Raw genomic sequence first — 72,089 nt, 5'->3', positions numbered from 1 at the left:
CCTTTTTTTTTTTTAAATTAATTAATTAATTTATTTTTGGCTGCGTTGGGTCTTCGTTGCTGTGTGCGGGCTTTCTCTAGTTGTGGTGAGCAGGGGCTACTCTTCATTGCAGTATGTGGGCTTCTCATTGCGGTGGCTTCTCTTGTTGTGGAGCACGGGCTCTAGGTGTGCAGGCTTCAGTAGTTGTGGCATGTGGGCTCAGTAGTTGTGGCTCGCAGGCTTCGTTGCTCCGTGGCATGTGGGATCTTCCTGGACTGGGGATCGAACCCATGTCCCCTGCATTGGCAGGCGGATTCTTGACCACTGCGCCACCAGGGAAGTCCCCCATATGGTTAGTCTATGTTTGACTTTTTGAGAAATCATAAAATGATTTTCCTCAGTGGTTGAACCATTTTGCATTCCCATCAGCAATATATGAGGATTCCAATAGGATTTTTTAATTAAAAAAAAAAAAGGAAAGGCACTAGAGAGACCATAAATTCTTAGAGTTCATTAAGAGCAGTGTTCACAGGGAACACAGGCATATCTGTGGGATGAAAATTACCTTGGGCCTTGGGCCAGTTCCTTACTTTCATGGAGCCTTAGTTTCCTCATTAGGAATAACTGATTATATGAAAAAGCTCGAGAAAGCTTACTTGCTGGCCCGGTATAGACAATCAACAGTTATTAGTTGAATCTCAATACTCTTTACTAATGAGCGTTCACCGTAGTTGAAAAGACAGTGGAAACCATGATAGATGTATCAATGATGAAACTCTGAGAGTTTCATCATGAAACTCTCAGAAACTGGAGAGTTTTGGAAACTCTCTCAAAAGGGAGAGTTTCCAAAACAAGGAAAAAGTATCTCTAAGAAGTGTAATTTCAACGAGATTGGGGCACCCATGTTAGGGGCAATATGTCACATGGTGGTAAAAAGCACAGCCTTTGAAAACAGATAGTCCTAGGTCCACAAAGTAGCTTGCCCCCAAAGTAGTCAGAATTTCTTCCATTTCAAGTGACAAGAACCCAACCCAAACAGCCTATGGAAAAAAGGGGGATTTACTGGCTAGGGCAGAGCTTCTCAAGCAGTGTACTGTGCATGTGTTACAGGCATGCTGGGATATTCCTCCCCTCAGCCCTGCGGAGGAGCAGTGCGGACAGCCAGGGCTAGCACCTGGATGGAAGGACAGGCAAGGCCGATCACTGCTTTCCTTGGCAAGCTGATGTCCTTCTTTTCCATTGCACACCTGCTGTCTCACGTGGCCACTGACCCCTCCTGGGCTCCTACCTTCACAGCCCATGGTTAGAGAAGGGGGCTCACTGCCCCAGGCCACAAAAAGAAAAACCTCAAGGGGATTCTGACTGACCTGGTTTATGCCATATTCATGCTTCCCACCAATTCCCATGACCAGGAGTATTTCAACTGGTCCAGCTTAGGGGGCCATAGAGGTGGGATCATTTAAGAAAACAGCAGCTCCCATATCTAGAGGGAGGAAGACTGGTTCCTCAAAGGAGATGGGCACACAGATTTTGACGAGATGCAATTTATTACATTTTTCACCTACGGTTTGTGCTTTGGGTATCTTGTGTAAGAACTCTGCCTAGCGCTAGGTCCTAAAGACTTTTTCCTACGTTTTCTTCTAAAAGTGTGAGTTTTACATTTAAATTCATGATCCATTTTTGACTTAGTTTTTGTATCCAGCATGAAGTTTCGGTCAAACTTCATTTTTTGCCTATGGATATCCAATTTTCCAGCATCATTTGTTGAAAATTATCCTTTCTCCATTAAATTGACTTGTACCTTTCCCCCAAATTAATTGGACATAGTGCATTGATCTATTTCTGGGTTCCCTTTTCTGCACCATTGATCTATGTGTCTACTCCTCTTCCAGGACCACGCTGTGTTGGCTACTATAGTTCTATAGTATGTCTTAACATCAGGTAGATTATTTCCTCCCACTTAATTCTTCTTTTTAAAAATTGTTTTAGCCACTCTAGTTCCTTTGCCATTCCATATAAATTTTAGAATCAGATTGTCTACAGCTACAAAAAAATTTTTTTGGCTGAGATTTTGATATGAACTGTGTTGAATCTATAGATCAATTTGGGGGAAAATGGACATCTTTATGGTATTGAGTCTTCCAATCCAAGAGTACAATGTATCTCTCCATTTATCCAGATCTTCTTTGATTTATTTACTCAACATGTGATTTTCAGCATACAGACCCTGTCCGGTTTTGTGCTACGAAAGACCCTGAAAAGATAAGCTACCAACTGGGAAAAAATATTAGCAAATCACATATCTGACAAAGACATTATATCTGTAATGTACAATGAATTCTCAGATCGTGACAGAAAAAAACAAAACAAAACCCAGACTAGCAATCTAATTGTGAAATGGGCAAAAGATATGAATAGATATTTTACCAAACAGGAATCATGGATGGTAACTAAGCCCATGAAAAGATGTTCACCATCATTAACCACATCATATTTTAATGCACACAAGCTTTGATTATATACAAAAATTAATACATCGAACGTTCGTATTGCCTGCTTAGTGTGGGAGAACTAAATGTATTCGTATTGACCACTAATGACAAAAGACATAATTTATCAAATTCAGTACTGTCAAAATTATGTGTTTAAAAAAAAAAATTATGTGTTTTTATCATATACAAAGGCTACTGTTTTCTCCATAGGCATATGCCAAATTTATAACAATGTAAAAAAGTATTCACCATATCGTATACATATTCTTTTTCAGAAATGTGTTAAGTACACAGAGCTAGCTTAACCTGTATTTTAGGGAAACATGTTATTTTTCATATTTTCTAACATTTATCCTCAATGAATCGCTTAATTCTACTGTGTTATTCATTTGACTAGAAAACGCTCATGGTTTCTCCAAATTCTTCTAGCTCACTTGCTTAACCATATTGTACCAGGCTGTAATTCTGAAGGGAATGCATAGAACCTGGGTTCTAAATACTGCTGTAAAAAAATAATGCTAGGTATCAAACAGCAATTAATTCTCCATCATATATTTATTGAAGATCAAATAATTGGTTGGCATTTATCAGGCACTGAATGTATAGAAAGTTTTTTTGTTTTTTGTTTTTTTTTGAAGTCCTCCACTGTGGAAAATTTTCAACATAATAGCTCAGGACTTAAGCCTTACCAAGTGTGTATTATTAATTAGATTATTTGTCCCAGTAATGGAGGAGGATCAGAAAAGATAATAGAAACTCACTAATAATTAGTCCAGGAGAGAATCATTCCACTTGAGAATCATTTGCTGTCTTTTCTGCCCCAAGGGCTCTAATTCACAATAACCTGCATTTCTTGCCTATTTATGCTGTGAAAGTTGACCACGCAAGGATGAAAGTGTAATCCTGACCAGTGAAGGAAATGGCAGTCATACTATCCACCTGACTGAAGAGAAGGCCTCAGTGTTGGAGTGTTTCTAATGTAATTGCTATATTCTTTAGAATCAGCTTCCATATACATTAGTATTTTTTCTCCAAAATGATGAAACTCAAAAAGTCATTGTTCTCTAAACTCTTTAAAGCAATGACGCTCCTCTGCTGCCCCCTCAAGGTTCTCACATTTTTTCTCCAGGGAGACAAAATTTTAAATAACCCCAAATGCCACCCAAAATAGAATATAAAAACCATACACAGGGCTTCCCTGGTGGCGCAGTGGTTGAGAATCTGCCTGCTAATGCAGGGGACACGGGTTCAAGCCCTGGTCTGGGAAGATCCCACATGCCGCGGAGCAACTGGGCCCGTGAGCCACAACTACTGAGCCTGCGCGTCTGGAGCTTGTGCTCCGCAACAAGAGAGGCTGCGACAATGAGAGGCCCGCGCACCGCGATGAAGAGTGGCCCCCGCTTGCCCCAACTAGAGAAAGCTCTCGCACAGAAACGAAGACCCAACACAGCCAAAATTAAATAGATAAATAAACTAAAAAAAAAAAACCATACACAGGCTGCTCACAGGGCAAACTATTGATAGTATCAATTATTAAAAAACAGTAATCTTATCTTCCACACACTTATTTCATGGGGTGACCGTTTACTTCCCATTTAGCAAAATTCAGGGATGATGTATCTTTAAAATGTTAAAAAATATATTTTGTGCACATTTTATGGTAAAAGGGCAAAACCTTTTTTTGTTTTTGGCCGCGCTGCATGGCTTGCGGGATCATAGCTCCCCGACCAGGGACTGAACCCACACCTTTGGCAGTGAAAGCGCACAGTCCTAACCACTGGACCGCCACGGAATTCCCAGCAAAACCGTTTCTTTTCAGGTGTTTTTAGGTTTTAAGATACCTACAGTATAAATCTGTCACAATAAATTCCATTTTGATTATTATTTTACTGTGTCCACCATCAGCCTACCGACTCAATTTCTGTTCTGAGATACAAGAATTTACCAGACATTGTAAAAGGTCAACTTTCAGGTATTGTTATTTGTAAACAGTACTGTGAACAGGCCCCCCTCTGGTTCCGTAGGCATAACATGTCTGTGGGAGGGATGGGGAGAGAGCTGACCTGGCACCCATCCTTCGCCAGAACTTCTGCATGCCTGACCTCACTGAATTCTCACAGAGATCCAGCAGAGCAGGTATTTCCCCATCTCCCAGTGAGCAAACTGAGGTAGAGAGGTTATGAGGCCAAGTACATTTTCCAAATCCACACAACTAATAAAGAGGATACATGCAATTCAAATCCAGGCTGATCTGACTGCAAAGTCCATGCGTTTTCCTCATCAAAAAGTCGACAAATAACAAAAGTTGGTGCGGATGTGGAGAAAAGGGAACCCTCGTACACTGTTGGTGGGGATGTAAATCAGTGCAGCCGCTGTGGAAAGCAGTATAGAGGGTCCTCGAAATACTAAAAAGAGAACTACCATATAGCAATCCCATTCCTGGATTTACATCCAAAGAAAATGAAAACACTAATTTGAAAAGATAAGTATATCCAATGTTCATAGTAGCATTATTTACAATAGCCAAGATACAGAAGCAACCCATGTATTTATCAACAGACGAATGGATAAAGAAGATACAGTACACATATATATAAATTGGAATATTACACAGCCATAAAAAAGAATGAAATTCTGCCATTTACAACAATGTGGATGGACCTAGAGAGTATTATGCTTGGTGAAATAAGTCAGAGAATGACAAAAACTGTATGTGGCTGTTCACAGGGTGGCTAGACAGACTTAGCAGGATTCTTGCTAAAACCGGACAATGTAGAGACAAACATGGCAGTCCGAAAAGTCGAGGCCCAGGTGAAGGAAGAGAGCTCAGAGAGTCTTTGTCACTCGCAAGGGATTCAGAGAGAAAATGTCACAATATTTTAAAATATAGACAAAAGATACACGCGAGTTTTTCTTTTTTTTTACACTTTCCTATAAATTGGAAATTATTTTAAAATAAAAAGTAACCCCCGCCCCCCCCAGCCCCAAACCTGTCCAGTTCTGTTATCTTTGTCTGGTTCATGCCTCCAAATGTCTCAGCGGCTGAGCCATATTTTTCTTGCTGAGTTTTGTTCATCTGACCTGACAGGATAATTACTGCATTGTATTTCTCCTAACCAAGTAGAACAAAACTTCTTGAACCTATGTGACTGCGTTACAAACCTCAGCAGCCAAGGAAAAGTGTTTCCTGAACTTCACTCATGAGTACCATCTGCATACGTGCCACAAAGCAACTGTGCCTCTGTTTACATTATAATTTAAAGTCAACTCTGACTTTTTTATAGAAAAATAGCAGGCAACCACAAAAATACATACATTAAAAAAAAAGTTATTAAATTAAAAAAAATAAAATGTAATGACAGGATAATTAATTTATAAAAATGCATACTTGAAAATATGTTCCCTAAAGAGAGTGGAACTTTTTGTGCTGATTTAATAATAAAAGGATATTTAGCCTGATGTCACTTGGTTTAAGATGAAATGGGGTTCTAAATCAATATAATGATCTAGTTTTAACATTTTGATGGTACCAAGAACTGTGCATGTCAATTTATATATCCTCATTTATTGGAAAGGGCAAGAGATATTTAACCTCCATCTTTAATAGAGTTGGATATGGAGAATTAATTCCTAGCCAAAATGATGTTACTTTTATTCCAAACAGGCATTTGAATATTTATAACCCTGGAAGCATACATAAAAACATAATTTTCCCTTTTGAGAATATTTAAAAAAATCATTTTCAGATAATGTAGTTATGTTGGAATTTTATTATAAACTGCAAGGGCACAGACCTCGAGCTGGCCAATTTCAAGGATTTCTTTCACAGCAGAGGTATTTAGAGGCAAAATAAATAAATAAATAAATAAATAAAAATTAGGTTAATCACAATTGACTTATTGGGGAAAAAAGAGATAATCCAAATGTCCCGTTAAAGAATTCAGGTTGGGCTACCTAGGAGGGTGGGTAGTTTCTCAGAGCAGTTTTTTAAAAAAAATTTTTTATAAATTTATTTATTTTTGGCTGTGTTGGATCTTCATTGTTGGCCCTGGGCTTTCTCTAATTGCGGCGAGCGGGGGCTACTCTTTGTTGCAGTGCGAAGGCTTCTTATTGCGGTGGCTTCTCTTGTTGGGGAGCACGGGCTCTAGGCGCACGGACTTCAGTAGTTGTGGCACGTGGGCTCAGTAGTTGTGGCTCGCGGGCTCTAGAACGCAGGCTCAGTAGTTGTGGCACACGGGCTTAGTTGCTCCACGGCATGTGGGATCTTCCCGGACCAGGGCTCGAACCCATGTCCCCTGCATTGGCAGGCGGATTCTTAACAACTGTGCCACCAGGGAAGCCCTCAGAGTAGTTCTTAACCTGACTCATATCCATAGGAAGATACACCTGCATTTCGTCAGGAATGCCAATTTCCTTCCAGAAGGTTATGAATTGCATTAAGCAAAAATGTTCTGGTGGGACCAACTCTGCAAAGTTCTCCTTGTGAGGCGAGCTGGGCAGAGGTGGCTGAGGAGCAAATGTGGGAAGAGACTTTTCACTGAATAATGTTTTATAAACCTTGAATTCTGAACTAGGTACAGGTGGCCCTTTGTGTAAAGTAATTAAAAAAAAAAATTGAAGACTCTCCAGAATTTGGGCCTCTCCTCAAAATACCCACAAATTTTGTCACGTGTGATAAGTAAAGGGAGAGAGCATCCCTTACTTACCCACTTGCTCCTAACACCTCATCTGAGAAAATATGTCAAGGTTTTTTTTTCATAAATAATTACAGTATTTCCAGCAGAGTTCAGAAGCAGGAAGCTCAGATTAGTAGGTTCTCCATTTTGGTTGGTTTCTGGACTGTCTGCATGCTTGGGGGCTGGTCCCCAGGGCCTGGGTGTAGCTGTCACGGTAACAGCCACACCTCAGTCCCCTGAGCACGCTGCACTCTGGTTACATCATTCCATCCAATGCTCACCCCCGCCCTCCACCACACACAAATCAGAGGAAGCCTTTGGAGCGTCCAAAAGAAACTATTTGGAAATAACGTAATCTATTCCAGATAGCTCAAAGGCCAAGATGGGACGTTTGCAATGAAACAGGTCCAGGTAAGAAGCGAATGCTCTCCTTCTACTGTATAATAAAGCAGAAGCGGGCATAAAGGGGAACAGGCCTTACCTGCAGGTGGAGGCTGCAGTTTTCAGGCAGGAAGCCTGTGGGTCCAGGGCTCCCTTATCAGGTGGGAAGGAAGTTGGGGCTGAAGGGAACGGTGGCCAGAGTCAGATGCTTGGGTAGAATCAGGCCTGTCTGGCCGTCCCCCCAGCTTTGCAGGCCTTCGGGAATGACTTCTTGGAGGCGGCCGCTGCACTGGAGTTGGGCAGGCTGTGTGGGCAGAGCAAGTCGCTGCAGGGTGAGTGGCATCTCTGAAGGCCAGGGAGGGGCCCCTCACTCACTGCCTCTGCTGACAGAGACCCTGAAGTTTCTACTTAGGAGGGGAGCAAGGAGCAATCCCTTTTGTGACACAAAAAAAGTGAGTATCTTCAAATGCAACCTTCGTTCTGCCTTATGATCCTTCGCTACTGCTCTTTTAAGAAACGATTAGTTATTTCAATCACTATAATGTCTCCAAATTCGTGTTGCTATTTTACTTTCTTCTTGAAACAGCAGTTTCAAGAAGAGCTTCCGTCTTATGGCTTATTGATCATTTATAGTGGTGGTAACCTTTCCCCATGAGACCCAATTCACAAACACTAAAACATTGACGGGCTATATTTTTCCTAAAAGAGAACCATCTTTTCTGGCCCTTTAATAGTAAACTTCCAGTGCATGTTTTTTAATAACAAAATGCAATAGGGTCATAACCCTATAAACCCTTTCACTATTTCCTGGTCATACGGGGGCTCTACTTCATTTCAATGGCGGTTTAAAACTACATAGTCTTCCTCCAAGGGGAGAGGCTTAGAAAAAATCCAGGAGAGTGTGAAATTGAGTGGAAAGCAGCAGCCACTAGTTGCCCTACGAGGAGGTAAAAAAAAGTGGGTAACTGCAGTCAGGGACTGGGGCCAAGTTAATGTAAATGGGCTACAATTTAGCACATTCTCTCTTCACTGTCAACCCAGTAACGACTTGGCAGCAATACCCTCCCTGGCAGGAACCAGAGGTGGGCGTGGGGGGAGGGCTTGGAGCTCAGCCTTCCTGACTTTCTGCTCCGCTGGCTCCTTCACCCTCCAAGGCAGCACATGCTACACGCTGGTCCCAAATGCTCGCCTGTGAGCCATCTCTGTGACACAGCCCCAGGACAGTCCCAGTCGCGGTGGCAAGTCTGGAGAGACGACCTCCACTCAGGGTGGGCTTTTCAATGACCAGGAGAGGCCAGACTTTGAGTGTCTGGTGCAGTTTGCTAGAATGACTAGATTGCGGCCACTGGATACACATCCTATTTGCACTGATGAATGCTGTTTCCCTGATTTCTTCTATTACACACTCCACACCCTCTACTTTCATTGCTCTGAAATTCTGATGTGTCCCTACGTGAAGGCAGACCGCCCGTGCGTTTTGCTCAGCCTTTGCCCTCAAGCCATCAGTTTTTGTTACATAGCTTCATTCAATAAAATTCTTGACCGGAGTATCTGTCTTGCTGGGTATAAGTACTGCACCCATTGTCCATGGAGTATTTTATGACGTTGTTAATCAGTTGTAAACCAAACTTAATTCCGTCTCTTCAAACGCGTGTACTCACAAAAGCAAACTGACACTGCCAGGCACTGATCTAGGGGCTTCATGGATATCATCACCTCAAACCTCACAGCTGCCCTGTGCGGGAGGTACTGCTGATGGACTGCTTTACAAGTGAGGACGGAGGCACAGAGAGGCTGAGGGGCTTGCAAAGGGTCCAGACTCCCCAGTGCTCCTCCTCCCCCTGGATGGCCGCCACAGGGACCTCCTCCTGCCAGTCACCGTGAGGACGCGTCCCTGGTGACCCTGAGTCTGGTGGACAGAGCCACCCAGCGCTCACAGTGAGTCCAACGGGAACTTCTTCCCCGGTCAGGGACAAACTGCTTCTTTTTTAGGTCGTGGTGCAGATGAGGTAATGGGTGCATTTAGGGGCCAGGCCACGTGCAGATGAGGATCTTCCGACACCAGTCCCTTGGTGCTGAGCAAGTAAAACTGCGTTTCCATCGGCCACTTACACTCGTGGTACAACTCCGCAGCCTCGGCAAAGCTGCTGATAGTTTTCACAACTTCCTAGGCTTCCTCTCAACACCGAGGCTCTTCAGAGAATTTGCAAAAAAAAAAAAAATACTTGATTTTGAAAAATTAAGAGAACTTAAGTGATGACAGCTAACACCATGCCTGACTTCTAAATTCATTTAAATCCTCTATAATGTGGGTACTATTATTATTCCCATTTTTAAAGAGAAGGCAACTGAGGTACAGAGGTTAACCTGTCCAAAGTGTCAGAATGTGTACAGTGAGGTTTTGGAACCCGAGCAAAGGTTTTAATCAGGTGCCAGCCTGTCTCTGTAGTCTCCTGGGACACAGCCACACCCGTTTGTTGAGTATTGTCTAAAAAAGCAGCTAAGTGGTTGTGATGAAGATCCTAGGGGCTGCAAAGCCTAAAATACTTAACATCCAGTCCTTTACAGAAGAAGTTTGCTGACCCCTGCTCTTAACCATTCAACAGCACCATCTTTCACCATGTACCTTAAGACCGCAGGAATGCTGTCAGGTTGTAATTCAAAACTTACACTTTGTACCTATTTGTTACAAAACCTCTAAGAGAAGCAGGGGAACTAATTTTTAATCTATAGCAAATGGACTTGTCCACAAGTCCACTGGACTTGATTTCCATTACAATCTGAATGCTAGTTAAGAGGACAGACATGTGTAAGATCAAGAACCATACAAGGAATCACTGACACACATTTCAGAATTATATTCTGCTACTCTAACTGGAATTTTAAAAAAAAACATTACTTTGTGGAGTTTTACATAAGAACTTAATTTTTAAGTTCTTTTAAGTGATAAGAACTTATCACACTGCTTTGGGGTTCATTTCTTAGAAATGAATAACTGAGCTATAATTTATCTTCAAAGTGTTTGCGTTCATCCACTCAAATATACAACATACATAGAAAATATAATATGCCCAAATATTGTCTAGCAAATGACTGTCAGGATTACAGATTGTGTGAGAAAAAAAAAAAAGTGGGGGGAGAGAGTCAGTCCAGGATGGTTTTAGAGTTAACCGCCCACCTCCCCGTCACCTGGTCAGAAGTTCAAGTGTTGGAAGTAATAATCCAAGCCCACTCCTTGCAGGTAATTCACTTTCTTCTAAACCTTCATACTTCTGGGACTAAGAAAATGAAAGATGGCAGATTTTGGCTATGACTCCTTTGAGGCAGAGGGATAAGAGGAACAAAGTGATTTCCATGGAACAAGCTCAGAGCCAGACTGTTTGATGCAATACTCGTAGGCAGAATGAAGCAGTACTAATTACTAAGTAAATCATTTAGCTAGCTCTTTAGCTAGCTGTTATGAGACCAGGTACATGGAGAATGTTTATTTGCTTATGCATTTACTGATGGTTTTGTTAGTCAAACTACAGCTACAGAATTACGATAAAGTTGCCTCTCATTACAGAAATGTCAAACTAGCTTTAAGACAATTTTGCTTTTCTTTAGATTTAGCGTTAAAAAAATATTCCAAATGAGTTATGCTAAAAACTTCTGACACTTGTGCACATAACTTAACCCTCTATGTTACAAAATATCCAGAAAATGTAAGGGCCACACACGATTTTTTCCTCCAGAAATAGCTCGGACTCATAAATATATAATTACTGGCTGACATGCAAGGCCACTAGGCCACTAAATTTGGTACAAAAGGAAAAAAACATGAATTTTCATCTTGTATAGACCAAATGAGGTATTAAAAATGTCGCCCCAGATAATTCCAAAGAATTGTTAGTTTGTGTTACAATCAGTTATGAGTTTCAGGATCATGTCACATCAAGTCTTTAAAACTGACCTTCCTGATTAACTTGATTCAAGTCCAATTACTTGTTTTCCTACTTCTATCCAGAAAAGATGTAGTCAGTCTGCAATTGATTCTTTCAGGGACCTTAGACCCCTCTGATGGGTACATCTTCCTACTTTCCCCACTGATGTTTAAACTTGAAGCTACGAGGTTCTCTACCACATGCCATAAGTGCTTAGGACAGTGCTCTGCAAACACTAGACTCTCCGAAAACCATGTACCCATCTTCTGACCATACTTCCATCTCAACTTAGGTGAGCACACCACATTTTTAACGTTTTAAGTAGTGTAATAAATTTAAAAAAAGCAAACCTGAATTGCTCCAGTTGTTTGGCATCAGTACACGAATGGGCTTTCCAAACAGCATTCTATCTCAGAAAGTACAGAGGGGTTGAACTACCACATTTTTACTCCGACAGGAAGACAGGATATAAAGTAGCTTCAGATTTCCCCACACACGCTGAGAGTCACACAGGTACCCACTGAAAGCAATGATCTTACTAGAGAAGTCACTCAACGTGGCGTTTGTCCTGCGAGATACCAAAGCTTCTGGGCCGGAAACAAAATGTATGTGAGGGGTATTTGCCCCCAACCAAACCACCTTAATATAATTTATTCTACTTTCCATTCCATTTCAGATTTAGTTTTAATAAAGTAATGCAAATCATTTAAAGAAAAAACCTTTAATTTTAAATTCTGATCTAGGCATAAAATTCATTTTTGTATCACGGTTAAATTCAGTACAAACTATAAAAATGTTAACACTGGAGTTTCAACAGAAATCTAATAAGACCTCTTAGAAAAATTATTTAAAGAAACAACAGCAAGTCATTTACTGCTATGAGGTTAATACATAAAGAAAAACACATTCACACATTTTACTGAATTTATCAGTAAATAATTTTAGCCATAATACTTATCATAAAATTAAAAGTTTAAAAGTTGCGTGTGGTTCCATAGCAATTACAATTTGCAATAAAAATACTAAGCCAAATCTTTTTTTCTAACAGGAACAATGCTAGCTTTAAAACGACTGAAGTTTGCACACCAAATGTGAACAGAGTAGGTGTATCATAACTTAGCTTAAATTAAAGTGGAAGATGGTAAAAACTAGATGCTTTTAACTTTGAATTGCACAAGGAAAATATCAGGGGGGAACAAAATTCAGAGCCATCCTTATTACTTTAAAAAATACTAGATTATTCTTATATTAAAAACATTAAATGAATCAAAGCCAGACAGTACTAAATTTTTACACAAACTTCTTTCGTATTTCAACGTTGTTTATTGAGGAGTGAATGAGACTACTGCCAGACATGCCAACGACACTTCACATTCAAGGGCTGGAAGCTGAAAAGCTTTCCAAACTGAGTCACTGCATAAGCCTTTCGGGGAAAAGAATCGAAAGTGACATAAAATAACATCTTCATGCTTGTTGTTTTTGTCTTCAGCTTTTTTTCAATTTTTGGATCTACTAGTTTGCTGGGTAAAAGGCTTCTTTCTACTGTACAGAAAGACTCACACTCCAATTAATAGAATTAACACTAGATGTACAGCAACTTGTTTTAACACACAGCTAACGCTGAGGAACTGATCTTAAAGCTGTTTTTGTCCTACATCTCCTTATATCTAGTGAGAAAACTTAATTTTATTTCCCTTTCACCTTCACATGGGTGGGTTATACCAATAGAAAAATACTCTTCAGTGCTACTGCAGGGCTCATGGGACTTCCTCAGTGGTGTGGAAGAAATCCACTTAAACACCATCCTGAAACCCAGGGCTTCTCTTCCTGCTGTTGTGGCTTTGCAGAAGAATGGCCTACACACAACTCTACCGTTCTCTTTTGCTCAAAAACAAAACAAAGAAACCTAAACAAAAGGGTAAACGTTTATTTGGAGTGAGTTCTCTGGTGGTGACATTAAGGCCCTTCAGGCAGAGTTCAGGAGCTCCTGTACGGCTGCCTGCTGCTCGGGACTAAGCTGCGCTACGCACTCAGTCCACAGTCCTCCAGACGTCTAGGGAAAGAACATTGTCACACATTTAGATTCGGCGAAAATGGTCACTGGGAAATATTTTAATAATCATCATTAGGTAGACTGAAATAATGCCAAAATACCTTCTTTCCAGTAGATTAGCCTCATGAACATCATTGCAAAAGCAAGAAATCTTTTCATTTCTATAAAGTTTATTTCATTTACAGTAAGTTTTCTCATTTTTGCATTGATAAAGCTACACTTTAGCTTTAGGTGACACATTCAAGTAATCTATACACATGAATTTAGGTAGGAAAAGTCATTGGTAGCTGACAGTTTTATTACTATTAAAATCTCATCTTTTTTTCTTCACAGATATGCAGAAAAACTTCTACATAATGAGTATGTGCTAGTCTCAGACTTAAGACAAAGGTTTTAGTTTTAATAAATAATGAGAATATATGGGTAGATTATAATAAGTATAATCCATTTGAGGCTTGATGACAAGAGAATATAAAAATGAAATTTCCTTAGCTAGTTGGATTTCTATTTCCTTCCTCTAAATAGAGAAGAATATGAAAAAAAAAGCCAAAACCAAGTAACGTTTTTAGTTCTTCTTCCCCAGTTTAACCAAACCAGCTTACCTGTACTTGGCGAACTACATTAGCCAGACGTTTGGCACAGGGATCTTCATGTTTAATTGCCTCATGCATTTCTCCTTCTGCAATTATACTGAATATTTTGGGCAGATTGGTATTGTTAGGGCCAAGAACGATTGGGTGATTGCTGAAAAAAGAAAGAGAAGAAAACCACTGTAAATGAAAATTATAATAGGAAATCACTCAAGCACTCATACTTTTCTACACCTTTCCCCCAACACTGAATTTTGTTATTAGGTCTTTATACAATGATTATGCACTCACTAAAATCAACTGCCTTTAAATTCAGTAGGAGGAAAACCAGCTAATTTTACTTATTAGCTTTTCAGTTTCTTCCCATGTAAATTTTATATATATACATATATATGTATATACACATATGTTAAAAAAACCCCAAGATATTACTAAGAACAGTTCCTTAACACAAATTTTATTTAGACACTGCAAAATGGTTTCTAAAATAAATCTGAAGTTCAAAAAGATAATACAGGCATTCTAAATGTAAGCCGGGAAATAAGCTCCAGTCAAGTTTGATGGAAAGAAACCTAACAGTGAATCTAATTAGAATTCCAGTCTTTTTCATTAAGAAAATTCCAGAGTAGTCATTTCCAAGGGAGAAGATTAAATAGCATGATGGAGAACTGGTCACTTCAGAGGCAGGAGCAGGTAAGGAGTCTCCAGGATGGCTGTTACGTTCCTTAATGGTGATGTCCTCCCTGTGAAGACTCCCAGTATTTGTGTGAACAAGAACGTAAACAGGCATGAAGGAATATAGCCATTGGCCTGTTTCTACAAACTCCAGGAGATGAGTGGTTGTAGCCCTTGGATTTATTTATGAACTAAAAGGAGTAATTAATAGTGCCAGAGCCCGGATCCAGTACCTAGGGGAACTTGGACTTAGAAAAACAGACCACCAATGAACACGGCTTTGATTTGATAGCTTCTATAACCTCCAAGGTTGTTGCAATTCTTAGCTATACTCACAGGCACAAAATAACACTATTAATGACAGAGGTCTGGGGCCAGATCCTGACTGCCCGTCTGGTATATTTCCCTTATGCCACCGATTTTTCAATCCAAAGAAAAACACTAGTATTTCAGAGGGTCAAATAATAGTACTAACAATGTTCTTTGATCCCATTCTACTAATGAATGGTATGTCAATTATACCTCAGTAAAGCTAGTGAGTGAATGGATGAATGGATGAATGAATGAGTGGGGTGGGAGACAGAACAGAACCTTCCTTGAACATCACATTCTATAATGATCTATTGAACTGAGTTCCATAAAGAATAACTCAAAACTAGATGTGCTTATACGGCACTCTTAACTGTGATACGGCTTCTTAGCCTGATTTATAAAGACGGCACTATTATAACCTACACACCTGGAAGCTGTGCACAGGAAGCACCGCGTCACGGGAAGGGAAGGAAATAAGGCCTAACCTGCCCCATTTCTTACCTTTCAATCAGGTCGCAAAGATAGTTGAAAGTCTGAACAGCTTCTTCTTTATCCTCATGTAGTGGAAGCCAAGACAGCCAATGTGGGAGGACTTCTTCAACGTTCACACAATCAGGCTTGAACTTCATAATTTTCCCTACTGCCGAGATGCAGTTCTCCGTAGCATTGATATTTTCTTTGGTCTTAGAATCAGCAGACTGAATAACTCTTACCAGTAGTGGAAGTGCTTCTAAAAAAGCATTTGAAAAAAAGTCATTTAAAGTCTCACATTTTCATGCAAATGCCCATAAATATTTCTTATCTTTGGTCCACTTATGAATTATAGTGAGGCAATGTTCAAGTGTAAGAAATGTCTGTTTTTGTGACTGCAGAGCCAGCCACGGGGAAAGGGAGGCGCCCTGGCGTGCTCAGAGCACCTGCACTCCACTCGTCTACCGGCCCCAGTAGGTCAGCAGCCTCCAGATTCACCCTCCTCATCACCTCGGTGTACTGCAGCTTCTGAAAGCCGCCCCGCTATATTCCTGCGCTGAACTTACAGGGACCCCAGTAGGTTTTGAAAGTACACCCTCCAAGGCCCAGACGGACTGCACCCTGGGACTGGGGCGAGGAGGCTCTGTCTCCACCCAGGTCTCACTTCCATTTCTATGAGAACAGGGTGGTGAACTCCTAAGTGCTACAGTGAGGTGTCTGAAAAAGGAGAAGAGAACGAAGCAGCGTATGTTTGCGGGGGCGGGCGGTGTGCGGGGGGAAGCAAGGCAGGGATAACAGGGACGCCTGGGATGAGACGCACATAGCGTAACAGAAGTACCTGTACAAAAAGGACGATAGTTGTCTCCGCCGTACTGTGCCATGACTCCCAGGCCATACGCAGCTGCTTGCCTGACTTCTGGGCTGCTGTCACATGTGTATTGGAGCATTGGCCTTATGAAATATTCTGCATATTTAAATGAGGCTGGACTACAGTGTTCTATGACATCATCAAAGATGCACAAGCCCCACTGTCTATCTGGCCACGGTCTATGTAGACACTACAAAAGAGATACTCTTTTAAGCTTTGACTATTCAGATGAATGTGGTGCTGGAGTTTTTATGGCCAGCCACTTTGACAGACATTACTGTGGCAAATGTTGTCTGACCTATTGTTTCAACAAATCAGAAGACAAGTCACTGTGTATTAGTTAATAAAAGACATGAACTAATGGAACAACAACAAAAAAAGATCATAAAGAAACACTTATTCACTATAGGCTGTCATCTTACATGGATATTCCTGATATAGGTAATGAAAAACAACATAGCAACAATCAGTTCTTGTGAATAACAGCCCTCAAATTACTACATAGATTTAATAAAGTATAGGTTTAAAAGACTTGGGTGATTTGTTACAGAATTCCACAATCTGACATTACCAAGTATCAGGAAGAACTGACAGCAGCAGCTATGTATATACATTTACTTTACAAAACAGATAACAGCAATGCTATATTTAAAAAACACAACAACAGTAAAAGCTGCAAAGATTTAACTTTATAGTACTGATTCAACAGGATGTCATATGTGCCTAAATCATTTTAAAAAAGATACTGCAGTACTAAATCTCATAAAACACAAAATTGAAAGCCAAAAAAACCCATAAATATCTGATGATTGCTTATAATTTATAATACATTTTTAAAATTGAACATATAAGGCTATCATCCAGAATCTATGATTGCTGGTGGTATATAATAAGGATCAAAACGGAATTTTCTAGGGTCTACTGAAAAACAAAAACTTGCAACCATTTTGTTTCCATTTGTTAATTCAGCAGGGTATAGATAATCTGAAATAATAATAAATCAGTTCTATGCCTTCAGACTGTATTATAAATTAACTGAACTATGGAAAACCTAATCAGTAAACTTCAAGCATATACTGATGGAGAAAATATCCAGGGCAATGCAATAAACTTGGTAAATTAAAGAGGTACAGTGGAAACCATGATTTCTACGATCCATTCTGACTTGAAAGTGTAAGTTTTCAAATGCTGTAAGGAAAGATTTCCAGGTCAACTATCTAAAATAATTGTCAAAAAGAGGTAACACTTACAATTAGGTTGACAATTAACGGAAGCAGCTGTTCAAACCATGGTAACACTTTTTCCTTGTAGCTACTGAATATTGAGTGTAAAATGTCTGACACTTTGGTCAGAATATAAACATCATTATCATCCTAAAAAAAACAAACACATACATACCCATATGTATTTAAAAAGTATCCCCACTATTATTAACAGTAACATTTATTATAAAAAACATAAGAAAAGTACAAAATTAAATTTCTCTTCATTTTCTTAAGGGCATAGCAAGAGTCCAGAGACTGAGGTTACCCCAGTGATGTCTCTTGTCTGGCTATGGAAAGAAAGGAAGGAGTGTGGTAAGTATTGCACTTACTGCAAATACTTTTCTTGGAATATATTTAAAATATATGGTTGAAAAATTAACCCAAATCTCAAAGATCTGAAACAAGAGTGATTTTACTTTACTATTTTTTTGTCTTCTGCAAGAACGTTTCTGGTTTTGGAGCAGGATGGTGGGGCCAGTTATTTACATCCCTGGGAGCAACGTGTGCGTCAGCATGCGAGCACCCTGCAGAGGACTGGGATGACCTGCACATGTCAGCACCGGTCCCCCAGACGGCCACATGCCACATGACAGACCCTAAACACACAGCTGAAACATGTTTGATGGCATCAAGTGGTTTGATGGTGACAGAACTGAGTAACAATGTGAAGAATTATGTCAACCACTGCATGTATATTATTTATGGGGAAATGTGCACAATTCTGTGGTCCAGTGGAGGGACAGCTGGTGTTACAGAAAGATCTGGCCTTAAGCATGAGATTGTCAACAGTGAGGCTGTAGGCAGTCATTTAACATCTGAGTTTGAGTTCACTATCTTTAAAATGGTGAAAGCACCACCAAATATACATGATTGTTGTGAGAGTGTAGAAGAAAAAACGAGGTGAACTCCCAAGTGCTTTCATATGTGAGGTCATTGCAACAAAATGCACACAAAGCATCCAAAACACAAATCAGCTAATTTCAAATTACTTATTCTCTAAATTAATAAATGAAATACATGTCAGATTTTTCTACTAAAGATTAATAAGAAGTACATCTTATGAGAAGTCAGATGAATCAGAAACTTAAGCATTATCTTCCAGATGCAAATGGTCGTGTAAATTAAGTTCTAAATGGAATAATTTACCTCATCTTGTAGTGATTCTTCCACCTGTTCATCATAGTCTTCATCTTGTCTTTTAACTAAAACACACCCAAATAAATGTCTTTAAATGGTCGCCAAAATGGTCAAGGATTACATTCAGAAATAAAAGCATGGAAAACTTACCTTGCCGCAATTCTTGATTTTTAAAATGTTCTTCAAGTTTAGCTTTCAATATACCTCCCAACTCTTCAAAGTGTTCATTATTAAGGCATCCATCTCCCATGACTTCAATGCACTAAAACGAGGTTGAGGAAAGAAAGCAACTCATAAGGTTTAAGTGTTTTTGGAGTCAAAAGTTAAACTCCATTAAGAATCAGATGGAGGGACTTCCCTGGTGGCACAGTGGTTAAGAATCCACCTGCCAATACAGGGGACCGGGTTCGAGCCCTGGTCCGGGAAGATCCCACATGCCACGGAGCAACTAAGCCCATGTGCCACCACTACTGAGCCTGCGCTCTAGAGCCCGCGAGCCACAGCTACTGAAGCCCGTGCGCCTAGAGCCCATGCTCTGCAACAAGAGAAGCCACCACAATGAGAAGCCCGCGTACCGCAATGAAGAGTAGTCCCCACTCGCCACAACTAGAGAAAGCCTGTGCGCAGCAACAATGACCCAACGCAGCCAAAAATAAATAAATAAAATAAATTAAAAAAAAAAAAATCAGATGGTGGTGTGAGAAAAATTAACATAACTCAGTACCCTGGAAAATTAATGATTAAATGAGTAAATCCACTTGGTTTGTATTTGTTACCATACCACTATTTTAAAGAGAAGAATTTAAAAAATATTTTTCCTTTAAACATGTCCTGAGCACGTCTTAAGTGCCAGGAATTATGGTGGATGCTGTGGATTCAAAGATGGAAAAGACCAGCTTCTAAGGGGCTCAGTTACCACATGCGTACTCTGTACAAAGATGGCACTGGAGAAAGGCTACGCTTGTGTTACAGGCGGAGGGAATGATACAGGCAAAGACATGGAAGCATGCGTTCTTTGGAAAAATAAAAGAAAATCTGAACTTCAGGAGTGTAAATGGGGACAAATAAAGAATTTTTAAACCAAACTGCGGAGCAAGCTATGGAGCTGTGAGCAATGGAGATGACGAAGAATATGGGAAGGGGAGTGACTCAAAGAGCAAGTTAATGCTTGAGGAAAGGCGAATGAACTATGAGGAAAAGAAGGAATGGCTTCCGGAATAGACCAAGTGAAGCTATTTCAATAGCAAAAAGAAGAGATACGGCAAAAACAGAAGGGAATTTAGGGGAGAGAGAAGAGGACAGAAACTAGACATGACTTGGATGATGACAGCCAAGTTTCTGTAGTTGGATTACCAGGTAATGATGATGGAAACTAATGAAGACCAGAATACAAGAAGAGCTACTCTCGAAAAGAAAGAAAAACAAAAAGAGTGAAAGCACCAAAATATTAAACATTTTTGGTAGAAAAAGAAAATTTTCTGTTACAGCATTAAAAAAAAATCCCCCCATTTATTTAGCAAGACTAATAAATGGACACACAATCTTATACATATTCTTGAAGAGGAAAATATTTACCTTTGCAAAAGAGTGCATTATTTCTGAGAGGACATCTGAATCTGGTTCTGTGCCAATGGCCTTGATTAGAGCGTCACACATAAAATGCCACATCTGTGTGAGATACTCAGGACCACGAACTCTTGCACATTCCAGGAGAAGAGGCATGGATTCTGCTGCTGCCACTCGAACACGTTTTATTGTTAAGGAAACGTACTCACTATCCTTAGATTACATTTAGTGTAATCACTATCCTCAAGACTGTGGAGTGCTAGGCAACTTCTGTTCATCTAAGACTGCTCTCCAAGAGCTTGTGTTAAATATAACCTGTGTATAAAAACAGAAGTCTCCCTGTCCCCAAGACATACCTCCTGTCTTTCCGTCACCTACAATGTAACAGGAATGAAGGCTCAGATGTAACCCCTAAACATAAAAATGACTGAGGAAGGACCTGGGACTCTCACACTATGTCTCAGAATGTACCTATCCCCAAATTTGAGGTAATGCATGTTTCTAACAAATGCAACTGAAGCAATGACTTTACTAAAGAAAACTACTGAGGATCTCTTCCTGAATCAGCCTCTTCAGTTTTCGATAAAGATGAGTTGCCTCTCCCTATCTAACACCATTTCTAAAATAAGGTCTTGAGACTTCCTCTTAAAAATAATTCTGCTCTGTCTTCAGGCATTATGGGAAGTCTGCTGGGCAAAAGCCATCTTCTGTAAAGGATGCCGCTGCAGGATACTGCACGAAGAACTACAGCAAAGGGGCTCTGGAGCCAGACAGATCTGGGTTTGGGTCCAGGCTCTACCATTCCATTGGGCTGTCATTTTTTTTAACCCATTTACGAAAGTGTGTGTGTGTGCACGAAATGGCATAAAAACCTACCTATACATATTAATTACAACTACCATTACATTGAGGAGGAAAACTTTCACACAGATTTACCAAGAGACATTTCTCCCCAGAGGTATTATCCACATTTGAAATGAGCTATATAGAAAGTTAAGTGCTATATAGAAAGTTAAGTACTATAAGTTGGTCTCTAACTTGTTAAAAGGTCTTGCTTAACATCACCAAAAGATAATCGGGAAAAGCAGCAATTATACACAACCATAAACATTTGCTAATAAAATAACAATCCTTAAAGCTCTTCAGTGCTCCACAGAGAACTGTCAACTAGAGGATAGTTGACATTTTCTTTTTCATGTTTTCGGCACAAGTGAAACAAAGGCACTTGCAAAGAACCAAGTTTATAACTTGAAACCACTGTCAGTGCAAACAGAATACTGGTGATGTACACTTACTTTGGTTAGCACAAAGTCTAATACTTCAACAGCCTACAATTTAAGTAAATCTAGAAATGTTTTCTGTTCAAAAACTATAGGATATCATCATGGAAATAAAATTTCAGTAGAGGGACCATGAGTTTCACAACCTGTTCCGTGTACTCCACAAAGCCTTCTTTTAATTCCTTAGCATAGCAAACCTGAAACCAAAGTATTTGAAGAGAAAACAAGACCCATGTTAATTTTGATGTATTAATATTTATTAACAAACTGCAAAACCATGAGGACCACAGAATGTTATATCCTAACTAGAGCTAACTACATTTAGAGCTGTATGCAGGACTGTGAAATTAATCTTTTAACTAAAGGGAATTGTAAAATGGGAAAGGACCATGAAACGACTGTAGTATATATTGTCATTCGAAGGGGGGAATACTTCATATTCTTATTTTGTGGGGGGGAAAATTTAGCAAAAGTTTCAGCACTCTGAAAATACTTCAAACAAAAGATGCCACTTAATTAAGGCAACCTAAAATTTAAAAAAAACCCAAAACCTGAAAATGTAATCACAGCACATCACTTCTGTAAATCTGCAGCAAACAGGCTTATGCTATTCTGAATTTTAAAAAAATCACTTCAACAGTGAAACAGAAAAAATTGTCTTAAAATAATTGTTTCTTTATTATCTTTCACTACATGAAAAGAGTTGGTAATTCTGTAGAAGATGTTACATTTATATTTGTTCTCAAGTTGAGCGATACTACAGAAAATCCAAATTGTTTATTAATTATAGGCAATTAAGTACTGATAAGAATAAGTTCAAGAAATATGTTTAAATTAATTAGAAAACACAATACTTTACTAATACAAAATAAAATTTAAGCCATTAACTTTTATTTAGGCTTACTTAACTGCTAGATTTGTAATATACCATACTCTCTTTTTAAAATACTTTTTTATTGAAGTTTAGTTGATTTACAATGTTGTTACCAAAATCTCTTAATTCTATTTGTAAAAAAAAAAAAAACAACAAAAAACTCTCGCTATCTACAACACATGTTCATGAAGGTTTAAAAAAGGAAACTCAAAGAGAACATACATAGACCCCATAATACCACACAAAATAATCACTGTAAACATTTTGATTTTCCTACCATGTCTATCTTTTTTAATACAATGAAATCATACCAACTTTATCTTTAATACTGTGAGCAGATTTCTGTTCATTCAAAAATATTCCTTAGCCACTACTATACACTAAACACAAAACAGGCAAAAATCCTTCCCCCTCAGGTAGCTTTGTAATGGCTGTGTAATACTCCAGGGCACAGTAATTACTGATCATCTTCCTAACAATAGTTATTTGGGCTATTCATTTCTGTTGTTGTTGTTATTAAAAACAGCACTGGTAATGAAAGGTTTTATCCACATTTCTTTAGGATGGAAATCCATAAGTGGAAATGTTGGGTCTAAAGGTTTCTATATTTTATTTATTAAAGAATACATTCCTGGCTCTTCAAAATAACTTCTTCAGCATCCATGAAAAGCACTCCTATGAAATATATATACATAATATACATAAGTATATACATAATGAAATATATACATATACATTATATTTATTCATTATGAGAAGTTGTAAAACAAAGTTCAGTAAACATTATAATTACCAGCATCTGACAAGCAGTTGACTTTTCTTCCAGTCCTGCAGTTTTAATACCAAAACTTTGCTGATCTCCAAGGTTCACAAATTCCCAACCATCATCATCACTCATGTTCTCCATGTCTTGGGCTATTAACAAAGAAGCAAGCAAATTCATGTTAAAAATGATAACAAAGAGGAATTGTACAACTGCCATGTCCTCATGAAGACACCTACTATCTAAAAGGGCTACTTCAGGCTTAATTGAAGCTGTCTTCATTAAAGGTCCCATAACCACTGGAAGGTACTGCTGAAATTCTTTTCCAAGGATTTTGCACATTCTGGCCCATGCTGAGATCATGTAAGAGATCTGGGGAGAAAAATTAAAAATTAAATTAAAACTGATTTTTAATAAAAAATGGATAAATAAGACATAAAGAAAGCCCCTTCCCCATTTCATGGAAACAATGTTTTTACATTCATGGCTCTTTAAGCAATAAGTGCATTTTCTAAGGTCACATACTTAAAATGTTCAGAAACCATGGAAAATCACTGTGAACTTCTACACTAGGATACAGACAACAGCTGAGGCAAAAGAGACCAGGACTCTGTCTTATTTTTTCCTACTTTCAAGAACTATATATTTCAAAATACATAGTTTTCTCTAACAGCATCTGAATCATGTAACAAAGCCCACTTAAACATATCAACCCTTAAGCACTAATTTTCTTGAAGGCAGGAACTTACCTGACTTGGCCTACTGCCTAAAGTTCCATTCATTAAACACTAAATACCCCTTTCTCCTAGCTGTTTAAGTTTTCTGTGTAAGGGGTTGTCCACATTTAAGACACCTCTTCTACTACTACTGTGTTTACAAAGACTTAATCTACCTACAGAGAATCTGGTTCTAATTCATCCCCATGGCCCCAAAAGTGATTTTTACCCTCCGACATCCATCTATATATTTGTCTATTTCACATGCCTACATGTGCAAACGCACTCCCCACTCCTAATTTAAAAAAAAACAAAACAAAACAGAACAAATTTTTAAGTGCCTGGAAAAAGCATTTTGAAGTATGGCAGACATTACAGGGTGGCTGTGCAAAGCTAAAATTTAAGGCAACGATTAGGGATTGAATGCTCATGGTACAGTAAACACTGTGACTATCATTAAGGTCGCGACAGACACTCACGACGTTCTTACTACAGGGTCCTCAGTACCCACCACCGAGACTGGTACCAGCCGTGAACTATGCGTAGAAGTTAACCAGCCTGAGGTGGGAGGGTTCTTTCTAAGCTCAACGAGGGCTTGTTCACAGGCAGAGAAAAGAGCATGACATGCTCTAAAACTGCTGGGTTTCCGTATTTCTTTTGCTTTTGACAGGGGAGGGAAGTCATCTGGCATGCAAAGGGCCAGGAGACATCCACATGGTGATGTCTAGTAAGGGGCTGGACAAATGAACCCTGAATTCAGCGACAGATGTGAAGTCACAACCATACGAAGGAAAACCGAAGCCGTGCCTATGGATGACGCTGCTCAAGGAGAGTGAAGAGGTCAGAGAGCCTGGCACGACAGATCCCCAATGGAACCAAAAACTAGTCAGAAGAGGAGCAGCCTGGAATGGACCAAGGAAAAAACGGTGTGCCAAGTAGAAGGAAAACCAGAAGAACGTCTCTGAAACCACGGGCTGATATTATCGCCAGAAACCTATTACCGGATTTCTTTTTTTTAATCCATTTAACCCTGAGCTATCGACCGAAAGGATGCAGGCGCATGTGAGGGCTGCTTCACCTGAGGGTCATCGTCTTCCATATCACTGAAGTCTGTCTGCGTCTTCAATAACAGCTGCATCACATCTGATGCATCTTGCATGAACTGGAAGGAAATATTTGGGGAAAAAAGACACTAATATTACTCATGTATATCACATCAGAGAGGCACTACTGCTACCCAATTTTTGTTTCTTGTGTAATAATAAAACTTTCCCCCCAAATCTATTACATTTCCCACACGGGTTATAACACCTCAGATAAAAGTATTATATTGAAAATTTTTCATCTATATTGCAATGGACTTAGTGCTTTTTCTAGAAAAATACATTTTCCAGCGAAGGTCAAAATGAATTGCAGTATAAAGACGGTTCTAGTGGCATCAAGTTTTGGTCCATGGCTTATGTATTTCCAGCAGTAAAAAGATAATCCAAATCCAGAAAGACAATTTTGGGTTGCTCCATAGAACTGTATGATTTTCATTTAACTCTCTGCATAGTCTGGCAATCTCCATTGTATAAACTGTTTCAAAAACAGTTTGAAAGCCAAAACGCAGAGAACAGAACATAAAAATGTTTTATTGGTTAGTTTCTCAGTGTCTCCCAGAAAACAGTTTATAAGATAATAATGCTGGTTTTGGAGGAAATCAGACAGAAAGGTTCTATATTGAAAGCTCTGAGAATCAGAACATGAGGGGCTGATGACAGAGGAGCTTCTTTTGAATAAGCTTTGACAGGTCTGAGATGTTAGCTAGGAAGAAAAACGCACTGGCCAATCGTCCTTGCTAATTATTTTCTGAAGAACTATATGCATATAAATTTCTCTTGGGACACTCAATGCTTTTTGGATTAACAGAAAAGCAACTGGAATGTTCCCAAGCACATGTTCAAGTGGGTGAAACTAAACATATGGGTCTTGAATTCCACAAGCCTCCATAGAGACAGACTGTACCCATAAGAGAAGGTTTCAAGAGCTTAACTGAGTTAAGAAGAAACCTTAATATTAGCGATGAAAAAATGAAGGCAACAATTTATTTATATATAAAATTAAAGTTAATATGAGAGTAAGATGATGGAAAAAAACAAGTATCCAGAAAACCATTTATCAGAAGGAAAAAACCCTCTGGTACCCTCAATACCTCCGCAGCCAAATTCAAACAAAAAATTCGACGTACTACAAATCACGTACTTTTTCCTTCCCAACAGCCAGACCAATGAGGCTGATGCATTCAATAGTTTTTCCTCTGAGAAGTCTGAGTTCCTTTTGAACTGCATTCTCAACAATGTGCTTCAGTGATGGCATAAATAAGTCATAGTAGGGGACAAATTTTTCTTCTGCAGTATCTGCAACTGATGCGATAGACGTCACAACTTGTTCCAAAACTAACTTGGTGCCTTTCTGAATCAACTAGAAGGAAGACACACAACATCAACCACACAAATGAGAACATGGAAGAAACACTCCCTGAAAGTTCCCGAGGGCTTTTCTGAAACCGCAAGCTGAGCCCACCCTCCGGCAGCCACACTGGAGACTGTAGGTCTTAAAGCAAATGTTAAGAACCGAGCCAAACTATTTATATTTATGTGTGATGCTCTCTCCTTAACACAGCGCTCCTGAACTACTCCAGATGCTCCTCATGCCGCTCGTCAACCACAGCCACTCTCGGCAGAGCTCTTTCTCCTTGTACCACAGGCCCCAACACACCTTTAAAAGGTCAACTTACTCCCTTCTTTTGCATCTCAGCATCTGCTCTGTGTTTAATGTCATGGCTGGCCTCTGATCTCACTGGAATGCCTTTCTTCCTTGGCTACTCTCTCTTTGCATTGCTCTTGCTCACATACTTTACCCTCCGCCCCAGCCCATCTTAGCAACTCCTTCCTTCAGTCTGTATCTCACATACTGGACCCATGAGGGGAGGGGGGATTATACAGAGCCACCCTTCACACTTCAGCCCTTTACCCAAATCTACTAGTAATGTCACATCTGATCCATCAATTCCTGATTTAACTAACCTAACCGATCTGCCTTCAACTTGTCTACCTCTGTCTGTTTCCAGATACACACATGTTCCTGTATCATGTTCTTAGTTTGCTGTCATTGGACACTGAGCACCCATCCTTTGCTTTAATTAAACCCCCTTCTTGGCCTTCTGAGACATTATTTCCTCTCTTCCTCCCTGTTCTCCTTTAGACCAGTGCTAGGCACACTGTGGTTTACCAACTGTTACCAGTTCATCATGAACCAAAGTATAGAAACTGAGTATTAATATAGTGATTTGACAGTAACTTTATGTCTGCTGAATATAATAGTTAAACGGCTTTTATTTTGCATGTCCTTTTTATTCATTTCACTTTAGAGTAGAAATTTATTTTCATTATATTTGACAACAAACTGGGCTTCAATCTTTGCCTTTCTTACCTGAATCTTCTCTCTCTCATGATGCTACACTGACATCATTCACTTGTTTTTAGGTTGCCTCTTACTTAAGCTGAAACTATAAACTGTCTTCTATTTGGATGGCCAGGCCTTATTTTAAGAATTCAACATTTTTAAAACAAAAAGGATATTCTTTTTTACACGTTCTCTATTTCTCTCACCCAGGTTAGGAGAGTGGTCAACACTTTTTGCTTCTTTCTCTTTCATCTTTTTAAATTCAAACTGGCAGAAAGAAACTGCTAATGCTTCCTGAGAAGCATCTTTCAGAATCACTTTTCCTTCCAATTTCCACCATTACCACCCAAACTCACTGAACAATAATCGTATGATGGTCTTGCCTTAAATCTTCCCCATTTACGTTTATGTCTCATGTTGCTACTGTGCTAATTTCCTACAATCACGTTTTCATGGTTTCTTGCAGCAATTAATTTATGTAATTCCAAATTTACATAAATAATTTACAGAGTTCAAAAATAACTCTGGCTTGTTTTCCAGGCAATTCACATGCTGCTTTTACCTAACCTTTAGTCCATATCTTTCCCAAGTCTAATACTGAGCGGCCCATTCTCTGGTCAAGCCTGAATTATACTACTTAGAACAGCCTGCAATGTCTTCCTCCTAACTTTCTATTCTTTATGGCCATTCTGAAAAGTCCCTCTTTCTCCAGGTCTTACCTATCAAATTAAATTAATCTTTATAAATAGGGAGCTTAAAGATCTCGAAACTTACCTCTTGAAGTTTAAGGACCATGATGGAATGCAGATGTTTCACTAAATTATCTAAATATGGAATAAGCAGTGACTTGGGACAGTCTTCGGTGAAGTTAATGAGAGCGGCAGCGGCATGGGCCTGCACACGCTGATTGCCCTGGTCTTCCATGGTCTGCAGCAGAGCTGCAATCACCTGTGAAACGAAGTCACACACACAGACATTTTCAAATGCCATCCCTCTTCTTAGAGTTAGAGTGTCTGCAGACTCATTACTTACCTTCTCATGGAATTTCTTTTGGAAACCAGGTGCAAAATCTGTAGCCATCTGTCCCACGGCATTACAGGCTGCATACCTCACTCTGGGATGCTGGAATAGGTGCCTTTGTATTAGTAAAGGCAACAGGGTCCCATGTGAAACTAAGGCAATAATTATGAATCAAGTATTTACTGGTACTTACAGGATCTTGAAGAAAAAGCAAAACAAAATTTACTATCTCATTTAGAATTCCTTCCATTTGCTGGTGGCATCCTTCCCCGATGGCAGATAAGGCCATTAATCCTGCATGCCGATACTTCCAGTCAGCTACAGAACAGAATTACACAGGAAGGAACAGCAATTAGATACTACAAACACGTCATTCTGGTAGTCAGAAGTATAAGGAAGTTCTCCTTATTTGGAAAAGAGTAACAAAATACTTTTATACGTGTTTATTAACCAGAAAAATAGAAAAAGTGCCTGACTGGATTACTTCATTGTCACAGTGGTTATGTCACACAAGCATTTCTACTCTGAAAGTTAAAAGGCAATATGGTGGGTAGAGGGAAGGATAAATTGGGAGATTGGGATTGACACTACTATATATGAAATAGATAACCAATGAGAACGTACTGTATATGTATAGCACAGGGAACGCTGCTCAACACTCTGTAATGACCTATATGGGAAAAGAATCTAAAAAAAAGTAGATATATGTGTATGTATAACTGAGTCACTTTGTTGTACACCTGAAACACAACATTGTAAATCAACTATACTCCAATAAAAAAAAAAATGCTCTCACCATATTATAAAGGGGAGCAAATGTTCAGATCAAAAAAAACAAAAACAAAAAACCCAAAACAAAAGCACCCTGGGATCCTCAGTGTAAAAGGATCCTGAGAATGAAAGTTTGAGAACTGCTGGTATAAGGGTTAACTAAGTTGTACAAAAATCCTAAATTAGACATTAGACTTAATTTTTCCCTTTCCTTTGGGGAGCCCAAAACCCATGTAAAGATGAAGTCTGGGCTACCCTGGTGGCGCAGTGGTTGAGAATCTGCCTGCCAATGCAGGGGACACGGGTTCGAGCCCTGGTCTGGGAAGATCCCACATGCCGCGGAGCAACTGGGCCCGTGAGCCACAACTACTGAGTCTGTGCGTCTGGAGCCTGTGCTCCGCAACAAGAGAGGCCGCAACAGTGAGAGGCCCGCGCACCGCGATGAAGAGCAGCCCCCACTTGCCACAACTCGAGAAAGCCCTCACACAGAAACGAAGACCCAGCACAGCCAAAAATAAATAAATAAAACAAAAAAAACTCTGCTTGAGCAAAACCAAACTACTTCTCTCTAAAAAAAAAAAAAAAAGATGAAGTCTGTTGTAACTAATTCCTCTGAAAAATTGCCAATTTTTCCTGTTAAACATTAAAACTTTATTATTATTTATAACATTATTACATATATGCTTTAACTGTATTTCAATTACTCAATATACCATTAAGCCAAATTTCTCAACGAGGAATAATAATTCTAAGAAACCAATATCTGATACTAATCTTTGCATACTGGACACATTATTTTAAAGAGGAGTAAATAGACTTATTGTCGTGATCATTTTGCAACGTATACAAATACTGAATCATTACACTACACATCTGAAACCAATATAATGTTATGTCAGTTATAACTCAGTTAAAAAACACACAAGGGGCTTCCCTGGTGGTGCAGTGGTTAAGACTGCACGCTTCCAATGCAGGGGGTCTGGGTTCCTGGTCAGGGAACTAGGTCTCACGTGCATGCCACAACTAAGGAGCCTGCCGGCCACGACTAAGGAACCAGCAAGCTGCAACTAAGACTCGGTGCAAACAAACAAATAAATTAATTAAATTAAAAAAACACACAAAAATAAATAGTAAAGAAAAAAAATTTTAATGCATAAATATTGAAATAGAAAGATGTCTATATTTAGTTCAGACATTTTAAAGTTATGTCTCATATATTCTCAATGTGCAGAGTTCCTAGAAGTATGTTCAGCAAATGCAATGGTACTGGGATTTGAAAATGGTTTTCCTCCTTTGAATTTTAAGATTAAAAAAAAAATTGGGGGCTTCCCTGGTGGCGTAGTGGTTAAGAATCCGCCTGCCAAGACCTAAATGTAAGGCCAGACACCATCAAACTCTTAGAGGAAAACATAGGCAGAACACTCTATGACATAAATCACAGCAAGATCCTTTTTGACCCACCTCCTACAGAAATGGAAATAAAAACAAAAATAAACAAATGGGACCTAATGAAACTTAAAAGCTTTTGCACAGCAAAGGAAACCATAAACAAGATGAAAAGACAACCCTCAGAAAGGGAGAAAATATTTGCAAATGAAGCAACTGACAAAGGATTAATCTCCAAAACATACAAGCAACTCATGCAGCTCAATATCAAAAAAACAAACAACCCAATCCAAAAATGGGCAGAAGACCTAAACAGACATTTCTCCAAAGAAGACATACAGACTGCCAACAAACACATGAAAGAATGCTCAACATCATTAATCATTAGAGCAATGCAAATCAAAACTACAATGAGATATCATCTCACACCGGTCAGAATGGCCATTATCAAAAAATCTACAAACAGTAAATGCTGGAGAGGGTGTGGAGAAAAGGGAACCCTCTTGCACTGTTGGTGGGAATGTCAACTGATACAGCCACTGTGGAGAACAGTATGGAGGTTCCTTATAAACTAAAAATAGAACTACCATACGACCCAGCAATTCCACTACTGGGCATATACCCAGAGAAAACCATAATTCAAAAAGAGTCATGTACCACAATGTTCATTGCAGCTCTGTTTACAATAGCCAGGACATGGAAGCAACCTAAGCGTCCATCGACAGATGAATGGATAAAGAAGATGTGGCACATATATACAATGGAATATTACTCAGCCATAAAAAGGAACGAAACTGAGTTATTTGTAGTGAGGTGGATGGACCTAGAGACTGTCATACAGAGTGAAGTAAGTCAGAAAGAGAAAAACAAATACTGTATGCTAACACATATATATGGAATCTAAAAAAAAAAAAAAAAAGAAAATGGTCAGAAGAACCTAGGGGCAAGACGGGAATAAAGATGCAGACCTACTAGAGAATGGACTTGAGGATATGGGGAGGGGGAAGGGTAAGCTGGGATGAAGTGAGAGAGTGGCATGGACATATATACACTACCAAAGTGAGAGAGTGGCATGGACATATCTACACTACCAAATGTAAAACAGATAGTTAGTGGGAAGCAGCTGCATAGCACAGGGACATCAGCTCGGTGCTTTGTGACCATCTAGAGGGGTGGGATAGGGAGGGTGGGAGGGAGGGAGATGCAAGAGGGAAGAGATATGGGGACATATGTATATGTATAACTGATTCACTTTGTTATAAAGCAGAAACTGACACACCATGGTAAAGCAATTATATTCTAATAAAGATGTTAAAAAAAAATAAATAAATAAAGACTCTGCCTGCCAATGCAGGGGACACCGGTTCGAGCCCTGGTCCTGGAAGATCCCACATGTCGCGGAGCAACTAAGCCCATGCGCCACAACTACTGAGCCCGCGCTCTGGAGGCCGTGAACCACAACTACCGAGCCCGCGCACCTAGAGCCTTGGCTCCACAACAAGAGAAGTCACCGCAACAAGAAGCCCGCACACCACGACGACGAGTAGCCCCCGCTCACCACAACTAGAGAAAGCCCGCGTGCAGCAACGAAGACCCAATGCAGCCAAAAATAAATAAATAAAATAAATAAAAAATTGGTGTTTACTATTTAAAGAAAAAATAAAACTATTTTTAAAATAAAGTGGGGTATATAGTTAGTTACTAGAAAATATGCATCGTTTTAAAGCCCTTTTCATATGAAGTATTAAATACACCTTTGGATCCTAACTCCAAACCTGGGTGTAGGGCAAGCATCACTTTCCTATTTTTTTTTTCTTTTTTAACAGACAAGGAAACAAAGGTCCAGACTTGCTCAAAGCCATACATTTAACAGCAACAAATCTTTATTAAGAGTTCATTGCCATACACGTGAAGGCTTCTGCAGCCAGCTAGTTATGTTGTAGCAGGAACTTAAATTCTTTAACTACAAATCACAAGCAGTTCCACAACATATCTGAAGAATGGCATTAAGCAGTGGTGAAACACTGATAGCTGGGTGACCGTGTGTAACCTTTCATGTCTCTGGGCTTTACTTTCTTCATCTTAAAAATGGAAAAGCTAGATTCTTTCTAGTAGCTTTTATAGGTTGAGCAACCTGTGATGTTGACTGTCTCTATCCATTTGGGGAAAAACCCCTCAAAATTTAGGGAGTAAAAACAGGAAAAACTATTATTCCAGGCCCAGATGTAAAATGACATCACTAAGAAGGGATAATGGTTTTGGACCACGGCTTCTTAGGATAAATAAGAATCTTACAGGATAAGGAGGACCTAGGTAAAGGCTAAGGGCTGGAGTTCTCAAAAATTCACTTTCATGTGAAGCTGGTATTCTGTGATTCCAGTTCACTACTTTAAGATCCCAAATCAATGGTTTGACCCTCAAGTCTGTCTCTTGTAATACATGCTATAGATACACATGCTCATACATGTAAGCCAGGATTTCTGTAGAAGAGTGTATGCAGTAGCATTATTTGTTATGAACAGAACTATTATGGTTTAATGGGGAATTGTGGAATGCTAGGTGGCTGTTAAACGAAAGGAAGCCATCGGGTGGTGACATGATACACTGTGGAGCGGAAGCATGGCATCTGTGTGCTATACTCACGTTAAACACAACTGCACACGTGCGTAAACGAGGTCAGAGACTCAAGTCTCAGAGGACTGTTAACAGTGGCCACCCCTGAATCTAAGTTAAGGGACTTTCAGTTCATACACTTCTGTATCTGAATTTTTAAAAAACGTCAAGCACATTAACTTTGTAATTAAAAGGACCAAAACAACAACTTTTGTTACTGATACAAATTACAGGTACAAGGCTAACAAATGACCAAATATTTGCTAGGAATATAAAAGGAGAAATATAGAAGTAGCTTCTCCTCTAGAAGTAGGTATTTTTAAAAAAATAAAAGATATTAGATGAAGGAAGACTGTGAATCAAATACATGCATACTTCATAAACATTCAAATAATGGCGTTTTATTTAAATTCAAATTTAGATATTTCTGGCTAGGGAGTAAATCTGTCAATTTTCCTTAGAATTTTTAATTTTTTCCCATATACTGAAGCCCATTCTGGGGAAGGAGAATTGAATAATATTTGCAGTATTGAGGAAAAAATATTCTTTACTGTAAGACTGAGTGGTTCTAAAGATGACTGAATAGGATTCTATCAATATGAGAATTAGGTTAAACATAGAATATAAAAAGGCAAAGACTGACTTTTAGACACAGTCTAAGCATTTGTTAGAGTTTAAGATTTGGAAAGCCACACTCCACAATTCTAGCATTTGAAAGAGATAACAGCTTACGATTCTGAAGCATCTGCATAATATGTTCCTTGATCATCGGCAGGACGAGCTTTCCACCAAGTCCACAAGCCATTCGGTCTAAAGCACTCTCACCAGCAACTGCATTGCTACACACAAACAAAATGATGTAATCGCGACATAAGCAAAATACACGAGAATAGGACACTGCATGGATATATTTCTAAACATGTTATTAAACTGAGACTGAAGAATTAATTCAAGTGGTCTTTCTAATATATGTAGTGAAGTTGTGGGTTAAAAACCCTAGAGTTTAAAAAAGAGGGGGGATAAAATTTTTATCATGCCTCATTGTGGTTTAAAAGTCTTATGTCTGAATCTGATCTTTCAAGCCTTTTCCTACTCCCCCCCACCACACCACTCACTGGTTAAAACTTTGTTTCTGACACTTTCAAGACTCAGAGGGGTAAGCAGAGTGTTTAGGAGAGCTTTGTGTATCTCATTTCCTGGAAATATATTCTTCAAACCTATCAGTGGGGAGAACATAGAAAACTGAAAAAGGTACTGAGCCGGTATGTGATTTTTTCCTCACTGTGAGCTTATTCATCTTTAAGGGGTGCAATTTGCATCGCAAAAAACTATGCATTGGTGAAAGTCAATTCTAGTTTTTCTCCCCGAAAACTGAAGAAAAATTTGGGCATAAAAGCCTTTGCACATTTATTCTGTTTTAGAACTGCAAGATCAGCAATGAGTTTGTCATGTGCATAATCTTTAACTGTTCTGTGTGAAGGCAAGACGAGAAAGATGAAACTATGACCTTCAGAACAGGTTCTTAGACTTAAACTGACCTTGAAAATATATTTACGCCCTATTTACTCACAGTTAAAATCTTATTCACCCAGTCCAGAAAAAAAATAGCTTCATAACCATATAAATTTAAGTGCCTTTTACAGGGCAAATTAAGCCAGGTAGCAGCACATAACAGTAACTGAACCAGGGCAAGAAAACCTGATTGGAGCCCAGTCTTCTCTTCAGCCCTATTTGATGATTTCCAGTCAAGGATTATTTTCATACTTCTAAAGAGTATTTAGGCCAAAAGTCAGTCATTTTTAATGACAGGATTAAGTTTCAAAAAGACACCATATATTCTGTAAATCGAATGTCTAATTCTATCTAATATCTGTTATAGTAGCTTACACCAACTACCAGTCTTTCAGGGAAATAATTTCAGTTCTTTTTAAGAAAAGGAGGTAAGGCAGTATGATGCACTGGGAAGAGTAAGAGATATGGTATTAAGCCCAGTCTACTAACTGGCTATACAACCTTGGACAAATCACTCAATCCTCCCTCTCCATTTCCGCATCTATAATGTGATACTATACCCTTTAGGACCACTGAAAGAATCAAATTAAAATAGCTGCTCTGAAGTGCTATGTTTCATATATGTAAGGAGCCATTATCACTACTTCACAGTGAATATAAATTGATTGACTTTTCCATAGGAATCTGTATTCATGGGTACTTACTAAGTTGAAACAAGTAAAATAGTAATTTCAGTGTTACTGTCACCCAGTGTATAAATCTCACCATTATTGCCTCCTCTCTATCCTAAACATAAATTGCATTATTTGGGGAAAATACAGGGGATTTGCTGAAACAACTATTCTAAGTTAAGGTCTATGCATATAAAGGCATTTATCACAATAAAGCTTCTTTATATATATTTTAGAAGATACTATTAAAAAATTCTTGAAGAAAATTTAGAGTAAAGCAGGGTAATAAAGATAGCTACTTTATTAAAGATAAGTATTTACAAAATTTGGTACAGAAAAACACACAACAGAGAAAGCCTAAATGTCCCATATTCCAAACTTATAAGTTTAACTTCAGATTTACGGAATACAGTGTGGGGAAGAGATAGGCCTTGTAATCCTAAGCTCTCACTGCCACCTGACCTTGCTCTATCCTGTCAAGGAAACTTCACGGTGTTTGGTCTGTGTGATTACCTGTCAAAATCATCATCTTCTAGTTCATCCGCATTTGCCCAGTCCTCATCCTCTTCAAGGTCAACCATCATGGCTAACATCTGAGGAACTAAAGAAAATAAGTATTTCATACCCGAAGACTGTCTCTTTAATTCTGTCAATATCACCATGTACTAACAATTTTAAGAAGTAAAAAACAAAGGATTTGCTTTGCCTCTAAGAGTAAAACAAAAAAATTATTTGCCTGTTCTCCCCAAATCTGGTTTGTTACATTTTTACCTTTTTTAGCACACTGGCTTTAGATCTTGTTCTTTTTAAGAAGTAACATTAAGGATAAAAGTCAAATATTCCAAATCGTATTACATCCTCTTCCTCCCTCACCAGAAGCAATCACCATAATAAAATCAATATTTCTCATTACCAAACTGTTTTTACACTTGGACTATAGTTTTCTCTATGTATAACGCATAGTATTATTCCAAGATTTTACTTTTACATAATAAATAGTATCACTATATATATCCTTTGGCAATTTGCTTTTTTCTCAACACACATGGATTTCATTTGCATTACTTCATAGCATTTCATTATATAAACACACTATCCTGTTGGTGAACATTTTAGTTGTTCCCAATTTTTTTCCTATTACAAAATTTGCTTTGGTGAGATTCTTATACATATCTCCTTGACAAGTGTGAGTTCAGGGCACGAAACTGTTACAAGTATCTTTAATATTACTAAAACCCACTGAACTGCTCTCCATAGTGGCGGCATAAACTTGATTCCTATGGGAAGTTCAAAAGGAGGCCTGTCTGTATATTGCACAAGGTGTGAAGTGCTCCTGTGAGTTCTCTATGCTCCACACCCTTCATCGACACATGATATTGTCAAACTTTCTGACAATTGGTATTTGACAATTGCATTTGTATTTATGGAGACTGAGCAGTGTTTAATAGCTATTTCAGATTCCTCTATTGCGAACTTCCTGTTCCCAGCTTCAATTTTCTGGACACCAAAACTTTGTTGATTGTGTGCAATGAACTACTTTCTCTCAGTCTGTGGCTTATCTTTTAATTTCACTTATGATGTATTTTTGGATGGTCAAAAAATTGTTCTAGTACAAATTTAGTAATGTTTGCACCTATGGTTTCTGACTCAGTCTTAAAAAAAAAATCACTTTCTACTATTAAAAGCTTTACTTATAAAATGTATCTATTATTTCACGTTTAATCAACCGAAAATTGGGTTTCATAGGCTATTTGAAGTTGGGATATGTTTTTCCCATAGAAATAACCAGTTGTGCCAATGACCTTTGATGAATTATCTTTTTAAGTCCATTCTGTCTCCATGTGAGTGGATCTGCTCCTGGACCCTTTCATCCTATCCAACTCATCTATTACCTGCACCATCAACAAACTCTAAATCTTCATAGCTGATAGGCAAGATCTGTACTTTATTCATCAAAATTGTCTTGGCTACTCCAGGCCCTATGTTCTTCCACACGAATTTTAGAATCAATCTTATCATGACCAACTCTATTGTGATTCTGGCTAAAATTATATTGAATTTTTAGTTTACTTTGAGGAGTACTGATATTTGCTTCTCCTATTAGTCTTTCAATGCATCATCCAATTTTCCCCACAGAGGTCCTGTACATCTTTCGGTTTACTTCCAGGTATTATAAGTCATGCCTGCTATTCTGAGGTTTCAGGGTGCTGTTGCATGGCCATCATGTTGGGTCCATGCAGTTAAGAATGTAAAAGTGCATTTCCCCAGATTCACCTGAGTTTGAAAGAACATTCCTTCTACCAATAAAATCTGTGGACTTGCACCACTCTCAGCAAACTTATCCAACAATTTTGCCACCTTAACACCAACTACTTAAAGACCTTTGACTTACTAGTCTGTGCAACAATATTGGTATGTTTTCTTAACATAGCAGCTGCAGTCTCAGAGAGGGTCACAATTACTTCAAGGGCAAGCTGGCGTTGCATATTATTGAGGCTAGTGTCTCCACACAACTACAAAAAAAGACATATTTGCATACATTTAGTAGTTTATTCACGGAAAATAAGAAACGGAACATTTACCTAAGTATTTAATTTACCTTCAGACTTAGCTGTAAAGTTGCCTCCAAATGAGGACGTAAATACTTTGGAACAGTGTCCGCAATCTCAACAAGGGATTTTAGGACTGAATCATCATTCTGGTAGCATGAGTCATTTACAGCCTAGAAAAGGTGAAATGAATAAAAAAATAAGGTCTGTGTTCAAGAGTCACTTTATGATGCCTCATTGGCCAGAACATCAAGAGGTAGATAACAAAGAAATACTAGTATTATTTTTCACTGAGTAATAACTTAGCAATCAACATTATGCAGATATTCTACCTACAACCACATATATATTTTCCTTTTGCCTAATGTTAACTAGAAACACATAAAGATTTAAACCTAAGTAAAAATTAAAATCAGTGCAACTATAATAACCACAACAACACTTAAGACTGGCAAAGAATTTTTTCGTAACCAGAAGGAATCCCTTTTTCTCTGTCCTTCCAATACCCACACTTATAGTAAATACTAGATCCTATGATACATTTGAAGTGTGCAATATTACCCGATTTATTTCTCTTTGATGTCAAGTTTGGTCACTGTGGAATTTAAGTACGCATTTTGTATCTACCTTTGCCTATTTCAGAGTCACAACTCCTAAAAGTTCTGGCTAACATTTTACCTTATCCTAAATTCAGATGAAGAAAAATCTGAAATTAGACTTAAACAGTGTGTAACTCAAGACTTGTAGATAAGGGACTTCCCTGGTGGCGCAGTGGTTAAGAATCCACCTGCCAAAGCAGGGGACGTGGGTTCGAGTCCTGGTCCAGGAAGATCCCACATGCCGTGAAGTAACTAAGCCCGTGGGCCACAACTACTGAGCCTGTGTGCCTAGAGCCCGTGCTCTGCAACAAGAGAAGCCACCACAATGAGAAGCCCGCACACCACAACGAAGAGTAGCCCCTGCTCGCTGCAACTAGAGAAAGCCCACACGCAGCAACGAAGACCCAACGCAGCCAAAAATAAATAAATAAAATTAAAAAAAAAAGACTTGTAGATAATAAACTACTAAAACAATACAATGTTTCATCAGTTAATGTTTTGTCATTGACCTAAACTATCTTTTCAGCTTAATAGCATGGGGAAAAAAGTTTCTACTAAGTTCTGGTAATAACTCTATCACATATGAACCTTTAGTTTTAGCTCCCCTAAATCCTCTCTAACCTGGTCCTCAGCAGGGGCACTATTCCTCTCAGGAGGTGCTTCACTGGTTGTCACAGATGGAGGAAATGCAAAGGCCAGGGGTACTATATGTCCTACATCTGTGACACAAATGCTTACGAGGAACTCATCTGACTTTATCATGCATCTTGCATGATTATGCCAGACACTTACATAAATGAAAAACTCATTTATAATGATCTGAACTTAGAACCTAACTCACAAATTATTTTTTGCCTGGTTTTAATGTACCATGATGTCCCCATCCCCCGCAAAATGTAAATATTGTATAAATTGAGAAGGAATAGATATTTTGTTTTGTCCAGAACTTCACCATTTCTGGAAATCACCAGTTCAAATCACCAACACTAACAGAAATCATGGTGTTCGAACCGCCAATGATACCTCTGTATCAGTCCACATTTTTAGCTACTGCATTTGTATAGATCACTTAGAAATCACCCAGTCTACTGTCTCTTTGTTGTGGTCACGCCCTAGCATTTATATGTGGAAAAGCATGTCATTTTATTAGACATTACTTTCTATTTCTTCTTTGTATCCACTTAAGGCCATACATTGATATTTTAGAAACTTGTACGTGTACATGAGTTGTTACTATGCATTTCATTTTAAGAAAGACTATGGAAAGTTATAAAATACTTGTTATAAAAGGGGGTTTGAGGACTGACAAGGTTGAGCGTAACTACTCTAACTCACCCAAGCTTATCTCACTTTCTGATTGAGGCAGATGTCCTTCAAATAGTAACTTATCCTTGGAATCCAATAACGTCAACTAACCATAAACTACTTACTTTACAGGACAAACTGTTACAAGCCCTGTATTTAACAGTAAGGACTGCAGTCCAATTTGGGTTTCAATTGTGCATGACTTCACCACTTACCAACACTGTGACCTTGGGCAAGTTTCTTACCCTCTCCTCCTTAGTTTCTCCTTATGTAAAAATGGGCATTACATTTCATAGGTTATTTGGTTGTTCTAATGGAAATAACCTATGTGATTACATATTCAATAATAACCATAAATTGCTCATATCATTTACCTTATAGAAAAAATCTGAAACTAAGAGACCAAAGGTCTATCAAAGACAAAAGATATTAACTCAATGGGGACAGAGATTTGCGTGTTTTGTTCACTGCTGTATCCCCAGCTGGCACATAGTAGGCAACAAATATTTATTGAATAAATGAATGCATTACAGAACTCTGATGAGAATGTAAGCAACAGAAAACCAGTAAGGACATAATTATCACCTATTCTAAACTGTTTTCTTACCTGTAAGAATCCGGGTAACAAGTCTGCAAAATGTTTGAACAGGGCAACATTATGTTCGTTTGCAAGTATAAACGCAGCGGTAGCTCTAGCAGATAATGTCCTGATCTAAAATGAAGACAGCAAAAATGCCAATCATGAGAAATTCTTAATAGATGCAAGTTCAAGTTTTCTTACTCAAGTTGAAAATTTTCTTTATCAGTAAAACTAGTAGCTATATTTTAAAGTATAAAAGCAAAGACGATCTCCAAACACATAAATTTCTTTCACAAGTTAGGTGCTATATTAAATTAGGTGTTAATATTAATGGAATTGAAATTATTTACCGATGGATGTTCCTGATCTTGCATACACTGAACTAACATCCGTTTGATGACGTCTAAATAGTGCTGCTGTTGATTTCCAAAAATTCCAGGAAAGTTCCTGAAAAAATGATCCAAGGCATCCTTTAAAAACTACGTTATAGGGGCTTCCCTGGTGGTGCAGTGGTTAAGAATCCGCCTGCCAGTGCAGGGGACATGGGTTCAAGCCCTGGTCTGGGAAGATCCCACATGCCGCGGAGCAACTAAGCCCATGCGCCACAACTACTGAGCCTGCGAGCCACAACTACTGAAGCCCGCTCGCCTAGAGCCTGTGCTCCGCAACAAGAGAAGCCACTGCAATGAGAAGCCCGCGCACCGCAACAAAGAGTAGCCCCCGCTCGCCACAACTAGAGAAAGTTCGTGCACAGCAATGAAGACCAAATGCAGCCAAAAATAAATAAAATAAATAAATTTATTAAAAAAAAAAACTACATTATATCTTAGTAAGGTGTCAGCTAGAACATCTAATTACGTGTCTAACTGACTTAAAATTTACATGAATCCTTAAGGCTGGACTTCATCTACCCATTTTCCAAGCAATCCTATTTTGGGGTCAGGTGAACAGAAAACAAACACAGTGGAATCAGACTGGGAGTAGAGGCGACCCAGGTGCACGCCCACCCCAGCTCTCTGCTTTATCCTTATCACTCTGTCTCAGGGGGAAGCTGACCTGAAGTGCAGAAGGGGACAAGAGCAAGCACAGGGGCTCAGGTGGTAACTGTAGTAACCACGCTCACACTCTGCTCCCAGCCTTGGTGATCCAGGCAGTCCAAGTTCTGCTCTACTTTAAATGTGGTAAATAATTAAACTGAATACTTTTACTTAATTCTCCAATTTGGACTACTGATATAAAGATACACTTGACAACTAAAATAGAAAATGGTGTAATATCTAGTCTTAAGGTAGATCTCAAAAAAAAATGCATATGATCTTGATAAGTTATAAATTCAACTGTATATTATTTTAAATGAAGTAGAACTGTACAGTAGGCCAAATTTTTAAAAATGCAGTTAATCATTTAATTCTAAACTTAGATCATTTATTTATAAATGAGGTTATTAAAATATTATGTTTTTCTAAAGCTTGGTCACAGAAGACCCAGAAGACAGTGGGGATTCACCACCATTTTCTTTCTCTTCTTCCAGATGCCATTATTAAAGTGGCTTTCTAAAAGCTACAGCTGGTACTGTGTCAATCTCCTAAGGAAGAAACTGTCCCAGAAATTTTTTCAGAATCATAAAAGACAAAGGAAAGAAATAAAATTGCAGAGAATCCCCGTATACAAAAAAGGATCATAATGTAAAATGAAAAGCTTTGTTCTTTTCAATTTTGCTTCCAACACAAATACAAAGCTTATCTAAAGGCATTATTTAAGGCTAAAAAGTTAAGCTAGACTAAAATAATCAATTAAAATGTGCTTTGGGCACTCATAACATTAAACTTCCCCCCCAAAATTAGATCAATGTGTATACCAGAAAATATGAAGGGCAGCTTCCCGCAGTCCCACATTTTGAGAGCTGACTGAATCAAAAAGGAACTTCAGACCTTCAGGCCATTGGTTGTTGCCATCCTCATCTAAAAGGAAAGAAATCCAGGCATAACCTGTGTAAATCAAAACTTCAAAATATCAAGAGTGAATGCTTTCATTTTGTAAGCCTCATTCAAAATATGTGGCTGTAGAAAATGTCACCCGCTCTATGTTTTTACAAAAATTCCAATAAAATCAAGTCCTTCCACCATAAACTGGCATTATAATCTAGTAAAAGCAATTGTGTGCATCTGGGTTACATAAGCACAGACTATCAGCAGTGGTTATTTCTCAGGAGTGGGTTCTGGAGAAAAGGAAGCACACTTTGACTACTGGACTGGTTGTCTTTCATACGTACTATTTGTTATTAAAGAGTTTAAAAAGCAGGCAAAGCCAATATTTGGTAACAAGTCTTAAAACCAAAATATTTATTACTTGCAAACTGGAGAATGGGAATGGGAATCCCAGAGCTGTGATCACACTGTGCAGTTTTAAGTACTATAGGATGTTATCAATGTGGTTGTGTTTTAACAAGATTTTAAAATATAGATTTTTGTGATACTTTGTGATAAAAATGAACCACCACCAAAATCTACTGTACCAGTTAAGAGACTCACTGGTTTTATTGTCACAAAGAACTCAAGAGTTATAGAAAATACAGACGAGTTATGCATTTTTTAAAAAAAAATTCCCCCCCCATTTGCTGAACTTCTCTGAAGTGAGTAGTGTGCTGACAAAAAAATTTATGGAGAGAGCACTTTGAAACATTCTGGAAATGCTTCCATTATTAAGTGATTTTGAGTTAGAAATGATGTAATGTATAAAAATTCCTATCTGCACACTTAAAAAACTTGAAAATAGAACTTCCCAAGTTAGTTAAAAAAAATTCAAGTTTCTGTGGGTTTAGAACTTACTTAAAATATAAAAATTTAACACGTTTCCTATTGGTTTTTAAGAATTCGTTGTATCAGTAAGTTGAATTGAACATCTGCATTACTAGTAGTGGAGATTAAAAAATTGTGTCATAATTTACTAAGCACAACTAGCAATATTCTCCCAGTTAGCCTTATCTCAGTGAGGTATTCTTTTCAACCTTTAAAAATGCCACCTAAATGAACCAAGTTTAAAATCACATGTATGAATCTGTCAAAAAAAAATAACAAAGCATATCCAATTATATCATTAATGTTTTTAGTGTGACCAAAAAGAGTTCTGGCTGCCGATAAAATGCATTTTTAGGTGTTTTCATTTACCTTATCCTCTAAAATATTTCTGGGTATTTAATAATGAACTATAGTAGTATAATAAGCATATGTGCTTAATTTATAAACACAACTTTAACAGCAAAAAACCACCTGGAGTCCACTGATTTCTACTTCTATTGGCAGGTTTATAAGTTAAACTATGCTTTCAAAACTACAGATTAAGGGGAAAATAAAACTGACAATTCTCAAGTAAACTAGAAAATTATTTCTCCACACAGAGAAACAGTTTTGAAGATCAATAGGTAAGTATTAATTATATCTGCATTTCACAAACATCTGTAATTTTTGGCTTTAAATGCAGAATCCATAATCACTCTCATTTCGAACAGAATAAATGATACTCAAGTACTGTGAGTCTTCCTCCAAGATTCCACTTAAAAAAAAGATATATGTATTCATTTTCTTCAACAACATAATGATAAACATATTTGCACACATACCTATCAAATTCCTGGCCAGCTCTGCAGCAATATCACAAATTTTTTTCCTCATGCTAGACTGTGTTTCCATTTGAATAATCATTAGTAGCTCACTCTTGATGGCAGTCTGAACATCAGGGGAAAGAGCTGGATAGACTTCATCAAATGCAGAGGACAACAGACGTCTTAGGAGAACGGCAGCCATTTGTCTAGCCTATAAATAGATAACATTGTTAATAACTTGGTGTCTTACTGGAGAAAAAATTTCCAACAAGCTACATTCACTCTGCCATTGATGTACTTTACTATTCTAGTTTTACAATTCATTTCAAAAGCATTTCGCTAGAGTTTTAAAAAAAATAATAGGTAACATACATAAAAATCTTTCTAATCACATTAGTCTACTGTACAGAAAATGCCACACAAAAGTTATTTGTTTATAGCTGAGGAAAAGCCTTGAACATATTAGATCTTGAATAGGAACACATATCTTAGCAATGATAAACCTGTCTTTAATTCCTATTTTAAATATATTCTTTGGAGAAAAACAAATCTTAATATAAATCGCAAACCCTATAATGCTCTTTTCTTACTTCCCTATCTGGCTCTCATTCTAGTGTATAAAGTACCTTTCCTACTTAATCTTATGCTCCCAGCCTGGCCAATCTTACTGTATCACCGCCCTTTCATTAGCCTCTTAGATAAATCGATATCAAATCCATTTATCTGGGACTTCCCTGGTGGCGCAGTGGTTAAGAATCCTCCTGCCAATGCAGGGGACACGTGTTCGAGCCCTGGTCCAGGAAGATCCCACATGCCGCAGAGTAACTAAGCCCGTGCGCCACAACTACTGAGCCTGTCCTCTAGACCCTGCGAGCCACAACTACTGAGCCTGCACTCTAAAGCCCGCAAGCCACAACTACTGAAGTCCGTGCACCTAGAGCCTGTGCTCCACAACAAGAGAAGCCCCGCAATGAGAAACCCATGGACCACAACGAAGAGTGGCTCCCGCCTGTCACAACTAGAGAAAGCCCACGCGCAGCAACGAAGACCCAATGCAGCCAAAAATAAAAATTAATTAATTAATTAAAAAAATCCATTTATCTTTATACTTCATTCATGCAAACAAACATCACAAGTTCCCCATATCTAAAAAGCCCTAATCTCAATGTGTATATTCTTATCCCATTTTCAAATTTGTAAAATGTATTTAAATTTGGCACTTTCTGTATAATATTCATTCAGAGTATCAAAAGAAAAGCTGAGACAAATGCCATTCTAAAATTTTATCGTAAGAAGTCAATAAGCCATTGAAAATATTAAACCCGATTTTTCATATTCTTTTTTTCTGGACTGCAGGTACTCATTATCACTATAATTACTTTGAGACTGTGACCAACAATAACAAAAAGAATTAAGCCATACAAATAAAATTTGCCATTTTTTTCCCTCCATTTACTTCTCACTGAGAAAGCTTATCTGAATCACTTCTGGCTGATAGCAAACTTTTAAAAAATTTTAATTTATGCTCTAGAAAGGATTCAGAGAGGTTAAACAGTGGTTAAAATTGGTGCAGTTCTTCTCACACATACACTGAATCATGAAGATGCTGAGGCTAGTTCATAATCATCTAATTCCTAAGTCAAAGCAGGATCTAAATAGGGTTCAAAATAGGCTTTTAGAAATAAAATTCAATAATTTTCACATTATTCTTGGCTTTAAAACTTGTTTTGCAGCTAACCTGCATCAATCTTCAAGAATTAAAATAGCCAACTATTTTAGAGATTTAAGTTACTTCTATGTTTGTCCTCATATTTGACATTTATTTTGAATTAAAGAAAAATAGTATGCTACAAAGGTGAAGAAGTGCCTTTTGTCACCTGTTTTAAAAAAAACGAAGGCACTTTATTATAGTGTTTTCTAAGTGTTATCAGAAAACACTAAATTGCCAGTTTAAACTGACTGACTAGAAGAAGGCAGGTGTAACATTATATAGAAGATTTAGTGTGACTTCATTTCCATCATGTGTTAATATAAGCATTTTCCATATCGTGTGACTGTTAGCAATGAAGTCTCACTTTACAAATTCTAATGCAATGTTTCGTAGGTGGAGTAAGTTTTCTACACTTGGGTATTTTGATGCCTTTTCCAGAAGAGAGGATATTCAATTAACATTAACTATATACAAGGATATTACTTTTGAGAAAAAGTTAGCAGCTAAATGCAGAGAAGCAGTAACATACTATAAATTTGAATTTAGTACAGTAATTTGCTGAAAACCATGATTTTTAAAGGATTCTAACAAACTGTGTCTTTGTCCTTACACATCTGTAGCACGTATTCTTCACCACCCAGAAATAGCTATAAGCATAAAAGTTTTAAAGACAAAAAGTATTTTTTCATTTGGCAACACATTAAAACACTGAATGAATTCAACTTCCTCCTCTAGAATGAATTGTTCCAAGGAAGAAAAATTTTTATAGTTACCAAAAAAATAACTTACATTTAATAATTTTTATGTAATCATCTAACATGGAAAAAAAGAAATTCTCATTTTTAATACAGAGTATTTCAAAAAAATTATAACTCCAAAGTAGCTTTTAACAAAGAATTAAGTTCAGAGTTCTGGTAATGTCTATGCAGTAAACAACAGTTCTCATTACCCACTCTGAGGACTATCTAATACCCGACTGTTTGTAAGAAAGTCACATTCAAAGAATTAAAGTAGTACCTCCGGGGCTTCCCTGGTGGCGCAGTGGTTGAGAATCTGCCTGCCAATGCAGGGGACACGGGTTTGAGCCCTGGTCTGGGAAGATCCCACATGCCGCAGAGCAACTAGGCCCGTGAGCCACAACTACTGAGCCTGCGCGTCTGGAGCCTGTGCTCCGCAACAAGAGAGGCCGCGACAGTGAGAGGCCCGCGCACCGCGATGAAGAGTGGCCCCCGCTTGCCATAACTAGAGAAAGCCCTCACACAGAAACGAAGACCCAACACAGCCATGAATAAATAAATAAATAAATAAACAAACCCAAAAGTTAAAAAAAAAAAAAAATGAATGAAATCCTGCCTTTAAAAAAAAAATAAAATAAATAAAGTAGTACCTCCTCAGCAGCTGTTGTATTTCTGATGGCTTGTAAAAGGAATGTGATCTTCGACTGGCCTGGGATATTCTCATAGGTTTCCTACATGAAAAAGAAAAACATTAAAGGTTAGAATATCATGTTAGAAAATTTCCTGAGTACACCATTTATAGAACTGAAAGGAAGTGCAGGAAAGATCCATGCATGAGGAGTCCAACACCCTAGGTATGGTGTGAAAGTTTTCTCCTGAGCAAGAGAACATACTTCAGACAAGTCAGGAAAGAGGATGTTGAAGAAGTTACTTATCAAGTTCCTTTCCACCTTTGTCTCTTAACTAGATTTTTCTAATGTATGTGCACATTTTCTTACCTTAGGCTCCTCTGTGATTAATAAAACTCAAGGCCTAAGAGAACCAAAAACTTGACCAGTGTTGAGCTACCATGCTGTGAAGTGCTCACTCAATATCCCCTTACATCATGGAAAACTGCTTATCTCGTCAACATTTTTTAGACCAAATGATGTAGAATTGGTTCAAGTTACTACTTACAACCACCAGAGAAATACCCTCAGATGAAGCAAGTCAGAGAAAGGGAAAATATTCAACTTCTTTATGCTACATTTTCTTTCAAGCAAAGATTATACCGAAACCATATTATATACATAAACAAATGAATATGGTCAGGATAAAGTTGGTCAGGAAACTTAATATCATTTCAATAAATCTAGACATCTAGGTTTTGTGACTCAGGACACTTCTTTCCTTCTCCATTAATAACGTAAAATGAGAGCAAATTGTTTAACAGTAAAAAAAAATTCACGCCAATTAAAAGGTAGATAAGAGTGGATCAAAAAATAAGACCTAAGTATATGACGTGTACAAAAGTAAATCGAAGTGTAGATTCATGTGCATGCATACAATTTCTAATGTCAGTCTTTTAAGGTGGAAAAGTAATCATTATTTTAAGTACACTTGGAATTGTTTTCCAAGAAGCCTCTTAGTAAATATTCTATTCTCATCTATCCACTTGAAGGTTAATAATGTAGATAACATGTTAATTTCTCAGCAGTCTCAATTCAAAGAGCTTGTCTGCTCTGCTACCATCTTCTATAATCTACCTAGTTTCTCTCTAGACAGAAGTGATGAGGACAAGGAAGGGAAAATTGTGCTTCTCTGAATCCATATCTCCCATTTATCTAGTGCTCTGTGGTATCCCTGGGATATTGACAGATAAGGAAATAAAGGCTCAGAAGTTAAATGACTTGCTCAAGGTCACAGACAATAAACAGTAGAAAGAATTCTGTTCTTCTGAGGCCAGCTGTACCCAAAATCTCCCTGACACTGAATGCCCTCTCTGGGTTTCACCTCTGGGGCCTGACTCCACTAAACAACCAGGTCTATTTATGCAATGCTGTACAGTTTTCAAACTTCTCAAACATATCTGAATCTCGGGAAGAACACATTTTGGGAAAAGGACAATTCAAAATCTTCTGATGACCTCAAGTTCCCCTCTAGTACATAAGCACACAGGAACATAATAATGCTGAAAACTGTGACAAAAAGTTTTCACAGCTGAGAAGATAGTCTGAATTTACTTATCCAGAAATGATAATTTATGTAGATACCTACAAAATGATTGCAAAAATGGATGTACCTTGAGATTTTTCACTTAATCTTTATCAAAGCAACTCAAAAACCAGCAGCGTTTTCATTTAAACAAAGTCTCTTACAGTATAATAAAAATGTCTTTTTATTCCTTGTACTAGCTTAGCCCCTAATGCCCTGTAGATGTTTTATATGTTTAACACTTAAATTTCCAGTGGTCTAAATCAAGTTTTGGGGATAAGAAATTCTTCACTAAGATACCAGTCTCAGAAAACTTGTTATAAACAGTAAATCAAATAGTAAACTGTATTCCACAACAAATTAAAAGTCAATGGAAGGAGAGTTTAGTATGACATCTGACTCCTGAGAGAGGGTTCTCCCCATTTGATATGTTCCAGCATGGCAATCCAGATCTAGTATTACATTTACACCACGACACTAGTCAAGGATAAAGTCTGGCAAAAAGAACACAGCCATGAAGTCAAAAGAACAACTTTCTCTTAGCCTAAGTAGACTGAGTTCCACAAAGACAGAGACGGTATCTCTTCCTCATGGTATTCCCAGCACCTGGCACATTAGAGTACAGCAAATGCAAAGAATTTTTCTAAGAATATTTCTAGCTCTAGCCCAGGCAGGTTCAATGAATGTTACCAGTGTTATTGCACATAAAAGTTCATTCCGTTTGACACCACCATACACAATCACACAATGGAAAGCGGAGTTCACCCCCCAGCCCCAGAAAGGAAAAATGCTAAAATGCACTCATCTCACTATTCCATAAATATTTATGGTAAGCCTCCATGTATATGGAAATGTAAAGATGGGACAAACAACTTTTACCTAGTAAACACCCTGGTTCCTCAAAAATCAGGTAAAATTTTCAATACATTGACCTCTTTCAGTTCAAATCTCATTAATGAAGTGCTGTACTACAATCAATGAGGAACAAGTCAATGGAAAAAACTGGGAATATAAAATCCATGCATATGATTAGTGATTACTCAAGCTTATGTCATATAAAAATGTCTGGTCATGAATGCCATGGACATTCGACTCTGGAATACCTGTCAATTATTTATTCAATGTATTCATGTTAATTATTAAATTTTTGAGACGGGCATTTAAATCATTTCTTAAAATACCGGAAACATTTTTTTCTGTAAAGTTAAAGAGAAAAATCCTTTAAGATTTAATAGAAATAAAATATAAAGCCTACCAAATGGTTTATACAATGGAAAAAGGTTTATAACTTCTTAAAGTTTTGAAGCCATTCAATGACTTCAACAATATATAACAGTAAGTCTTTTACTGTGCTTGACTTCATATTTGAATATAAAACAAGTCACTTTAGTCAACAGTTTGGTATTTATGTGTCAACTAAGTATTTTTATTTTGACTGAGTAAATTACAAAGATATTTACTGAGCCCTTGCCAATTCTTTACTTCAAAAAAAAAAATTCTGTATTTGTTATATCAGACTGTAATACTCAATATTATTTAGTTTGATCACTTATAAAGGGCTCATTTCATACGGCAAAAAAGGGAAAAATGTGGTATTAAGGTATTGTTATGTGTGGCCGTTTCTTTTTCAAATATTTTGCTTTCCTAAGAAGCTCTATTTACAGACCAGTTTAGTACTATATTACATGGTGCTAGGGAGCTTCCCTTCAAACATTTACCTTTTTTTCTGTCAAATTAAGAAAATTCTATATTATAGTACTTAGTTTACATATTAATACAGTCCCAGGATATACAATGAAAGTAAAAGTATAGTATCTGAATGCTTTCACTCAGAATAAAAAGACTAAGAGAATAACAGTACTTATTTTCAATTGTTCTTTATGAGAAAATGTGCTGAATGCTGCTAACCATCCCCAAATTGATGGGAGTGATAAAAGATTTACAACAGGCACCAACCGGAATTCAAGCTAAACCAGACATTGGTATTTAGTTCAATAGAAGAGAGATTCCCCACTAGGCTTGACAATAGAGACTTAAGCAACTGGAGGGAAGAGGGAGAATTAAACTAGCTTACTAATTACAATGCTGTTCTGCTTTGTAACACATGGAAATTTCTATTATGGGTTGGGATTAAGAACTTATTTTGGTGAAAAATTACCTCTAGAGTTAGCAGAAAGCATTAAAATGTTTTTATAGGCTCATCACATCCCTCTGATAGCAGTGCAAACTGATGCAGATAAAAATGCACATCACTTCTAAGGACAAATACAACTTCTAAATATTCTACAAATAAACCTGTTAAAGTCTGAAAAGATAATATACATGTACTCCAATGTAAAGCACTATTTTTATGAGCAGGACAATGGAAACCTCAACATCCATTCATAGGTGGTTGGTTGAGCATCCATTGCTGCTTTTAAAAAAAACCCTCTTATGTGGCAATGTGAAATTTACTGAGTGAAAATTCCAAGTCTGCACAACAGGATGCGTACTATAAGCCCATTCATGTAAAAAAATCAACGTATACATATACGCCTATAAGGATATTCGCAAGGAAGATTCACCAGACACTTAAAAGTGGTTACCTTTGGGGAATGGCATAAAAAAACAATTTGCAGGGAACTCCCCGGCAGTCCAGTGGTTAGGACTCAGCACTTTCACTGCCATGGCCGGGGTTCAATCCCTGGCTGGGGAACTAAGATCCCGCAAGCCGCGCTGCGCAGCCAAAAAAAAAAAACCCAAACTATTTGCAGTTTGAATTTTTACCCTGAATGTGTATAAGAAATGAATTGAAAGTCATTAGGATAAAGTTAACAGTTGTTTAAAGTGTTTTTCATTCAGAACTGAACTTCCAGTGTATTTACTTCATGGATCAGAAAACCACCAAGCATAAGCAGCAGACCCTCCATCTATTTAAAGTAAGAATGATGTTGTGATTTTAAAAACAACTATAAAAACTCGTGAATCTAGAAGAGGATTTGTCCCCCAATTTCATTACCTATGTACCAAATAAATTTTTGCTCCGTAAGAATATCTGGCTGAACATCCTTCACTGACTCTTATAAAAAATCTTCAATCACGTGGTTGCAAAGAACTCCATATATAATCAACTTTGAGGATAGGGTCTGATAATGCACTTCACAGGAACTGGAAAATTTCTGCCCTTCCCTTGGTGTCTCAAATCGCATCTCAGGGCTTAGTATAACAACAGTCTTCTACAGAACCAAGTGTGCCTTACAGCTACCTGGTAAATGAACTTGCAGAGACATTTGAAATACTGTCTCTTGAAACTTTATCCACAGCCCCACATTTTGGAGGTCAGGAGCCAGAGGTGGTTAAAAAAAAAGAGAGACTCAGGCTAGATTTAGTGAAATTAAAGGCTTAAATATATGGCATTGGCCCAGTTAGACAACGGAAGTCCCAGAACATCCCATTTATGAGACCACAAATCTCTAAAGATCAAAGAAAATGTATCCGAAGGATGGGCAAAGTAACGGTGCAAGCTGCTTGGAAAGAAATCCTAAAGGCAACTTCACAAAACTGGGGGCGGGGGGAGGGAAATCCGGCTTCTGATGTTAGGAAACAGAACGAGAAAGAGGACTAAATGTAAACAGGTGGAAAGAAGGCGAGAAGGCAAGGCACATTTCAATAGGAAGGGATGGGGAAGCGATGGACAGACGGTGTGTGAAGAGTGAGGGGCAGGAGAGAAGCAGGGGTGACGGGTCAGGGAGCAGCCAGGGTTTGGGGGACCAAAGCGCTGGGCAGGGTGGGACCGCAGCTGGAAGGCCGGGGGAGGCGCCCAGAGGGGGAGAGGGGGAAAGCGGGAAAGGGGCGAGGGGAGCCCCGGGGCCCGCCCCACACCCCACCCCGCCGCCCGGCTTCCCCATCTGGGCGGGGGCAGCGTGTCAGCAGCGGCCGCACGTGTGTGCGAGCGGCGACGGGGAGGTAACTGGCGCCGCGGCTGCAAGGGCCGGAAGAGCCCGGGGGGGGGGGGGAACCGCCGGGAGCCGAGGGCCGACTCACACGTGGGCTGAGCGGCCGCCGCCCGCCTGGCCCGGCCTGCGCCGCCGCGGCTGAGCTGCCAAGGCCCAGCGGGCGGCGTCGCGGGAAGGGTCGGCGCGCCGGCCGGGGCGCGGAGTCGGGGGCGGGGGGGGCGAGCTCGGTTACCTCTGCCTGTTTCCGGACCACATTGTCGGGGCTGAGCAGGTTTCCCAGGAGCAGGTAGAACTGTTGCTGCTCCGCCGCGGCGGCCGCCATTGCGCTAGGCGTGAGAGAGAGAAGGAGGGAGGGGAGACAGGAGCCGTGAGGCGCGCTGGCGGGCCGGCGGGAGGGGCGGGGGCGGGCCCAGCGCGGGGACCGGCACCAGCAGCGACGCGGGGCTAGGGGGCCGGGCGGGAAAGGGCGGGGCAAAGGGGAAAGGGGAGGACAGGGCGGGGCCTCGCGACCCCTCACCCCGCCGGGGACGCCGGCGCCGGCGCCCCATTGGCCCTGGGTGCGAGGGGCGGGGCCGACACCGACTGCTCGGGGGCCGAGCCGATTGGCCACGCACCCTGCAGTGCCGTCACTGGCGGGGCGCGGCGCACCGCCAGGCTTGGCGCGGGCGGTGGCGGGGCGGGGACGTGGTGGCTCCTGTGGCCGCGGCTTGCGTCGCGGGAAAAGCGGGAGGAGCCGGCTGGCGGGCCTGGCGGCGGCGAGGGGCGTGAAGCCCGGCGGGGGAGGAGGGGCCAGCTCCAGAGCGCGGGAGATTTCGGCGCCGCGGGCTGGCAGGTCTCCTCCCCCGCTGCCCGGCAGCCCCTCCCTGCGACCCGAGGAGCGCCCCCAGCCCCAGTCCCCCGGCCCCTGGAGCCCTAGACACCCCACCGCAGAGGGAGAGAGAGTGGATTTCAAAATCCACTTCCTACTTTAATTCCACCCCCAGCTCCAGAGATCCCTCCATCAGTCAGACCCTCCGACCTCCCCAAGGGCTATGCCTCAGGCCACCCCTTCCTCCCACCAGGCTCACCAGTGACTCACGCCCTGGCCTTGCCCGGAAGAGGGGTTACTCAGGCCCAGGCCCCCCCGCCAGGCCTACCCACTCCCAGCCCGCTGTCGTCCTCAGTGGCCACGTAGCACACTTGCCTCCCCCTCTTCCCACCCCAGGATCCTAGACTATTCCTTTGAATTCCTTGTTTTGGGGTCCCATTCTTTCAATGATTGAGGAAAGTTAAGACCCGCCCCCTTCCCTAAAGAAACACAGGCTTGTAGGGTTGATTTCTCAATGTGTTTGGTTCACACCCGTCCTTAGGGGCTCAGAGACCTGGTTTCAACTGAAGTAGACTAATGCATAGATAATACCCCAATCTGCCTTTTCTGGAGCTGCCAAAGGCTGAGAGAGCAGTAGTGTTCAAATCAAAGGGCACTTCTGTTGAGCCCCTACTATGTCCAATGCGTTGGGTTAAGGTTGACGGTGGAGAAAATAACACAATTCATTTCTGCCTCAAAAAGACAGTTTCTAGTGAGAAGCTTCCGCACTGAGTGCGATAGAGACTACTACACTTCTGGCCACTCACAGTATTTAACTTAGGGAATTTAATTTCCTGTTGACTATTCTGTTGAGGTTCTGGTCTTTGAAGTTCCACTTAAAACGTTTGCTTTTGAATGAATGATAAACCTTGCCTGTACGTTAGAATCCAGGCCACTGTGTCCAGAACCTCTGGGCTGAGGCTTGGGATCCACATGAAACTGTGATTGCCAGCCAAGATATTGTAAAGGGTTCTAACTGATTCGTGGAGAAAAGTCCCTTAGAAAGTTTTATCTGTGACAGTGATAGGGTTCTCTATAAGAGGTCTGCCGACCCAGCTTTGTAGATTTGATGTTTCTTAGATGTGACAATTTGTCATTCTTATAATACATTTCTTCAAAGACAGACCATTATGTACATTAACTTGGGGTAGATTTTGTTTTTTTGTTTTGTTTTTTTGTTTTTGCAGTGGGCATGTCTGGAGTTTGAGGAAGCTTAATTACCTCACCCAAGGTTATTAAGATTTGGGGGATTACATACTAAAACAACCATTTTTAGTGACTAGTTACCAGTGAAGTAAGATGAGTTGCCTACAGCCTTGCTCAGAGGATGGCCTGATCTAACACCTGTTGTAATATGTGTTTTTATAGGCAATGACTGTGTAGATTACATATATTTGTTAAATAATTCTTAAATAATAGAAATTCTGGCATAATTCTACAGATTTGTCTAAATAGGAAGCTTGTTTTTTGATGAGGCAAAAAAGCATAAAATTATTTCAGGCTAGAGGCAAAACAAGTTAGTATTAGTGGTGACATCAACTGCTAGAATATGCAGTGACAGCCCATCCTTATTTTAATATTGTCAGCATCTAATCAAAAGGGAAGGAGGAGATTTTTAAGGGTAATGAATAAAGAGATTCCCTAATGGGAGAAATTCCTATAAACTTGGGGTGGATAACAGACATCCTGACAATTGAGACCCGTTTTGGTGTCCAGAAAACCTACTAGGTGGGAACTGTCCTTTCAGCAGCAGGCCTGCCTGCCATTTTTGGAGAGTTTGTAATGCTCAGACTTCTCGGAATTTATTGCACTTGAAACTGATTTCCCATGGAGAGAGTCCTGTTTGTTTTATGAGTGTTCTCTTCCCAAAAGAAAATAGCTCAGATATTGTATAAAGGCAGCCCACAAGAATAGAAATTTATTTCCAAAGCAGATTAGATGGTATAAGGTAAAGAACCTTGAACTTGGGTTGAATGGATTTGGGTCTTTAGTCTCTTACTAGTTATGTGAACTTGAGTGGGCACTTAATGTCTTTAAAACTCAATTTCTCATCTATAAGATGGAATAATAATGGTTTTTAAGGTATGATATTACTAATCACAAAAGTTCTAACATCACATTATAATTGGAAATGAAATGGAGGGGCAGAAAACTTTTTAATCTTGCTCACTCCCAATTAGCTGCCTTTGCTTTGGGCTGATTCACTGGGAAAACAACCAGCTCTTGATGCCCTTCTCTTTAGCTTATGAGACCTCTATTAAGTTCTGGAGGTATATTTGCTCGGTTACAACCCCCTGTAAAAAAGGATGAGGTTGGAAAAATGGAAAACGGCAAGTTTCTCTCAACTGGGACCTGAAATCTAGGTAGTTTAGGATATTTGAAGTTTGTTACAAGGCACTGCACTGTCTGTCTGATCATGATATAATACTACAGGAGGCAAGACTCCTTAACGAGAGAGCATCAGAATCCTCTCTGGCTACTGCTCTTGGCTTTATGGGCTTCCTTGTTGATGGGCATGTTCTAGAAATGGGAGGAGGCTGGAGAAATTAGGCCTATAAAACTTCTGTGAAAGCTTCTCTCAGCTGTGGTAGAATTTGGTCTTGCCTGTCATTTCTGGTTTATTGGGTGCTGAATGTAAATAAAGTAAGATTCTCCCAAATGAACAATCTGTAATTTTTTTTAAGTTGCCCCAGGACTCCAGAGAACTACAGTTACTTGTCCTGGTAGTTGTGAGCACATGTACTTTCTGTATCACTACTTATTATGAGAGTCAGTTTACATGGTATAAATGAAAGTATTATAATCTGTAACTGTACACAGATTTAAGGTGATGGTGTTATTTACAGATGTTTGTATTAATAGTTAACATGGTACAAAGAAAAAAGGTTGGCTTCGTTTCCTCATCTGTAAAATGGGAATAATACTTCTTCATAGGATTGCTGTAAAAGTTAGGATAGTATTTGTAAATGCACATAGCATGGTGTCTGCATAGTAGTTACTAGGTAATTGTCAGCTATTATTAGTTAGATGGATTTGGGTGTTAAATAACAAATAGACCTTAAATAAGTAATAGCTCTTAAAGCTACATGTGATATAAATGTGTAATCACAGTTGTGTGTGTATAAAATATATATGTATATTTTCTATTAGTCTTTCAATTATGCAGAATAAAATAGTATGTGGATGGATTAAAGAATAGTTAATAGACACTGGGCTGATAAAGAAGATTTCTCTTTCCAGTACTGAGGTTATCAGTTGGCTAGACAAGAGCCGGCAAAAAAGATGAGAACTGTTGAAAAGTTCTTTACTGAGAATAAAAAAGCTGAACAGTTCACATTTCTTCAGCTGTTTTTTATCAAAATGTTCAAGCCCCTCTCTGGAGCAGTGAGTTTCAGTCAGAGCCTGCCAGCCAGGGGCGAGTGAAACCTTATTCCCAAGGGCACTGCACACAATAGGCCCTCAGCAAATTGCTGAACGGAACACAGGCAGGGGAAATTTGGCCTCGGTTTCTTTTGCTCTCTCTCTCATAGTTTTACATATGAAATTCACCGCATGTCTGCAGGTGGTTGGATTCATTTCAGGGAGGCAGTAGAATTTGGAGGCCAGGCACACAGGCTCCAGAGCCAGCCAGCATGAGAGTTCAAATAATGGCTTCACAACTTACATGCTGCTTGATCTTGCCCAAGTTAATTAACTTTTCTTAGCCCCAGTTTCATCTTCTATGAAACAGAGATAACAGGAGTACCTTTCACCATGTTTTAAAATACCTGGCATAGTGCCTGGCATAGGGCAAATGCTTAATAAATATTAGCTGTCATTACTAATGCAGATTGGAACCTCCAAAATTTGTAAATTTAATGCTGATTGCACATCTACCTGTTTATTACGTTTTTATACTCGTCTTATATAAGCAATACATAATAATTGCGGTTAAGAAAAAGTTTTTAGGTTTGACTTGATCATCATAGAGGATTTCAAGGCCATTTTCAGCTTTAAATACTACAGTTGCACTGTCCAATGTGGTAGCCACTAGCCATTATGGCTATTGATCATTTGAAATGTGGCTAGTTTGCATTAAGGTGTGCTTTAAGTGTAAATTTCAAAGGTAGTAGGAAATTAAGAATAATAATTTTATATTGGTCACATGTAGAAATGATATTATATTAGGTTAAATAAAATATATTATTATATTTATTAATAAGCTATAATTATTAACTATATTAATAAATTTGGCTATTTTTTCTTTTTAATATATGGCTACTAGAAACTTTAAAATTTACATATGTGATTTGCATTTGTAGTTCACATTATATTTTTATTGGACTGTGCTTTCCTAGAGAATAAAATAACCAACTAGCTAAACATAGGTGTTCTGAATACCTTGTTCATTTAGATTTAGGAAGTGACTTGTCACCAAGTGAAAATCAGTTACCTTATAGTGCTTTCCGTTGCTTCCAGTTTTCCGAGTTGAGTCTCAGGGATTTGGAGACATGGTACAGTACTTTCTGAGCAGTGTTCCTTGCTTAGGAATTTCCTTTCCCTGCTGGATGGATATTAAATAGATTTGTGAACCCTTAGAAGGTAAGTAAGACTCCAAATTTGATCCTGTGGAATAAATCCTTATGGGTTAAATCAAGGACTGGTTAAGAGACGGGGGAAGGAAGAATATCTTTTATTATTTTGATGTTGATTATTTTCATTTAAGGTGGTAAATGGATTTAAAAACCATCATTTGCTGTATTTTAATACCTGAGATAAAAATATACTTAGCAGAACAGATTAGTTTTTAAGTTTAATGTTTTTCCTTAGAACACAAATAGGTTGAAAATAAGAGAATGGAAAAAGATATACACGCAAACAGTATCCAAAAGAGAGCTGAAATGACTATATTAATGTCAGACAAAATAAATTTTAAGATAAAATTGTTGTCAGAGACAAAGGAGGACATTTTATTATGATAAAAGGGTCAATCAATCAGGAAGACTTAACAATTATAAACACATGTACCTATCAGCAGAGCTCCAAAATACGTGAAGTAAAACTTGACAGAACTGAAGGGAGAAATTCAACAAAATAGTTGGAGACTTCAATTTCCACTTTCAATAATGGATAGGACCACTAGGCAGAAGACTGACAGGAAATAGAAGACCTAACATATCTATCTGTAAGACACTCCATCCAATGACAGCAGAATACACATTCTTCTCAAGTGCATAGGGAACATTCTCCAGGATAGATCTTATGTTAGACCATAAAACAAGCCTCAGTATGTTTAAAAGGATTGGAATCATATGAAGTATGTTCTCCGTCCACAGTAAAATGAAATTAGAATTCAAGAACAAAAGGAAATTCACAAATAAGTGGAAATTAATCATCACCCTCCTAAATAACAAATGGCTTGAAGAAGTCACAAGAGAAATTAGGAAATACTGAGATGAATGAAAATGAAAACATGAGATACCAAAACTTATGGGATGCAGTGAAAGCAGTTCCCATAGGGAAATTCAGAGTTGTAAGCATCTTCATTAAAAAGGACAGATCTCAAATCAATAATCTAATCTAGTTTCTTAGAAACTAGAAAAAGGGCAAACAAAACCTAAAGCAAGCAGAAGAAATAATAAAGACAAGAAAAGGAAATAAATGAAGTAGGAAATAGAAAAACAATACAGAAAAAAAAAGTTGTTTCTTTGAACACATTAAAAAAAATTGACAAACTTTGGGCTAGAGTGACCAAGAAAAAAGAAGACTCAAATTACTAAAATCAGAAATAAAAGAGGACATCACTACCAAACTTTCAGAAATAAAAAGAATTATAAAGGAATGCTATGAACAATTGTATGCTAACAAATTAGATAACCTAGATGAAATGGGAAAATTCCTAGATAATCACAATTTCGAAAGTGAATTCAAGAAGAAATAGAAATCTGAATAGACCTGTAACAAAGATCTGAATAGAATTAATAATTAAAAAACTTCTCACAAAATTCCAGGACTAGATGTCCTCACTGTAAATGAATGTTCTACCAAACATTCAAAGAAGAGTTAGCACCAATCTTTCTTAAACTCTTCCAAAAATTAGGAGCAGAGTGAACACTTATTTTATGAGGCCAGTGTTAACCTGATACTAAAACCAAAGAAAAATAGCTCGAGAAAACTATGTACCAGGCTTCCCTGGTGGCGCAGTGGTTAAGAATCCACCTGCCAATGCAGGGGGCACAGGTTCGAGCCCTGGTCTGGGAGGATCCCACATGCCGCGGAGCAACTAAGCCCGTGCGCCACAACTACTGAGCCTGTGCTCCAGAGCCCGCGATCCACAACTACTGAAGCCCGTGCGCCGAGAGCACATGCTCCGCAACAAGAGAAGCCACTGCAATGAGAAGCCCATGCACCGCAACGAAGAGTAGCCCCCGCTTGCCGCAACTAGAGAAAGCCCACACACAGCAATGAAGACCCAATGCAGCCAAAAACAAATAAAATAAATAAATTAAAAAAAAGAAAACTACATACCAGTATAAATATTGATGCAAAAATTCTCAACAAAATCATAGAAAATTGAATCCAGCAACATATAAAAAGTATAAAAAGGATTATATATCATGACGAAGTGGAATTTATCCCAGGAATGCCAGGTTAGTATATAAGAAAATCAATCAATGTAATATACTAATAGAATAAAGTACAAAGATCACATGATCATCTCAGTTGATGCAGAAAAAGCCTTTGACAGAATCCAACACCCTTTCGTGATTAAAAAACAACAACAAAACACTCAACAAAATAAGAATAGAAGAAAACTTCCTCAACCTGATAAAAGCCATCTATGAAAAACCCACAGCTAATATCATACTTACTGGGAAAAAAATGAATGCTTTCTCCCTGAGATCAAGAATAAGACAAGAATGTCCATTCTCACCATTTCTTTTCAACATTGTACTGGAGATTCACAGATGACCTGATCTTGTATAGAAAAAAATCCTGATGAATTCACAAAAATGCTATTAGAACAAATAAATGAATTCAGCAAGGTTGCAGGACACAAGATCAATATACAAAAATCCATTATATTTCTATACGCTAGCAATGACCAATCAAAAAAAAAATGAAATTAAGGAAATCCCATTTATAATAGCATCAAAAAATAATATAATACTCATGAACAAATTTAACAAAAGAAGTATAACACTTTCATGAAAATCATAAAATATAGCTAAAAGAAATTTATGAAGACCTAGATAGATGGAAAGACATCCCATATGCATGGATTGGAAGACTTAATATTAAGATGGCAATACTCCCCAAATTCATCTATAGATTTAAGGCAACACCTATCAAAATTTCAACTTCTTTTTTTTTTTTTTCCAGAAATGGACAAGCTGATCCTAAAATTCGTATGAGTTGCAAGAGACTACAAAGAACCAAAACAATCTTGAACAAAACAAAAATTGGAGGACTCACACCTTGATTTTTAAGCTTACCATAAAGCTACAATAATCGAAACGCTGTGCTACTGGCATAAGGATAGACCCATAGATTAATGAGAATAAATAGAGAATCTAGAAATAAACCTATTTGTGGTCAGTTGATTTTTGACAAGGGTGCTGTGATGGTTAATTTTGTTTCAACCTGACTAGGCTATGGTGCCCAGTTGTTTGGTCAAACACTAGTCTAGATGTTGCTGTGAAGGTATTGTGGATGTGAGTAACATTTACAATTAGTTGATCTAAGTAAAGCAGATTACCCTCCATAAGGTGAGTGAGTCTCATTCAACCAATGGAAGGTCTTGATAGCAAAGACTGAGGTTTACAGAGAAAGAAGCAATTCTGCTTCAAGACTGCAACATAGAAAAACCTGCTGGCTTGCTTTGCAAATTTCAGACTCCAGACTACAAAATCAACTTTTATCTGAATTTCCACTTGTTGGCCTGCCCGACGATTTCAGACATGCCAGGCCTAACAATCATGGTAGCTAATTCTTTAAAATAAATCTCTCTGTAATATATCCTAATGGTTCTTTGGAGAATGCTGATGTATACAGGTATCAAGACCATTCAGCGTGAAAGAACAGTCTTTTTAACAAAGGTTGCTGGTACAACTGGATATCCACATGCAAAAGAATGAAGCTGGACTGCTACCTTGCACCGAATACAAACCTCAAAATGAAGCACAGACCTCAATGTGGGAGCTAAAACTATAACATTCTCAGAAGAAAACTAAAATCACAAAAAGACAAAGGAAAAAAAATAGATAAATAAGACTTCAATGTTTATGCTTCCAAGGAAACCATCTGGAAAGTGAAAAGACAATCCATAGAATGGGAGAAATATTTGCAAATCAAATATCTGATAAGGGACTTGTATCAGAATGTATAAAGAACTTCTACAACTCTATAGCAAAAAAACAACGCAATTGGGCTTCCCTGGTGGCGCAGTGGTTAAGAATCCGCCTGCCAATGCAGGGGACACAGGTTCGCTCCCTGGTCCGGGAAGATCCCACATGCCGTGGAGCAACTAAGCCCGTGCGCCACAACTACTGAGCCTGCGCTCTAGGGCCCGCGTGCCTAGAGCCCGTGCTCCACAACAAAGAGAGGCCACTGCAATGAGAAGCCTGTGCACTGCAGCAAAGAGTGGTCCCCGCTCTCTGCAACTAGAGAAAGCCTGTGCGCAGCAACGAAGACCCAACGCAGCCAAAAATAAAAAAAAAAACAAACAAACAAACAAAAAAACAAAAAAAAACAACGCAATTAAAAAATGGTCAAAATATTTGAATAGACACTTACCCAAAGAAGATATATGAATACAGATAGCTAATAAGTACATTAAAAGATGCTCAACATCATTAGTTATTAGGGAAATGTAAATCAAAACCACAATGAGATACCACTTCATACCCACTCAGATGGCTATAATAAAAAAGACAATAGCAAGTGTTGGTGGAGAGATTGGTGGAGAAATTGGAACCCTCATACACTGCTGATGGGAATATAAAATGGTGCAGTCAATTTGAAAAACAGTTTGGCAGTTCTTTAAAAGTTAAACATAGAACCACCGTATGACTCAGCAATTCTACTCAAGTGTATACTCAGGTGAGATGGAAACATATGTCTACACAAAACTTATATCAGTACATGAATGGTCATAGCAACATTATTCATAATAGCCAAAAAGAATTAACAATCCAAATGTCTGCCAACTGATGAATAGATAAAATGTGGCTTATCTATACAATGGGATATTATTTGGCAATTAAAAGAAATGAAGTACTGACACATGGTACAACATGGATGAACCTTAAAAACATTATAAGTGAAAGAAACCTGACATAAAAAGTCACATTTTTTTGGTTACATTTATCTGAAATGTCCAGAATCAGCAAATTCAGAAAGACAGAATGTGGATTAGTGGTTGCCAGGAGCCTGGTGGAGGGGAGGGGGCAGGAGAGGAGGGGAGGGGGCAGGAGAGGAGGGGAGGGGGCAGGAGAGGAAGGGAAGGAATGTGGAGTGACTAGAAATGGGTATGGAGTTTCTTTGGGGGGATGAAATGTTCTGGAATGTGAGGGATGCACAACTCTTGTAAATATACTAAACACTCAATTGTACACTTTAAAAGAGTGAACTTTATGGTATGTGAATTATAGCTCAATAAAGCTGATATTTTAAAAAGTGCTTTTTCTTAGAGAGCTGAAGGAAATTGATGCAGATCTCAATTACTGATTTTTTTCCTATTTTTTCTATTTTTCCACAATATATTTAGCTCCGTTCAGAATACATGGTTGATAACATTCATAACCCTCAAACCTTCTGGGCATTCCTAAGCCAATACGTGGGGAGAAGAGGAGATCCAGATGAGATTTAGTCTGTATATTTTCCTCTCCACTTACTTGCTATTTATGGCAAGCACCTTACAGTTTGGACCCAATGACATATACATTTTACCTCATGCATTATGATGACATACAAAATGGAATACTAATTGTGACATCAATGCACATCTCAAATTTGCATCCACTGGCAGGATAGATTTTTAACAGTCTTCAGTTAATAAGGAAGAAACAAACAAAAAAACTTCATAATAGTTCATATTCCTCAATTCTACCCGCTCTACATGTAGTACCTCTTCATACCATATTTTACTATATTATTTATTTAACAAGCATTTCCCTTATTCATTTATTTAGCGAATATTTAATGGCACCTTCTCTGCAGTGGGCACTGCAGAGATGCGTAGTGAACAAGTGGAACTTCACGGAGTTTACAGTCCTTTGAAAGAAGCCAGACAATAAAGTAAACTGAGTAGATCACTTCTTATTGTGACACATGACAAGAAGAGGATAATGGGATCATGAATGACCGGGGAGGAGTTGGGTCTCCACCCAGAGGACACAGTCTTTTGAGGGGACGTGATATTTGAGCTGAGACTTGAATGATGAGGAGACACATGAGGAAATGGGGGAAATCCCCCAAGCAGAGGAAACAGCGAGTACAAAAGCCCCGAGGCAAAAAAAAGAGTCTGGTGTGTTCCAGCAAGGAAAGAAGGGTACAGCTAGAGGGGAGTCAGCTGTGAGGAAAGGGGCTTGGAGGTAAGCAGGGGCCAGATGACCCAGGGGCACTGTGATAGTTCAGTGGTGTGACTTATTCTAAGTGGAATGGGAAGCCAATGGGTTAAGTAAGGAATGTGACCTGAAAAACAGTTTCAAAAGATCATTCTGGCTGCTATATAGGAAATAGACTGTAGGAGGGAAGTGAGGAAGCTGTGGGAGCATTAGGAGGTCACTGTAGTACTCGAGGTCAGAGAAGGTGGTGGCTTGGATCAACAGAGATCATGTCTGAAGTGGTCAGATTTAGATAGTATTCTTTTGAAAATACATCAGGACGCAGGGTGCAGAGGCAGATCCAAGTTTTACGGGACCTGAAACGTACACAATCTGAGGGCCCTCTGTAAGAAAAATTAAAATCTGAACAGAAAATGAGGTTCCTTGCAAGGCTTCTATGCAAGTGAAGGGCCCGGCAGCTGAAGCTTCATGAGCTTCATGGAAGGTCCTCCTCTGATGGGGGTGAGACAGAGGAATCAAGGATGCCTAGGTTTGGAGTCTGAGCACCGGTGATGTCATTAAGATGATCTGTTTCGGGTAAGGTCTGGAGAGAAGAAAACAAGAGTTCGGTTTTGTTCATGGTGAATTTGAGATGCCACTAGGCGTTCGAGTGATGATGTCCAGCAAGTAGTTGGATAGAGGGGCCAGGAGATCAGGAAGAGGGCAGGGCTGGAAATATCACATTCATGACATTTAAAGGTGTGGAAGTGGATGAGATTGCCTGGGGAAGAGAGAAGGCAGCCAAGGACTCAGCCCTGAGACATCCCAACACTAGCGGTCAGGCAGAGGAGGTTTCTAATTCATTCATAATACAAATGTAATCATAAGAGAGAACTGGCACATTGAACATGTCACCTCATATTCTAATTCCCTTTGACCTCTGGTTGCAAGGGCCTTTTAACACCTAGGAGTCCACTAATGAATGTAAAGATAATTGGAAGAACAAGTAAGTACAAAGTTAAAGAGAAGGTCAATTGCACAGCATTTTATTTGGGGGAATTATTTTTATTTTTCATATTTCAAGAAAAGTAGTAGTGGTGGTGCTGCTAAGGAAATACTATGTTCTCTAAACCTTCAACCATTCAGCCCTCCTACAGTCTCATCTACTTCTCCACCTCTCACTTAGAAACCACGCTTTAAACAATATGGAATTCAAATAATTCTTTAAAGAAATTAGATCAAATTGATATCTAAGATGTCAAGTGCTGTCCTCTTCCCATCTCAATCTAAGCTCTTATCTAATTTTTGTTTACACTTAAGTTTTTGCTCGGTCATCAGAGGTAATAGCCCGGGCCCTTTTAAGGAACGTAGAAAGGAAGTGGGAAAAGCAGGAATGTGTTTTAATTTCTATCTGCCATGTACAGTAAGAGTGACATTGGAAACATGTCAGAAAAATGCTAGTGTTACAGGGATCCAGCTCTACCACAGGCCAAATATTTCCTCTTAAACCTAACTACAGATAGAAAATCTTGATAGAACTTAGCTTAAGATGGGAATATTGGTACTTGTATCTAAACACCATCATTATAAAGGGATTCCATTATATGTTACTAATCAGGCTTGTTATAATCAGTCTTCTGTGTGTATATGTGTGTGTGTGTGTATAATTTCATATGGTGATAGGCTATAAGACATATTAAACCAAGGTAAGGAGATAGAAAGTGAAAGAGGTACTATTTTTAATAGGGTGGTCAAGGAAGACCTTTCTGGAGAGGTGACATTTTAGCACCCAAGAATGGATTGCTTCATGGAAATTACTTTTCAGAAAGAGAAACGTTATTTAAAAGATTCATATTAAAAATGCTCAACCATTTTTTAGATCAGATTTAAAAATTCATAATAATAGCTAACGAGATTTTGATCTCTTTCTGTGTTTGTGCTAAACTTCTGTATTTTAATCTCATTTGATCCTCATCTTTAACCAATGAGGCTTCAACCATTTTGTCAAGAAAAAGTACATTGGGGTCAGGATCAAACTGGTTCCAGCTACAGCTCCACCACTAACCAGCTGTGATGCTGACCTGGGCCCTCAGTGCTTCCCTAGGTCTCCATTTCCTCACCTGTAAATTGGGATAGTTGGGCTAGATCCCAAGGGCATCTTTCCAGCTCCAACATTTGAGGGTAATTAAGTCAATTATCGCACTGTGTTGAAATAGATGACTACAGAGGCCACTTAGAGTTGCTTGTCCTGAAACAAAACTGCTCTGTGTCTCTGGGATTTGAGGTCTTATATCTGCCTGCTTTCTAGAAGTTTTTTCTTTTCTTCTTCTTTTTTTTCTTCTTCCATTTTTCCTGTTAGTCAGCTGCCACTTCTTGTAGCTGCCAACGTAAAATGACAGCTGTCTCTACTTGTCAGCTGCTCTGATCAGCTGGTTTGCTATGTGCTTTGGAGACTAAATAACCAAGTACATTAAATGGTATATGAAATAGGGAAAGCTGAGCATATTTTCAGTAGAGTCCCATGCATGAGCTTTACAATTGGCCACTTAGGTATTTTTCATTTAGGGGTTCTTAACTGTGTTCCAGAAGCTTAACTCTGCTACGATGCTGACACAATGCCCTGGCACAAAGCTGTCTCTTACTGCTAGTGTTGTGGAGGTTCCAACATATATACACATAAACACAAGTGACAGAGCAATGAAGCAAAACTGTTTAGGTCTAAATTAGACTTTATATAATAAAAGCATTGCCATTGACAAGTCCCCTGTACCTAATACTTTTCTCTGTAATTCTGGCTTTTTTATGCCTAGTTAGGGGGCTAAGTTCTCAGAGAAGCATTTAAGTAAGGTAGTCCATCAAGTAAGTAGTCTTTTGACTACTTAGTGATTTAGTTTTCCCACAATAAAAATGAATTATGTTTTTCCTCATTTCCTTGCCTGTGGTCCCAGAAAATTAAGATAACTTGTCCTCAGCCTCTAAGAGGAAACAGCCAGAATGTATAGAGGCATAAGATGGGAACCCTAAAGATTTTAAACAGAACTTATTTTGAGACGCTTGAGAAATTAAAGAGTCAAACTGCTTTTAAGTACTTATTTTTCTGTAGGAAAGTGGGGTAGAAAATCCTGGTGGATTGGATTTTGATTCTTGGGTGAATAGAAAGTGAAATGATCAAGAAATGAATATCAGAATTGTAGAAGAAAATAGTAGGAGCTTTTTGTTTTAAAGGAAATAAAGAATGCAATTCACAGTGGCCAGAGACAGAACAAAATATATCTGCTAGTTTTAGTCTTAACTTGGGTGCTGCAAGGATCCTGATCAGGGAAAACAGCTGTGCCCATTCATGGGTCCTGGAAAGGTTTTTCTCCAGAACCACCTAAATGAAATAAAAACTCATTTCTGACTCTTTCAGAACGACTACCGAGATCATTAGGACGGTAGCCTACATTTTTTGGAGCAACTCTAATCAGGTGATGTTTCCTTAAGTACACGGAGGCGGTCACCAGCTAATTTAAAACACAATATCAAGGAACAACTTGCAATCATTGAATTCACATTCTTTCATTCTTGGTTTCAGTCTATTCCAGTTCTCAGAATCACTTTTTCTGGCCTTTCCTCTCTCATCGGAACAACTATGGGGACTCTGCATGGTGAGAGAGCGAAAAGGCCCTCCAGGATCTCACACAGAAAGACTTGCCCTCCAGAATCACCCTAATTTGTCCCTCGGTGTGGATTGATAAGTTCTTACATTTTTTTCATCTAAATCTCAGGTCTGGGGATGACTTACCGTAGTCCAAGCTATTCTCAGCACTATAGTTGCTCCAGTTGTGGGATGTCATTAATGCCACAGTTCTAACCTCATGGCTCAGAAACATCACCATGGAGACCTCTGACTACAGTTCTGACCCGCTGCAGGTCAGCAGTGCCATGCTGCCGGCCCACTTCAACTTGCCTGCCATACAAGCTTTCCAGGCGGTTCAGTCATTCAGATGTTATCGGCTGACCTAACTGTTCCCAAAGCCACAGAAGGGACAGGAGCGCTGGCCTTTGAGAACTCAAAACATGTGGTTGGGGGTTACTAGGACCCCAAACGTATCAGCAACTTCAGCTTTGAAACTACTCAGTTTCTTTACCTAGGATTTCAATTCTATTCCACTACTCAATACTAAAAACAGAAACTCATCTCTCAAACGGACAAAGATAAATTTATACAGAAGCAAAAGGAAATTCCCTGTTAAATAAGTTTATGGCATTTCAGTCTGTGTTTAAGTTCTTATAGGATATATTGATTTATCAGATTTGGCCTCGATTGTCTTGGTCCTTGATGACCACTACATTTAATATTTCTTCATTCTGTTTCTTAATTTTCATCGATAATTAATGAAAATCAAACTTTTTGGTTTATGAAATTGTTTCATAAGACACATGCAGACCCCTTTATAAAGGTTGGATATTTTTCTTGGTAAAATATGAGGTCTAAGCACTTTCAAGGTCTCTCTGCAAATCCTGAAAGTTCTTTGGTGCAATTCCCTACTTCTTTGTCCTCACTTCCATCACGTGTTGTTTGTTCTGACGTTATGACTGGTGGGCAGGGGTCATGGCAGTGAGGTACCCTCATGGCATTTTGCTTAAGGATCCTACCAAGAGTCCAAAACCAGAAGTTTTGCAGGTTAAGAGGCAAGGACTGAATGGTTACAAACTGATTGTAAGATGTATGATGAACATATTAAAAAAATGAATCTCAGCCATTCCTTCAGTCCCTGGGAAATTGACCAGTTGCTGGCTGACCTCGGCTGCCCTGGCTGACCTTTGGACATTTCAAACCTACACCAAAGACTGGAATATGGGGAATATCTATTGATTTCTTCATCAGCAGGTACAACAGGTGGAAAAATAGTTGAGTAAGGAGCATCATGGTGGATTAGGTAGGCTAGAAAATCAGGTATAGGAGAACTGGGGTGGATGTTTTGCCTTACGGCCTTATTTGCCTTATATTCCACGTTAGTCACAGATGAGCTGTGAGAATCTTGGATAATCAGAAAACTCCATGATCTCTTCTTTTTCTTTTTAAAATGTAAACCTTCTAGTGATTACTTAGATATGGTGTCCTTCTTCAGTTAACAATAGGTTTGGATCCTTCAAGCTGTTCATTTAGCCTTCACCATTTTACTACTATTTGAGATGGACATGGGGAGGTTAGTGGTGGATAATGCAAATGTCTTTTGTTTTTGAAAAAAGAAAAACTCCTGTCATTATTTCTTAACTATTCAGTGAGCTCATACTGTGTTCAAGTGATCAACTGTGGTGCCTTCACCTGCCCCAGGTCATACCTTTTTACCCTAAAATCTCAAACCTCAAACCACTACATCTACCCACTCACAAACTGGTACATACTTATTTCCTTCCTACCATCATTAGCCTTATTTTGGGGAATGTAGAGCCTGCAGACCTTAAAAAATAATTTAAAAAATTTTAAATGTTCATCTTTAAATTAAGCAACTTAATAACTCAGAGGAAGGGAGTGGTCTGGAAGCAAAGTGCTGGCTTCCCCTCTCAAGGCTGCACCCTTCATGAACATGTCTGTACTGAGACCTTGCTGAATTGCTTTTCTTGGGATGTATGTTTTCATACTACATCATACATTTGGTGAAACAACTCAGCTATGCTCTTAGCTGGTTGAAGATGGATCACCCCATAATGTAATTCAGACAAAAGCTGGGTTTATTTTTTCAAAGGCCATGGGAAATTAAGCACATTTGCCCACTGGCTCATTTCTGGGCCAGGTTTTGCACCAATATGGAAGCCTGTTTTGCAGGACCTACCACTCCAACAGAGGACTTTCCAGAAATGCATCTTGATAGCACTTTTAACTCGAAAGTTCATCTCTGCAGGAAGTGGGGACCTTTTGCTACATTTTATCCTTCACCTTCCATTCTATAAAAATCAAACTTAAGATAGGAAAATTCTTCCAAATTGTAGATTCATGGAACTAGAAAGAATTGGTACAATTCAAATTCATACAACTAGGACTCATATAATTCAGTTAATAGAGGACCAGATCTGAAGCAACCAAGAGATTAAGAATCTAATCTACACTTAACCTTTCAAAAAGAAATTTTTTCATGAGCAAAGGATCTGAATAGACCTTTCTCCAAAGATGACATACAAATCACCAATAAACACACAAAAAGATGCTCCACATTGCTAATCATCAGGGAAGTGAGAATCAAAACCACAGTGAGATACCACTTCACACTCACTAAAATGGCTAGAATCAAGAAGTCATAATAACAATGTTGGTGAGAATGTGGAGAAATTGGGACCCTCTTACACCACTGGTGGGAATGAAAATGGTACAGCTACTTTGGAAACTGTCTTGCAATTCCTCAAAAAGTTAAACATAATTGTTATCATTTGACCCAGTCATTCCACATCTCGGAATATACCCAAGAGAAATAAAAACATATGCCTACACAAGAACTTGCACATGAATGTTCTTAGCAGCATTATTCACAAAAGTCAAAGGTGGAAACAATTCAAATGCCTATCAACTGATGAATAGATAAACAAAATGTGGTATATCCATGCAATGGAGTATTATTTGGCAATAAAAAGGAATGAAGAACTGATACATGCTACGACATGAATGAACTTTGAAAACATGATGCTAAGGAAAGAAGACAGTCACACAAGACCACATACTATATGATTCCACTTACATGAAATGTTCTGAATAGGTCAATCTATAGAGACAAAGTAGATTAGTGGCTGCCTATGGCTAGGAGAAAGGGGGGGACAGGGAGTGATAACTAAAAGGTATGGGGATTTTCTGAGTTGATGACAATGTTCTAAAATGGATTATATATATGGCTGCACAACTGTGAATATACTAAAAAACGTTGACTTTTACACCTTAAATAGGGGAATTGTGTGGTATGTGAACCATATCTCTAGGTTTCCTATCTCAGTTTTTAATCATCCTGGCTGCCAGAAAATTCTTTTTCATATTTATCCTCATTCTTTTTGCTCAGTCTAATCAAAACTCATTCCCTCTTGTTTTTTTTTGTTTTTGTGTTTTGTTTTGGTAGAGACAGAGAGAAGTAAAAAACATCCTTATTAAACTTCCTGAATCATAATTCTTCTAATACTCAGAGGTCAGTATTAAATTAGCTGTTCTGAGGAAACAATGTTGGTGCCTTTCACCTTTTCTCATAAGATCCATTTTTACACCACTGTTTACCTTGGAGCTTCTCTTGGAGCTTCTTAACCACTCTGGGCCTCAGATTCCTAATTTATAAAATGAGAGTGTTGGACTACATCTTAGAGAGACGCTCCAGCTCTGAAGTTCTGTGAAAATGTCAATATCCTTTGAGAAAGCTGGACACATAAAAGACAGATATTTTCCTGAGCCACTGTAGGTATAACTATAATCAACTATGAAAAGAATATGGAAATGGATTGAAGTAGCCATGTTTTAAAATCAGTGAACACAGCATGAAGTGGACACAGCAAAAGACTAAGTCAGGAAACTTGATTTCTGCTTTTATGACTCGTGGTGAGAATTTGGAGAAGTCACATGACCGCTTGCGTACATTTTCTTTTATGTAAAATGGGCTTCATGTAACCTGCATAGCTCCCTCTAAGAAATGTTTCCATATAATGAGTAAATGAGCAAATATTGTAATGCAAAGATTTTAACAATAGTTTATAGATGTATAATTCAAAACACAAACACTGTCATTGAAAGACTTCTTTCCTTGGAGAAAATATATGTCACCGAATTTTTGGGGGGCCTCATTTTACTTTGGTCTCATCATCTCCTCTTAAAACATAATGAATATGGCATAGTAAAAAATAAAGCAAGGGACTTCCCTGGTGGCACAATGGTTAGGAATCTGCCTGCTAATGAAGGGGACATGGGTTCAAGCCCTGGTCTGGGAAGATCCCACATGCCGCAGAGCAACTAAACCCGTGCACCATGGCTGCTGAACCTGCGTTTTAGAGCCTGCGTGCCACAACTACTGAAGCCCACATGCATGAGCCCATGCTCCGCAACAGGAGAAGCCAC

The 72,089-nt window shown here is 38.8% G+C and overlaps 1 protein-coding gene across 1 annotated transcript; it reads right to left on the bottom strand.

Moving 5' to 3' along the window:
• Positions 1-12,751: 12,751 nt before the first annotated feature.
• On the bottom strand, positions 12,752-53,089 carry IPO5 (importin 5). The gene is made up of 26 exons (XM_059902783.1): positions 52,884-53,089; positions 47,174-47,254; positions 44,094-44,286; positions 42,333-42,435; positions 40,825-40,921; positions 40,502-40,606; positions 38,041-38,163; positions 37,834-37,954; positions 35,955-36,042; positions 33,991-34,097; positions 28,682-28,806; positions 28,501-28,590; positions 28,243-28,416; positions 26,266-26,484; positions 25,100-25,183; positions 23,545-23,677; positions 23,336-23,457; positions 21,769-21,865; positions 20,398-20,570; positions 18,973-19,084; positions 18,832-18,887; positions 17,671-17,793; positions 16,391-16,610; positions 15,583-15,811; positions 14,107-14,248; positions 12,752-13,504 (listed from the first exon to the last, which is right to left on the bottom strand). The coding sequence occupies exons 1-26, from the start codon at positions 52,971-52,973 to the stop codon at positions 13,418-13,420; spliced, it is 3,294 nt and encodes a 1,097-aa protein (XP_059758766.1). The 5' UTR covers positions 52,974-53,089; the 3' UTR covers positions 12,752-13,417.
• Positions 53,090-72,089: the final 19,000 nt, after the last annotated feature.

The sequence above is a fragment of the Balaenoptera ricei genome, chromosome 18 (assembly GCF_028023285.1).
Source record: "Balaenoptera ricei isolate mBalRic1 chromosome 18, mBalRic1.hap2, whole genome shotgun sequence".
In the NCBI taxonomy this organism is placed as follows: domain Eukaryota; kingdom Metazoa; phylum Chordata; class Mammalia; order Artiodactyla; family Balaenopteridae; genus Balaenoptera; species Balaenoptera ricei.
Note: the sequence above shows the minus strand (reverse complement) of the source record. Positions and strands in the feature narration are given on the sequence as shown.

Bases quoted from the DNA above. Each gene is read 5' to 3' on its own strand.
- IPO5 (XM_059902783.1), bottom strand. From the start codon at position 52,973: ATGGCGGCCGCCGCGGCGGAGCAGCAACAGTTCTACCTGCTCCTGGGA. The intron at 36,043-37,833 runs GTAAGTCAAAGG...TATTTTCTTTAG, and splicing joins CAATATTGTTGCACAGACTA to TTCCTCAGATGTTAGCCATG. The intron at 18,888-18,972 runs GTAAGTTTTCCA...GGTGTGTTTTAG, and splicing joins AAATCAAGAATTGCGGCAAG to TTAAAAGACAAGATGAAGAC.